Source organism: Scleropages formosus, chromosome 21, assembly GCF_900964775.1.
Source record: "Scleropages formosus chromosome 21, fSclFor1.1, whole genome shotgun sequence".
Taxonomy (NCBI): Eukaryota; Metazoa; Chordata; class Actinopteri; order Osteoglossiformes; family Osteoglossidae; genus Scleropages; species Scleropages formosus.
The window spans coordinates 6,396,246-6,468,334 of NC_041826.1; the positions used below are offsets into that span (position 1 = coordinate 6,396,246).

At 40.8% G+C, this 72,089-nt stretch overlaps 2 protein-coding genes across 4 annotated transcripts; one reads left to right on the forward strand and one right to left on the reverse strand.

Moving 5' to 3' along the window:
* Nucleotides 1–244: 244 nt before the first annotated feature.
* ctdsp1 (CTD (carboxy-terminal domain, RNA polymerase II, polypeptide A) small phosphatase 1) lies at nucleotides 245–16,140 on the forward strand. Its single transcript, XM_018735433.1, has 7 exons — nucleotides 245–617; nucleotides 8,402–8,556; nucleotides 11,288–11,389; nucleotides 12,713–12,769; nucleotides 13,521–13,613; nucleotides 13,746–13,931; nucleotides 14,933–16,140. Exons 1-7 carry the CDS (start codon nucleotides 542–544, stop codon nucleotides 15,059–15,061), a joined length of 798 nt encoding a protein of 265 aa, XP_018590949.1. The 5' UTR covers nucleotides 245–541; the 3' UTR covers nucleotides 15,062–16,140.
* A 1,605-nt stretch (nucleotides 16,141–17,745) lies between these two features.
* On the reverse strand, nucleotides 17,746–55,951 carry LOC108924243 (obscurin-like protein 1). 3 transcript variants are annotated; one of them, XM_018735475.2, is made up of 24 exons: nucleotides 45,388–45,830; nucleotides 44,584–44,859; nucleotides 43,915–44,160; nucleotides 40,858–41,133; nucleotides 35,937–36,212; nucleotides 34,568–34,843; nucleotides 33,663–33,938; nucleotides 32,854–33,129; nucleotides 32,459–32,731; nucleotides 31,968–32,243; nucleotides 31,404–31,679; nucleotides 31,053–31,328; nucleotides 30,681–30,956; nucleotides 30,300–30,569; nucleotides 29,346–29,612; nucleotides 25,667–25,936; nucleotides 24,704–24,970; nucleotides 23,537–23,803; nucleotides 21,626–21,738; nucleotides 21,139–21,292; nucleotides 20,715–20,876; nucleotides 20,233–20,337; nucleotides 19,883–20,149; nucleotides 17,746–18,341 (listed from the first exon to the last, which is right to left on the reverse strand). In XM_018735475.2, exons 1-24 carry the CDS (start codon nucleotides 45,593–45,595, stop codon nucleotides 18,322–18,324), a joined length of 5,649 nt encoding a protein of 1,882 aa, XP_018590991.2. In that variant the 5' UTR covers nucleotides 45,596–45,830; the 3' UTR covers nucleotides 17,746–18,321. The 3 variants fall into 3 exon arrangements, with proteins under 3 accessions (XP_018590991.2, XP_018590992.2, XP_018590993.2); XM_018735476.2 differs by having other exon boundaries at nucleotides 45,401–45,476; XM_018735477.2 differs by lacking the exons at nucleotides 33,663–33,938; nucleotides 34,568–34,843; nucleotides 35,937–36,212; ... (2 more) ...; nucleotides 44,584–44,859; nucleotides 45,388–45,830 and adding exons at nucleotides 49,856–50,131; nucleotides 50,256–50,522; nucleotides 50,681–50,986; ... (1 more) ...; nucleotides 51,496–51,765; nucleotides 54,902–55,951.
* Nucleotides 55,952–72,089: the final 16,138 nt, after the last annotated feature.

Consider the following 72,089-nt stretch of genomic DNA (forward strand, 5'->3'; position numbering starts at 1 on the left):
AAAACATGGTAGCCTCCTAGATTATTTTCCTTGCTCAGACATTATAATAACAATTTCCCAGAGTGTCTATAATGCACAACGTGGACGCGTCCATCTGAAAACTTGCGATGTCGCACACGTGTCTCGGAAGAGACTTGGTGTTTTGCTTGTAGTTTCGCTTTAGTCGTTCGCAGTACGCGGACGTTGCCGCTTTAAGAGGGAGGGGGAGCCTTGAAACAGTCAAGTTCCATGTTTGTATCTTGAAATTGAGAGCTGAGCCGAACTCCATGTTGTAAGAAACTTATCCTGAGGAAACTTCTCTTTTATTTTTTATTTTTTTTTTCTTTGAACTTTTTTGAAGTAACTCTGGGAGCACACTGTGCGCGCCTTTACATTTATGCATACATAATGCTCATATGTAACTGATGTGGAGAGCGGAGTGCGATATTTAGACTTAGAGGTGACTACTAGGTGAGGGTCAGCAGCATCTCGGGGGGAGTCGTTCGCATTGCAGTCGCTGCTATAGCCGTGTCCATTCCCGTGTCGCGGAGTTCGCGGGCCCATGGAGCACACGCCCTCGTCGCTCATCACGCAGGTCAGCCGGGATGAGGAGCTGAGCACGCCGCTGCGAGAGAAAGGTGAGCCGCAAAGTTCCCCCTCGGCTTGGCGCGCCTCTTCTGCAACTTCAACTTTGCCTGGTGGCCCAGCAGAAGCAGCAGCCCGACTTGAGTCGTTACACGCAGGAGTCTACTTTTGTAACCGAGGAAAACACTTGGCAAAAAACATGAGTTTTATTTATTTATTTTTTATTTTTTTAAAAAAAATATATATACATATAGCGCGCGAAAGTATTTGTTTTTTGTTTCAAAGCGGGATTTATAAAAGTGTGAGGAGAGCGAAACGCTCGAGTCTGACAGCTACCGCTCGCTGGCTGCCCTCGCAGGCAGAGCCAGATGGAAACGGCCTCCAGGACCCAGGTGTGGGGGGGAAACGCATTTTTTTCTTGAAGGAAAAAAAATGTATTAACTTAATTATGCACTTTTTGCCGAAGTCAGGCCACATTTTCCAGTTTCGTCACGCGTTCATAAACGAAACGGCACAAGTAGTGCGAGTGCGCGCGCGGGCTTCGAGGGGGGAGGGGGCGGAGCCGCGCATCTCGAGACTCGCGCTCTTCGTACGTCTTTAATGCAAATATTTAAACTGTGTTCCTGCCGGACAGGGCGGACTTTTCCTTTCCTTTCTCGGCCTCTGCTGGAAAATCGCTGCCCAAGTGAGCAGTTGTAAGGCTGCGTGTGTGTCTGTCTCGCTTTCTTTAAACGCACACACACTTTTCATGGATGCAGACCTCACCCTGAATGAGCATTTTTTAATGAACATAAATGTTCACTCAATAATGAGAACTGAGTGCTGCGCCAATGACAGTTTACACCTCCAGTCCTTCCTCTCTTCTCTATTCTCTTGTTTTCATGTTGACACGTGCATTTCCAGTACACTTCGACATATCTCAGAAGTGCATATATGATTTTTTTTTTTAATTAACCATCTTTCTGACTGTCACGTATGGGATATGTATAACTGTTCTTCCGAATGTCACTCCAAGAGCGTGAACGGTACTTTGCACACTCAGACATAACCGTAACAGCATCGCGCACGCTTCTAGTGAAGGTGACCGTGGAGTTTCTCTCAGGTCCTCTTTGTGTGTGCGTCCGTCTGTCCCCGTCTCGTCATGCTTTCATTTCGTCGTTTTGTCCTTTAGTCATTTGTCGTTAGTCATGGCTGATCTGTGACTCTCAAAAGCCCGGGACTCCACAGGCGAAAGGGCTGGAGCCCGGAAGAGCCCACCACCACGGCCGAAGAGATGAGCGTTCGGGGCTCCTGCTGTGGTCCGATGGCCTCTTTTTACTGTGGTATTTTGTGTCGGCTCGATACGGCTCGGTGCCGCAGCACAGGAACGCGTTGAAGGTTTGCAAAGCGCCTTACTCGCTTCGAGCATCTCGTGAAACGTCATGGCGTTTATTATTTGGAACTGAGTGACCGAGTCGCTTATCGGTGCTTTATGCTTTGAAAGGATTTGAGGACACGAATGGATTGGCGGTCATTTTCATCAGGCGTATTTAAAAGAATAAACTATTTTGTCACCCAGAGGGAATTGACCATGCTGTATGGCACCTGTCATCACATGTGGCCATATTATGGTTTTAATACTTTGTTGATGTGACTTTTTTTTTTTTTGGGGAGGGTGGTGGTTTCCTGCTGTCCCAGTTTTGCATCCCTTTAGCTTCATTTTAGCTCCATCCTTAAAGTCGTGCGTTTGTTGGAGCGCTCGCGGTGCTGGAATTCATCGTGGAAACCCGGGTGGCTGGTCCACAATGGGCACGAATGTTTGTCATTCCCTGTGAAAAGACGTTTGAGGGAAGTTCCTCACTGTGGTCTCTGGTCTCTCCAGGGACCAAGTGCAGATGCTCACTTTTGCCATGTGCTGCGGTGGAAGTAATGGAAAACATATTTGCCAAAGCTTTTCTTTTTATTTTATTTCTCTAATTCCACCTTTAACTTACTTGGTTTTCGGTATTTTTCTTATTTGTAGAAAGTTATCAGTTTTAAATATTCCTTCAGTGGTGCTGTTTTGCATTTCTTTTCACAGGTTTTTTTTTTTTTCTTTTTCTTTTTAATGTTACGTTGGCTAACATCTTAGATGTTTTAGAAGTCATGTAGAGTCAGTTCATGCTCATTTAGTTGAAGCTTTAAGTTTTTGGGTTTGAACCGGTAACCTTTGGGTCCAAAGGCTGCAGCCCTAAACCACTCTGCCACCTGCTGCCCGAACTCTTTTACACTGTGAAACCTGACCACTGAGTTAAAAACCTTTTGTTTCCTGTTGTCGTTTCAAAATGCCGTGGGTACTTGTGCTTGGCTGTCGGAGGTGAACATCAAGAGATGTTCATATGTGATGCTGAGCAAATCGATGGTGTTTGTTCTTGCCTTCTCAGGACGGAGTTACATAATGTCTGCCTCAATTCATTCACATAAGAAAGAGAAAGCTCAAAAGAATTTATGTGAATAATCTCATTGTTTGTTTTTTGGAAGCCAGAGCCAGGGGCTTGGGTTTTGGGTTTATGTATACCCAAATTAGTATTTCTGCTCATGTAAAAGAGTGGTTTTCATAAGCTGTGGTGCTTTTTCGTAGGTATTTCTAAGCGAGGCACAAGGAGTAGCGGCCAAATGTGGCATAAGTCTTGTGTAAATGCTGTATAAATGTTTTGATGCCAATTGAATTCCTGCCTCGTGCCTTTGTCGTTTCATGGGCTGTGGCCTTCTGTGTATTTTCTCAAAGCTGAAGCAGCGAAAATTACATTCTTTTGTAATTTTCTACGTAGCTTGCTGACAGCACACCGGTGAGAGGTCTTGTAAGCGCTGTCTCTTGAACTGTCTGACAGCACCGTGTTATGACTTTACACCTCTGGAGTAAATGCTGATGATGCCATTGTGTTTGGCAACAAATCTTGGGCCTGATGGAGTCTGATCTGGGCTCGGTGTGTCTTCAGTCCACCTTCAACATCTCGAGTGCGCCTTATGCTCTCGATACGTATCGCGTCATACATACTGTACATGCCTTATGGGCAGCTAGAAACAGGCCAGAAGTGGGCAGATGCAGTTGTTGAACTTTGTCATGACCCTCCCCCCACACCTTGATAACATGTACTACTGGAAAATCTCAGTGGGAGCTGTTCGTGGTGAGTAAATGTTGGTCGTTCGAAACGTGAAGAATACCCAGTTGAGAACATCCGATAAGTATCTTTCTTTTGTTGTGTCCTATGTTACTTGTGCATTTATTCATTTGGAAAGTGCTTTTTATCCAAAGTAACATAGCAGACTGGTACAAAAATTCATTAACAGATGAATAGGTTTAGACACACACGATTATCCATAGAAGCAGGATTCAAATACTTAAAGTACTTGGTACTAAATCTTTTTAGTGTTGTGGGCAAAATAGCCAATTTGGGTATTTTGACTTGAACTCTTTTTCCATCATTACCTTGGTACTTTCAAATGTACAGAGTAGCCAGTGTCTCAGAGCATGAATTTTGTAGCCTGAAAACACTCAGATTTAAGAATGTCTTGTTTCTCAGATTAAACCCCTTAACAGGGCAATGACCACATAATGACTTCAGAAAACTCCATAAATAACTGGTTAATCAGAGCTATACTTTCAGCCTTGCAAGCAAAAGAACCACATTGTGGGGTATCTGTAATATACATGTGCTCTTTTTCCAGGCACAGTTTGTTATTTTTTGGGAGGAAAAAACATCTCATGTTGTTCAGTTCTGTTTGCGTTTGATCCCGACAAATTAAGGACAATTAAAAACGTCCCGAAACATCAAAGAGATTAAATTGGAGATTTGGTCTGGCTGCTCATCCTAGTTTGCCAAGTTGAAAATGAAAATTCATGTTTGCTGCTGACTTCACGTGGAATATGTGAACACTAAATGGTGGTAAAATGTGTATCTTAGTCACAACGTAAGTGTAACAAGAGAACTGCATTTATTTTCATTCTTTAACTGATGCCTTCCTGCAAGGGAGGGGACCTCCAATGTTAGGTTTGTACGCGTCAAGTCCTTTGCTCGAGGGTTCTTCGGTGATGTTTCACCCGCGGTACTCGAGATGACGATTCTAACCACTACGCTACCTGCCTTACGGCTGAGTGATGCATAATTATGTAAATGACTTTATTTTAGCACCCTTTCAAGCTTAGATTGTCTACAGTGGCATTTCCAGTATACTTGGAAACTTTATTTAAAAAAAAAAATCTACATTACTAGAATGTTACTTTGAATTACTTGAGTACAGAAGCAGTGTAATTTGTAATCACTTCGAAAACAGTAATATGGTTTGAACACACTGTTTAATTTTAGTGTTTTGAATGGTATGCCATGAGTTTGAACATGCCTAATAGCAGTGAGGTGTGCAGTGTTGATTCTCATTTGTCATTAACCATTTCCAGTCCAAAGACCCAGAAGGTTTTTTTCATGTCTCCTAGTACAGCAGATATGGAGTTCACTCCCCACACTGTTTGGCCAAACTGCATACATTGGACAGGGCGGAATATTGAAGCAATACGTCACTGTCAGTCAGCAGTACTATGTGTTGACAACCTCCCAACAAATTGGTTGAAATAGTTACCTTGGTAATCTATAGATTGAGTGTCATGAGTTGATCTTGCTCACTTGTGTATCGGTGCTCTTATTGCCCTTGGTCTTGGTTCTAATTGATGGTCATAGTTGTTGCTTGCAGAAGTCAGCCTGCTGAATGGTCCCTGTTGAGGTCTTACTTCCCTCTCTGAGCAATGAAGGGAGAACCTTGTTCCTGTGCCTCATTTGTATAGTTTCTCCCTCTACTTGTCATATCGCTTCCATCAATAATTGGCACTTTGGTGATGTTGCACTGTCAGCCGCAGGTGTCATCTATCGTTGTTTCAGTAAATGCAATATTTACACTTTTGTTGATCAATGACCCTTTCCCTCGTCTTTGGAGTACAGATGCTTAAATGAAACACTTGGCAACTGCTTTTGAACAGTTTGCCTTTGTCACAACAACACTGAAGACGACATACACGCTTGGCTGTGTGTCTGCACGGGGTTTGCATTGCAATTCTGATGTCCAAGATATGAGATGTTGCAGGTTGTGGTTAATCAGGCAACATCTCCTTTGAGTGGCAAGCATTTCTGCCAACCGCAGGTACACCCTTTTTACATACTGTACATAACATATGGGTACCTGTTGTTAAATACTTCATGATGCCTTGTTTTGCAGGTTTGTTGCACTTCGAATGATGTGAAAGGACTTGTTGCGACACTTGCATTAAGCATTGAAAGACGTTTGCTCTTGCAGCTGGGTGTTTGCTGCTAGGTGCACAGCAGCAGGGATGGAAGTGGGGCTTGAACCAGCAACCAGATGTTATGCGGCCACCTTCACCCTTGACTGCACTTGGGCTGATCTTCAGTCATGTGCATTTCAATGGCCGCAGGGTGGAGATGTCTGGGTGGCTCTACGCTGTGAGGCAGGAGCCCAGCTGCCAGCAAAACGTGCGGCTTGTATTGCTGCAAAGTGGTCTCGGACTGGGGTTTTTGGGCTAAGACTCCTGATTTTTGGGTTTTCCTCGTACAGCAGTGTGGAACGTCCCGGAGTTGTTTTCAACTCCACCGTACCTGCCTTGTCGCTTAACGCGTGATCCGGCAATGACGGCAACGCGCAGCCCGAGCGCTAGTCCCTCTGCTCTCTGTCACGTCTAAGCTGCTGTTGCGTCACTCCCTTGCATTTCCTGTTCTTGGCTTGTTCTGGTTTGGCGCTCGGCAGCAAAGGGTTGTGGGCCTAAACTGGCTGCATTCCACGAGAGAGAGAGAGAGAACGCGAGTAGCTGGAGAAAGGAGGCAATGGAACGACTGGGGCCCCTGCTTCTCTTGTTCCGGAGAGTTTGGCTGAGAGCTTCTGAACTCGCTGCCTTTCCTGCTCGCTTCTGCCGCATTGTCTCCAGTTTTTTGCACTTAGCCCTAACTGAGCCTGCACCAGTGTGCTTCATATGCTCTCAATTAGAAACCAAATGGTTGAAAAGTACCCTGAAGCGTTGCTTTGGAAATTACGGGTGTTTACTGCTGACCAAATTTTGTCATTTCAGGATGTTCTGACACTTAGAGTGGCATGTAAAAAAGTGCAGCGCTCTCCTTTCGGTAAACCCTCAGTTGGTTTTAATGTCTTGTGACATTTTAGTCTTGGCAATGATTTTATGCATGGAAATGGTGTCATCGTGGGATTTGGGAAGAAGCTACCGAGTCATGGTACCTCACAAATGTAATTCAATGGACAATTACCCCCATCCTCAATAATTGTTTAGAATCATAGATCATTCTGTCAACTTCTTATTGGTCCTGTATTTTATTAGCTTGTCATGACAAAGTTTGTAAAACCTGAAATTTATTTATTTTTTTTTTGGCACCAGCTCTGTACAGCTGTGCAGCTGAAGCACAAATGTTCTGCATCCTGCTCCTTGGGGTGTATGAGCTCATGATGCTCAGAATTTAGTTTTTATATCTGAATAATACTTGGTGTACTGGTGCTCCAAGGTTTACAGTGTATATTATATATTTTTTCTTTTTTTTAAGTAAAACGAGTGACACCCGTTGGCTCGTGCAGGATCCGTAAATAAGGAAACGATGTCAGTATAATGCAAATTTCTTACTGCCTTATAGTTTTTTTTTTCTTTTTCAGTGGTCTGCTCCAAATCCCATTTTCCTCCATTAGTCCTTATTTTTACTGCGCAGATTCCCATAACGTAAGGTTTTACGGGAACACATCTGTCGCGTTACAGCAGAAAAGAACCATTAAACCACATGCCATGTTGAAGTGCTGCTTGATTTGAAAACATCTGACTGCTTTAATACCGGTTGGTTTTTTTTTTTTTTCCTCCCTGCTAATTTCAGTAATAGCAGTATGTTCATCTTGAACAAATCTATGGTACTTGCAAGGAGTTTCATATTTCCGTAATTGCTGAGTTTCCTGTTTTTCACCCTAATGGTATGTGTTAAATATGTTGCCAGGTTGTAGCTGCGGTTCCAGTGACCAGACTTCAGGTGGAACAACACAGGCCTCTATCTGTCGCGGTGGAGCTCGAGTCGTGCTCATTAGCTCTCAGCCGCTTCACTTAGATCGTCAGAAAGTGCTCTGTCTTCATTAAACAGCAGGAGAACAGGAGCTTTGTGCCCTTCTGTGTCACTCCCGAGTCCGGGTGCACCTCCTTCGCACGCGTTCGCCCCACGTACACGATGTGCTGCCCAGGTTTTAATGAACTGGTGGGCGTCACCAGGTGTGACTTGCTGCACGAAAGGCCCGCGGGTTACTTCCCTCTGTCCCGTCCCAGGGCATGTGTCGCCCCCTTTGACGATAGGCTTCGTCAGCTTTTGAACCAACGCGTTTGCATATGACATCTTGGCAACAAGTGGTGAAATCATTTCCCCTCTTATGGTTGACATACTGCAGTCCTTTGTTATTGAGCTATAATTAGTGGTGCCTTTGAAAGGAAAGTGTTGGAATGAACAGATTTTAGCAGCTGACTTCTATTTAAAGCTTTATAATGACTAATTGTGACTTAAAAGTTCTGCTGTGCTTATCTTAGTTTTACTATAGATGCTACTACCCAAGGTTTTCTGCATTGATGAGAATTGTACCGTTTTATCTTGTTAGGGCATGAACCAACAGTCTGGTTTTTTCAACATACACATGTGCTGCCTTTTGTGTCCTCTGGGTCTGTGTGTGTGTGTGTGTGTGTGTGTGTGTGTGAGATGGCTTCTGTGGTTGACCCCAGGTTTCAGGTGCGTGTGACTTGATAGGACATCTGGTCCTCGGGTGTTAAAACGACCACCTATGCTTGCAGGAGCCCCTGCTCACGTGGCATCGGCGTCGAAGAAGCCTCGCAGTCGAGGCATTTTCCATGGTCTCTTCTGCTGCCTCTGCACGGACGAAGCTGATCAGCTGCCCGTCAACAACAATGCCCCTGTCCTGGTGGAGGAGAATGGAACAGTGTCAAAGGTACAGCTCGTCGTCCCTTGCGCATTCGCCGTTTAATAGTTAGCTTACAGTTGCATCATTGCGACACCGTTTAATGTCATCAGCAAGGAAGCTAAACAGTTTGAGTACGATCTTCCTGTTTACCACACTGTTTAACAAGCGAGGCAGTTTATTTGGTCAACGTATAGTACATCCGTCTTTCAGTACTACACGCTTACAGGTTAAGTTACCTGTTTGTGTGTTACTGCAACTTGTTCTCTCTCTCAGGTCTAGTTAATAGATGATATCGAACTAATATCATTCCAGTTGGGGTGTGAATGCATCATTTTTTTTTGTTCTGATATGATATCTGGGAAGCAGTTTGTCACTAGTCTTAATGCCAGACGAGATATAAATAGGTTAGACGTTCTGAAAAATTTTTGCAGTTCGGTGCGATTGTTGCCCTTCCTCCAAATGGAGACGCAAGTTGTAAAACCACCGGTTTCTGGGTTTGTTTGATGTACTTCGCTTCAGGAACATTTGTCTGTCTGAACACCAAGCTCTTCTGAGTACCCTGTCTGGCTCCAAAACCCAACATGTTAAGGCTTCAACTCAGAAACATGCACACTTTGAACACATGGAGCTCTGAAGATTTTACAGATTTTTATGAACATATCAGAATCTGAGACGTGTATAGTCTGAACATCCGGAAGCGTATGAAGAAGCATGTTCTTTGAACAAATGGAGCTTTCTGAATGAAGAACTCGCTACAAATGTCACTAGTCAGCATAAGACTTTATCACTGCAAGCTGTGTAATCATTGTTAGCTTTGGGTACTTTCAGCAGATTTTCCAACATTAAACATTTCTTGTAGCGTAACTTCAGGACTGTTTTTTTTTTTTTTTTGGAACCACATTTATGGGAACGTTGCCGTCAAGTGCTGGATCTTGTGTCCACTTTGGCATGCTTGAAGGCCTTTTGCTTTCCTTTCTCTGAACGTGAGAGCCTCTGTACACGACTACTGTACTTCAGAATACAGGTCTAAATCATATGTTGATAGTGTCCTTCGGACTGAGATTACAGAATAGACTGCTGAGCTCTTTGAAGATGACAGTTCTTTGAAAAAGAGATGGCCTTCCTGAGGAGTGCACACATCCTAGGCAATGCAAATTTCTCAAGTGTAATGGTGTCTGAACATTAGAAGACTTAAAGATCATCTTCAAATGTGGTGCTGACAGCTACAAACCATATGAATTATTCTTACAGACCTTTAAAACTGTTCACATGGGAACAGCACGAGATAGGAATCAAACCCAAATCTTCAACTATAAAGGCTGTCTCTCCAACATAGCCAGTAGGCCAAGATCTCCTAGTAGGGCTTCCTGGATTACTACAGTACAGTACAAAGAGTGAGTCCTCAGTAACATGTTCTGAGGAATTCATGTGGAAGTTCTATGGTGAATATTGTACAAGTATTTTAAAAATACAGTATGCATGTAGTGCAAAGGGTTTTAGAGGTTTTAGCAAACAACTTCTGTCTGCCCTCACTCGGTTGCCTAGAAAGTATGTTAAGGAGAATTGCTTGTCATTTTTGCTGCTTTTACTGTTTATATTCAGCGTTTGCAACTTTTGCCAGTTTAAAAAAATATTTTTTATACAGTGCTTCTCATAGTGACAACGAAAACCTTGACCAAAGACTAGTATAATACATTATCAATGCATTTATTAAAGCTATAAGTGCTTACTGGCCACAGAGGAAAGGAATAGAAACTCCCAAGTGAAAGTCAAGGAAGGGGGGGGGGGAATATGTGCTGGTCCAAGTGCCAGTGCTCCCATGCCTGAAAATTGTGGATTACATAGGACTTCTAAATAAGTTTACAGGTAGTAATAGCATTGTTGCTGTAAGTTAACTTGATTTCCCAGTTCACCAACATATGTCTCATACCTTGGTAAATATCGTAAATATCTGTACAGATCAAATGGAGAAAGTTCAAAAGGTGGCATTTTATGTAAAACAAGTTGTTTCAGATGACAAGCTTTAATAGATTAGATCTGTTCCATCTTCTTTGGCCGTGCAGTGAACTCTGTTGGTTGCAGACATATTTGGAGTGCACTCTTGCTTTATTCTTCAGTTATTTGGTAATCATTTCCACCCAGTGGTGCATGGTTTCAGTTTAAGGGCCTGAGTCGAAGGAACTTTGCTTTGGAAGGCATTGGCCTCTTTCTTACGTACAGCGGTGGAATCCGAGTCTGCGGCCTGGTCACGTCACTTTGCTCCGTCTCCGGAAAGGCAGCGCTGTACATACAGAGCTTTGTTCTGCCCCCTTGTGAACACTTCTGTTTATTGCAGTTATTCAGCCTTTTTTGTGACCATGCATTGTGTTCAGTTTTGAAAAATTATATATAGAATTTTAGAACAGGACCAGTGCATTTTGCAGTTAAACTTTTATTAGCCTTGCAGTAATTTGGAATGAGGGCAGCTGGGTAGCATAGAGCTGTCGCCTTTGGACCCAAAGGTTGCAGGTTCGAATCCTACCTTCGGCTGTAGTACCCTTGAGCAAGCGATTTACAGTACCTTAAACTGCTCCAATAAAATTACCTAGCTGTGTAAAGAGGTAAATAATTAAGTAGCTTAATGCTGTAAGTCGCACAGGCGAAAAAGCATCAGCTAAGTATGTAAATGTCATTGTGAAATATTTCAAGTGCGTTTCTGTCCTTTCTAAAAAGCAAGACCTTGTAAATACCAGTAACAAAATGTAATTGGTTTTTGTAGGTCCCAGCAAAGCCCTTGCTGCCTCAAATAAAGTCTAAGGATGTGGGGAAAATCTGTGTGGTCATTGACCTGGATGAAACACTAGTTCACAGTTCATTCAAGGTAAGGTTGGCGGAACAGCCGGCTCAGCATGTCTGAATAGGAAGTTCTTGTGTTTAGTTGGGCTGCTGGACGTCTTTGACTGAAAACAAGTGCAATTGTTCACATGCGGTGGAGTCTTAAGATATGTTTTTCTTTCTGCCCCTTACTTATTCCCTCTGTCGTCATTTATTTGATCACTCATTACTTATTCTAGCCCATCCCTACACTTGTTGTACATACGTGTGTTTTTTGTCTGCACTATGAACCATTTGGAACCAAAGCCAGATTCCTTGTATGTGTGTGCATGCTTGGCCAAATAAATCGAATTCTCATGTTTTCTTATGGTATAATTTGTACACTTACACTCATACTGTAGCTATATATATATATATATATATATATATATATATATATATATATATATATATATATATATATTATATATAAAATTTTTTTCTTTAGTTGAAAAAGGTGTATATATCATGAACATTGAGGCAAAAGAGTCTTTAATCTTGAGCAATGTCACAATTTAATATACAGTTTTTTTAAATAGGTAAAATGTTTGGATGCTGCCTTTTGTATAAGGGTGGTGGCTGGGTAACCCCCCCCAATAATGTCTTGAATACAGTAAGGTTTCTGTAGGAACTTCTTTAAATCCCCCCCTCCAAGCACAAATGAACTACCTAGTTGAACAGGACCGTTCATGAGCTGTGTGCTATGTTTATATGGTTTACTTTGTAGTTATGGAACAAGTAAATAGCTTTTTTTGCTCTTTTATCCCTAATGCTGGAATTTGAGCCTGTATTGTTGTAAGTTTTTTTTAAATATATATTTTAATATACAGGAGAGCTTTGGCATGCTAAAATTCTTGATTTTTATAGCTTCTTTGATTAAACATTGTTGCTGTGTGTAAGGTCTGCTTTTTATGGTGTTTTTAATTGAAACAGTAGTATAAAACACCAGCGTGCTTTGCTGGTGATCAAAAACCAGATAAAGCAACTACTGTTTCTTATTGTGGCTTATATGTCATTAATTTATATGCTACTTGTTTTTTGAGTTTGGCATCTTTTTGGTTGTTTCCCAGAACCCATCAGTGCATTAGTTTTGTGGGGCACTAGATGCTATTACACTTCTCACACACTGTACATTCTTCAGGAAGACTTCCATATTTTGGTTTTAACTATGTATGTTTTTTGAAAGCGAATGGTGTTTCTTCCAAAGAGAGGAAAACTGTCTCTTTCACATGCCGATTAAAAAGCCGTTTTTGCGTACTCAGTATGACATGTCACGTTTTGCTTTTGTTTTTTTAAATATTTAAAGATTTTCTCTTCTGTTTTTATTCAGCCTGTGAACAATGCTGATTTTATCATTCCAGTGGAAATAGATGGAACTGTTCATCAGGTAAGTAATACTTTTTCTACAGGTAAATTATGGACTTGAGGACACAGCTGGTTTCTGAATGTTGGGGCTTAGGGTCTCCAAGTGGTGGTCTTTTCCCTTCTTTCCAAAATGAGGGATACCTCCACTTGGACTTCTGTTTTTCCTCCAGCTTCCAGTGATGGCCAGTGGCCTAACAGATTAAGAAACCATTCCAGCGATGCAATCTTCACGCTGCTTCAACCAAGTGACCGAGCCCTTCGCTTTCGCCAGATTCCCCTATAGCGCCACTTGGCAGCGTGTACCACGATGTCTTTTAAGGGCCATCGGAATTTTGGTCATGATCAGAGTACAGAAAGGGGGACTTGTCCTGAGCCTGGGCCTGTTTCAAGTAATCCAGGATAGGCTTGTTTAAGCTGGGAAAGCCTATTCAGGATAACTTGGTTCAGGAGCATGGCTAATAGCTACAGATTTCGAAGGGATTTCACTGTGGCTGTCTAGGTTGTACTGTAAGCTGAACATGTTTTTGCTTTTTCTATATGTTTAAGTGTATACACTAGTGAACCTATACTCTTAGGCATTTGTGTATCTGATCGAAGAGATGTCACAGGCATCCGGGTTTTCTTCCTCTTCTCGGCTTACTTTTGTTCTTGGAAATGAGTTATTAAAGTTTGAATTGAAAAAAAGTTCTGAATTTTCTTCCCTGCAGGACTTCCTGGCAAGAGGATCCAGCAATATTATAACGATAACTCTGCTCATGTTTTCTGTAATATAGGTGTATGTGTTGAAGCGACCACATGTGGATGAGTTTCTAAAACGAATGGGAGAATTGTTTGAGTGCGTGCTGTTCACTGCAAGTCTAGCCAAGGTAAGTCTATACAAAGCACTCTTCCAAGTCTGCAGTAGCACACTAAGCAGCAACCTGTCCCAACTTCTGTTCCCCTTTACTCTACCAAACTGATCGTGGGGACAGTTAGCCTTTCCTTTGTTACTGTGACAGTATGCAGACCCTGTGTCTGATCTTCTGGACAAGTGGGGGGCCTTCCGCTGCCGTTTGTTTCGGGAGTCCTGCGTATTCCACCGTGGCAACTATGTCAAAGACCTGAGCCGCTTGGGCAGAGATCTCAAAAAAGTCATCATCGTGGACAACTCTCCAGCCTCCTACATCTTCCACCCAGACAATGCTGTATGTATGACTCTGGTTCTACTGTCCTACCAAATGATGTGGTCTTTGTGGTGTTCATGGTTGCACTGTGGATATTACAGGCTTCCCTGTTATAACACATGCTCCTTTTATGAGAATTCAGTCGTATGAGCAAATGTAATTTGTACCTTAAAATTCATGTAATGAGCTGTATACTCACTTGTGAGGAGTGCCTTGAGAACAGGAAATTTAATTCAATGTATGAGCATCGGTTACAGGGAGCAAGAACCCACACAAGGCAGCCTTCATACATCTAGTTCATTTTGTAGCTGTGGGTGTCTGGGCGTCTCTCAGAAAGCTGGTCTGTATGTCATCTAAAATAATAGTGACATCTAAAATAGTTATTTTAAAGTGTTAAAAGCTGGGAAAGCCTAGCCTTACTTTTGAATTGAAGTAAAGAATTTGCTTGAAAGGCCATGTGATGAGTGACTGTGTTTGTGACTTGATTCATTGTTCATTTATTGGAAATGGTTTTTTTTTTTTTTTTTTTTTTTTTTTTTAAATGAAGAGCTGCAACCCATGTAAATCTAATGAGAACATGAAGGCTTCACACAGACTGAGATTAGTTTCGATGTACAGGAAAAAACAAACAAGAAAAGTTAAAGGAGGGCCAGTAGATGGGAACTGGGAGTAGAAAAGAGGTCCATGCAGTTATGAACAATTTTGAACATACAGGTCTTAAGCCTGCATGGGAAGGTGTCCAGAGTAGTACTGATACTGGGAGTTGGATTTAACTTTTACACATGGAGGCAAAGCATTTTTTAGCGTTTAATGGTAAATGTTTATTCAAATTAATTTTTTTTTTGACCATGTCTCTCGGAACATGCTATGCTCCTCCTGCGAGGGACACCTGTGTTAATGCATAAGCAAATAAACAGGCAAATTGGAAAAGGGTTTTTCACATTTAAAACGGTATGTTTGAATTGTGTGGGGTTTTTTTTTTTGCCTAACAGTTTGTTTCAATCCCCTCTTTGTGCATTCAGGTCCCTGTAGCTTCCTGGTTTGATGACATGTCTGACACAGAGCTGCTTGACCTCATCCCGTTCTTTGAGAGACTGAGTAAAGTGGATGACGTGTACACGGTTCTCAAGCAGCATAGGACAGTAAGCTAACTCAGTCATGAAGGGGTTTTCCACTGATGGTGAGCCAGTGGAGCAAGCATTCATGCTGCATCCCAATGAGACTGGCTGCTGCCCTTGTCCTCAACACCTACCCAGAATTCCAATCATGAGAACAGTGGCCAATGGAACTTGTGGAAGTGCAGCCGGCAGTTTGGAAGGGCGCTGTGAAGAACTTCTATATTACAAAAATTTGTATATATATCATTTTTAACACTTGAATATGTGTTATTCTTTTTTCTATTTTTTATTTTTAAGGCAAGGTTGAGGGGGATGGACCTGTTTTGGAGGGAGTAGTGCTCTTAACTGGGATTAGAATTTTTTTTGTTACCAATAGTGAGACTGTTCTATCACTTTTTTGTGCTCATGTCTTGGACTGAGCCCTGTTCATTCCTGCTTTCTAATCGGCTGCCCCCAGACACTGAGTTTGGACACAAACAAATGGCAATCATTCAGAATAGCTTAGAGTAAACTATTTTTAACCCCATTTGTTATGATATGGAATGGATATTTTAATGACATAATCCTGTTGAATTTACCAAGTAACATGATCTATGCCAAAGCACTGTAGTAAGCTTTGAATAATTTGACTACTCTGTATATTAGCTATCTTAAGTACAATTCGGGAGTAATTTAAAGGTTGTTCTATCAATTTCTGCATGAACTGTTTTGCATATATGATGACAACTCTACTCTTTTTCTTGTCCTTGTTACTATCCCTAAATTGCTGAAACTTCAAAATAATTTTCCCTCTCGTTGTATGTTGTCTTAAAACTATGTGATTTGTTTTAGTGTGTGACTCATTGTTGAGCTGAGGTAGCACAAGAGACGAAACGACTCTTGAAACAGTAGTCAGGGTGCCTTAATAGTGGGATCTCCAGCTTTTGTTGGATGTAACCTTCATGTACTTGATTGAGCTCTTTGGCTCTTAAGGATTGTCTACTCAGCTTCCTACTTTTGTCTCTTGGATAGACCCCAAAGTGCCAATTCATATGGATTTATTTTTATACTAATGTTAGGTTGGAAAATGAACAGGTGGACTTGGCCATTAAAGTTTTTATTTTTGTCTATTTTTTTTAAATAGAATATATGTTAACAAATGGTGCCTTTGTTCTTTACATGCAGTCTGAGTACTGTGCCGAGAAGGGGGGATCGACATAAAGCTAAGAGGGTAGTGTGTAGTATGTGTGAGAATGACACACGGTCTTGATAAGCACAACGTCTTTCTCCTCATCTTTCTCCACTAATTATATAAATGTATGCACATTTCTATTGCAATGTGTTATAATTGGTGGATGACAAATAACCAAGGTTTTGATGTTTGGGCTTTTCCACCTGTTTCACCGGTAAATCGGTACTTGCAAATCAAGTATTTATGTATTCCACTCCTGTTATAGTTCATTTAGTGCAATTAAAGAATTTTAAATTTCATATTATTGGTAGGGATAGTAGACAAGTTCTGCTATAAAATGCCTCTTCCACTGTTGGCTGATGATCTGGTTTGCAAGTCACTTTTCCACATGATGCCAAGTAGGTTTGTTGAAGCTGCTTTGACTGTACCACTGCAAATGGTATGAGCAAGCGCTCTTCTCTACTGTTCTGCAGTTTAGAATTTTTCTTGTATACAACTGGACTTTTGATCCACTTGACCATTAAGAAAAATGAAAGCCCATCCTTGATCCTGTGTGGAGATGGGAAAAACAAGGAGGGCCCCGCTTATGTATTTTTCAAAGTATTATCAAGCAATAAGTTTTTCATCACTTTGTGACCAGAAGTCAATGATGACATATGTGATGGTTCACAAAAGAACTGCACATTAAAGTATGAAAGGTTAGCCAAGTGATTTTAATCTTGGTCATGGATTATCCATGGTAATCAAGTACTGTACAGTATCCCTAAGATTTAATAAAATACATCAGTAACCTTAACTGTGGCATGGTCCATCAAAATTAGTAATATACCAAGAAAAAAACATATCAGTATTACAGAACATATAGTGTAACCTCTATGTAAATATATTCAACATGTTTGTAAAGAGTATTGTTTCCCTTTACACTCCATTTGATTGTTGCTCACAAAACACTGTATGCTATGTGTACAGAGAGCACCTGTAGCTGTGAGTCCTAACGTAGAATCTGTTCTGATGAAAAGCCCCTCTGGGGGTTTTTTTTTTTTTTAAAAACTATGTCTAATTGGTGGGGGTTTGATTCCCTGGTTATACTTTATAACCAAAAGATGAACATGTACTCACTCTAATTATGCAGTTGTTTGTGTGACCTTACTGCCTTTTACTGTACTTCTGTATTTATGTACAAGCCAACATATTCACATGTATATGTTTGGTGATTGCACAATAAGAAAAAAAAAAAAAAAACAAATTGGCATTAATATATGATACTTGTGATCTGGGAACACTGAGTTTAAATTAAAACAAATGTAACGTAGTTGTGAAAGTTTTGTTAATTATTAATTGTATTTTACTGTATGAAATATGAATTGATTAAATTAAATACTCAGTCTCAGTTTCAGTTGAATTTTTTTTTTTTAAAAAAAAAAAAAAAATGCAGTCCAGGAGTCAAGAACAGAGAAACCATTTGCACTCCTATGAAGTTTTATTTCAAGAGTACCACATTTCTACAGTTTAGTCTAATAGCTAAATTCAAGAAAGGTGAGGAGGTTTTACAGATTGACATCAGGAAAGAAAACGTAAGTAAAATCAATATAGAAATAACATCAAAAACTATTTCTGAGAATGTTTAATATTGCTTCATTGAACATTGATCATTCACACTTGTAAAGATTTATGTACTACAGTAGAAGGATGAATTTCACTGTTTTGTATCCTTTTTCCTCAGGTTTTGTTTCACTTTTTAGATGCCATTCCTCTACAATGGCACTTTAGGTGAAGGTAACACCTGCCCTTTCTCACTGTTTACTTAAATTCCATAGGGCATGCTTTAGTCCACCAAGCACTTTGGAGCAGTGACCCACTTTAAAATGTATATTCTTTGGTAATCAAGGTTTGCTGATCAGGTACAGTGCTGTATTGTTATCCTCTTATTTTGAGATTACCTCCTGAAGGTTACAAAGCTTTTCCTTTTACCCCAATGTAAATAATCTCCAGATCCCTCAAAGTGAAACTATTATATTCCCCCAATTTCCCATTTGAAAATATAAACAATAAATACATATATAAATAAGTTTTTCCTAAGAAAGTTGTTGAAGGTCAAGGCAGTTTTTCATCTGTCCTCCCATCACATGTCACCTGTGCAAGCTGGGAAACAAAAATAGAAAAATGTTTTGTATCCTGATTAAATGTACTGTAGTACATAAGTTGGAATCTAAGTCACATTCAAGAAAGATGAGTCTAAAATGGACATCTAGTTTTCCTGGCAGAACTTTCTATGACACACACACACACACACACAAAGGTCTTTTTGCCAAACTCTTCTTGCATAGCTTAGAAATGCATGAGACATGCTTGCAGTGTATTAAAAAAAAAAAAAAAAATCCTCATAAAAGGTTTATTTCAAAATTTATCTGTACTTATTAAAATTGTCATAACATTGCACCTTGGATTTCAAAAAGCATGGCAGTTGCCCATTTGCTGCTTAGCTTCCTGTAAAATAAGCATGATGCTGTTGAAGAAAAACTAGTATTCAGGTCCCTGACCAAATTTACTGAATCATAAAAATTATTTGTGAGATTATATTTTGATAGATGCTGTATACCTAAGTCCTCAGCAGCTACCACATTAGTAAGTGATAGTCACTTTTTTCTTTTTTTTTTTTTTCTTTTTTTTTAAGCAATAGCAACTTTAAGTCTCTTGAAACTAGTATGCATCGACTTGACTGGGATTGATTTTGCTCCAGTCTTGTAGGCAGTTTTGCTTTGGGTTGTTCAGGTTGGTTGGGTGATGCTTGTCGACCAAAACTTTGTAATACTGCAAAAGATTCTCAGTGGGATTGAAATCAGGACTTTGACTGGACTGCTGCTGGACATGGACCTGTTTGTTTCTGAGCTAGTGTTGTTTTGGCCTTGTGCTTTATACCATGATACCATGAAGGTTAATATTCTCAATCTTTTTGCAGTATTTCCCAGTGTTTTGCTCTATCTTCTATTTTGATCCGAATGATAAAAAGCAGCCCCACAGCATGTTGCTGTCACCACCATACTTCACTACGTGGGTAGTGTTTTCTTGAGCTCTGCATTGTTAGGTTTGGGAATGGGAAGGGGGGACAAAAGTCACTGCTCAAAAAGAGCCATTTTAACATACACCTGGAGTTTACCAGATAACATGGGTGGGTCCAGCTCTGATACATTCCGATGAAACATAGAAAGAGCTTTTTAATCAGTTCTTATCCAAGAAAAAATGTGTGGTAATTTTGATTCAATAAAATGAGTTGGTCAAAGATCTGAACACTTGCTCACAATAGATACTTTCGCACATAAAATATTTGTCACAATATATTTTTTCAAAAATGTTAACTGTATGGTTTTTTGTTAGATTTAGGTTAATTTTATCCATGAAAATATTAAACAAAATAGAAGTTGTTACAATGAAACCAAAAATGAAAAAGGAAAGTTTCTTTCAAAGACCATTTGACAGCTTTGAAAGACATTAGGTGGTAGAATTTCTTTGCTATTGCTTTGTTTTTCTGAATACTGAGAATATTAATGAAAATAAATGCATAAACCAGTGCTTAACAGGTAAAAATGCCTGTCAATATATGTAGTGTATGTACCCTAAGCAGTGTACACAAACAGTGCTTTAACATGTACACAGCCACTTGTAATCGTGCTTTTTCTCCTCACCTTCCACGGTCAGCCTGGCTGATGATGTATGCTCCCCAACTTGCACACTATAAATGCCGTCATCTTCCAGGGACACCTGCTGGATGACAAGCTTTCGGTAACAACCCTCGCTACAGATCTCAAAATGCTCCGATGGCAGCACCACATCACTTCCGTGGTACCAGCGGATGCTGCTTCTGGGGTTGGAAACCGTGCACTCCAGGACCACGCGGCTGTTCTCTAGAACAGTCTTATCCTGGAGAGGGTTTACAATTGTCACAGGAACAGCTGCAGAAGAGAAAGTGCCAGGTGGGGGTGTTACTTATCTGTTAACAATAACTTTATTGGCAATACACTGGCAGAAATCATACCTTCCACATCTAAGTAGGCTATGGATTCTGCTTGTTTAGCAACAAACTTGATTTCCCCAGAGTCCTCTGCCTTGACGTTGCACATCAGAAGAAAGTGCTTGGTCCCTAAAATAAAGTAAGTGAAGTCAGCAGCATTTCTGTGACACAGATTGGTAGTAGGAATGTAATGAAAGTAAAATGAATCATACAAATGTATACATTGTAACAATATAGCACATCTATAAATGTCTAGGTATATAGTGCTGCTTGAAAGAATGTGAACGCTATAAGGATTGTCATTCTTGTATAACTCTCCATGTTTCTACTATACACAGAATTTTATCTAAAGCAACATATGGAATTGGTCGTTAGACACCTACTATGAAAAAGATTGCTTCTTATTAAATAACCATTTTGTGGTAAAACAAAAGGATGCACGGGGTTCACATACTTTCGATCAGCACTGAAAATAAAATTTTTACATAGGCTCCTTTTGGGCTGACCTTCCTGGCGTATCTTAATAGTGCTGGTTTGTCGGATCTTCGCTCCGTTTCTGAACCACTCTGCAGGCACGCTTTCTAAGGACACCTCGCACATGAACACAGCGTTCTGATCCTCCTGTATGTCAAGGTCCTCAAGACCGTGTAGTATCTCTACATCTCGCTCTGGGGTGAGAGGAGGCTGTGTTACTGACACAGAGGTATTCCCTGGGGCAACTTCAACGTTCACCTTCGCATTGGTCTTTTTCTCCATCAAATTTAATTGTGTGGCATCCTACAGGGGGCAGTACTTCACTAGAGAAATAAAAACTAACTGAAAAACATGCTATCCTGTTGAGAGAATTAAAGTACCTTGTGTTTATGTATTCGCCCAGAACAATGGGATTTACTGATTCTCGTTTGACATTTGAGAATGTGTAAATCATACCATACACGTCCAGGGAGCAGGACGCATTCGTTTCTCCAGCATCACATGTGTAGATTCCAGAATCACTGGTGTCACACTTCAAGATCTGAAGGAAACGCTTTCTGCCCATTGAATATATGCGATGCTTTTTGTCTGGCTTCACTGCAGTCCCATTCTTTTAGTTTAAAGAAAACATATATTTATGTTAGTTAAAAGTAGATTTTATGCTGTCCTTTGTAAACTAAGTGTAAAGTGTGTCTTTGTAAAAAATGAAAATGTTTATCTCTGTTAAGAACTTTCACTAGTTGCATTAATGGTCTCCATTAAACATTTATTTATACTGGAAGCTTGTTAACCATTTGAAAAAAAAGGAGGATGGGTGATTGTGACACAATATAATGTTATGAGAATATGAGCTAAAAGCGTGTTGACAGTAATAATTACATTTATTTATATGTTGGACGTATTCCAAGATGCAAAGTTTTTACAACTGTTGGTCTTCTCTTACCTTCAGCCAGTTTACTTCCACATTCTGTCTTGAAAGTTCACATTCAATAGAGGCTGTTGCACCTTCTGGGATGCTCAGATCTTCCGTCTTTTTCAGGACTGTCACTGGAGGTTCTAAAAACACAAGCCAGGACAACGAAAAGGTATGTCACTGGGATTTTTACACCACATGGTAAAAGGCAAATTGATATACCATGATATATATGGAAATTTTGCAACCAATGAGACATAAAAAAGAAAGGCATCTATATATGGGCAGCTGGTAGTGTGGTGATCAAAACTGTTGCCTTTGTACCTGAATGTTGCAGTTTTGAAACCCAGCTGTAGTATCTTTGAACAGAGTACTTAGCTGCTCCAATAAAGTTACCCAGCTGTATTGTCGATAGCTTAACATAACTCACTTTAGAGAAAAGTGTCCACTAATTGAATAAATGTAGTATCTAGGGGTGGCAAGTAGAGCCTCACAGCCCAAGTTGGTGCAGGTTTGATCCCTGTTCATTGTCTGTTTAGTTTCCATGTCCTCCACATATTAGCAGGGATTTCCTCGCACAGTCCAAAGATGTGTTTTTCAAGTTTATTGCTGACTGTAAATTATCCATACTGTATGAATGTATGTGTTTGTGTGTGGCTAACTTCTGATGGACTGACATCCCCTCTAGGGTGTATCCTGATTTCAGAGCATCCTACCCCTCTCAGAAATGCTGCCACCCTACCTTCTGATAAATGGTTCCATATAGCAATTAATTAATACACACACACACACATATTTTCAGAACCGCTTGTCCCATACGGGGTCGCGGGGAACCGGAGCCTACCCGGCAACACAGGGCGTAAGGCCGGAGGGGGAAGGGGACACACCCAGGACGGGACGCCAGTCCGTTGCAAGGCACCCTAAGCAGGACTCGAACCCTAGACCCACCGTAGAGCAGGACGAGGTCCAACCCACTGCGCCACCGCACCCCCTTCAATTAATTAATAGTAAGAGTAATTGATAATTACATACCAATTTAACTGATTTAAGCCTAATACAATTCAACTGCAATATTCAGTCACATAAATTATGGTTCATATGATGGTTTCCCTGCATATGGGGTAATTACTGTTTCCATGACAGGTCACACTAAGGAGAAAGAGTGGACATTATCCACCCATCTATAACTGTCAACTGAGTAGAATGGCCTTGCCTCACATTTCCTAGTCTTGAGTTTCCTGTAAAACCTTCCCCAGCTCACCACTCATGGCATCACACGGTAAGCTGACGTAAGTGAATATTTGAAAAGTCACGACAGCCCAAAATTGATTACGTGATGGATGGAACTCATGTTTTTTATACTTCAGTAACCTGAACCCTAGTGGGATTAATAGGCTGTCACTTCATTGCAATTGTCCTGCCAATTGCTTCTGGAAATTCAATCTGCCAAAAGGCTTGCATCACGGTTCAGTCTGCTTTTGTTGGGATGGCTGTGGAAACAAAGAGCGGTGCCAACGGTGGTCCACACATTTTACGTGTGCTTTTGTTGACGGGTCGTCTGTTTTGTAAACCAAATCCAAGGGATTGAATCTACATGAAAATATCTGGTACCAAACAAACCGAGTAACGTAATCTGTTGCTATGCTCCAAAAATCTGTAGATAAAGTGCTTCCTTTATTTTAACAGCTTAAAAGTTGGTTTGAGGACTGACATACATTTTGGCTGTTTTACAGGTCCTTTGTAAGATTTTTTTTATTATTATTATTTTTAATTTTGCAAAAATGAGAGAAATATAAGAAATGTGGCTTTGCATTTGGCGCATTCTTATGTGTGGTAGAAAAAAAGAAAAAAAAAAAACATGGGCACAGCTGCTTTAGCAGTAGTGCTGTCACTGTTCTCTCTGCAGCTGTTCCACGAACTGCATTGCTTACCATTACTTACCTTTCACTATGAGTCTGGCCGATGTTCCAACAGTGCCGGCAGAGAAGGTGATGGTGCTCGTGTCTTTCAGGCTGAGGTTCGAAAGGGTCAGACTATGCTTGCACCCCTTAGCACTCATGCGGCAGTAGTTGCTGGGTTTGAGCCGAAGCCCGTCCTTCTGCCACACCCCGTCCACGTTAGGGTGGGACACTTCCACTTCGAAGGAGGCTGTCTCGCGCTCAAATGTTTCCACATGGCTCGGTCCTTTCTTAATAGTGATTTTCCTGGCTGCACGGAGACAATGTAAATTACTGTAAATACTGTTTATCTCAATTGACACATTGTAGATGTGATCCGAACACCCGGTTAACATCTCCTGTATACAGTATATATATAGTGTCAATTTAGTACCACCATTACACTATAGTTTGTCTATTTTCGAGGTGTTTTTTTTTTTTTTCTTTTATTATTTAATTTATTCTCGCACAGACAGTCATTCCCAATGGAACAAGCCGGTTTATTTTTAATACTTGGTGACACCCCCCAGGACTTTGAAGGCCTGCACATAAATTTAGCTGTAATGAAAACAGATCCAGATTCACATATGGTGTCAGTAACAACAACTTTTACTTGCCTTTTGAATGCTACACATAAGCTGTGAAATGTATAATTATACTGCCAAAAATATATACTGGCAAAATTGACTGCACAAGTGCAAAAGACTCTTTATAATTTGTATATATAAAATTTACATAATACAAGTACGTAAGAGTGTTTCCGTATATAAACTTAACATACATAACACATAATTGTATAAGCTGTATAAATTAGCGTAACTGCAATTAACTGTTATTATTAGTTTGAACGGATTTCCCAAAATCTTCATCTTGACATGGGTTCCATTTGGCATGCTTAATTAAATTATCCCGGGCTTGTAATGCTGTGTCAATACAGAAATCCACTCCCTGGGATGCTGTGGGTCATCTATCAGTCACCTGTTGCGAGCTGTCAGGGCCTCTGTGCAAGTGTCACTCTGAGCCCGCTCTCAAATTACTCTCGCTTATTTTTAATCAAGTTTGTTTCAGAATCGACGACGACAAGCGGCAGAGTCCGGCTGCATCCCAGGGATTCCCCGAAACAAGCGAAAGAGGAGGGCGGAGCGGCAGCTGCGGCGGTGTGTGAACTCACGCTCCACACGGACGATGGCCTGCGTGTAGTCGTGCAGAGTCTCGCAACGATAGCTCCCCTGGTCGGAAAGGGCCAGCTTGTGGATGGCGAGGGTGCGTTTCCTGCCGCTCTGTCCGAGGGTGAACTTGGCCCCCGGTTTGATGACCACGCCTTGTCTCATCCACCGCACCTCCCCAGATTCCCGGCTCACCTCCACCTCCAGCGTGGCCTCCCCATATTCTTCAAATGCCACAGAGTGCATTTTCTTTGTGAAGAGCACCTGTGCCTCTGAGCAAAAAATGTGTTTTGTTTACAGCAATATCAGTTTGTTCCGGTAACCTGCCTGTTTGCAAGGTTTACGAACGTAGGCATCGCGTTGAGGCTGATGTCGACACGTGTTTATGACGATAAACAAAGCATGGTTTTTTTGAATGAATTTCACTAAGTTCTCCAAGTCAACCAATGAACTGAAACATTAAATATTGTTCATGCTGCACAGAACTTTATAAACTTTCATATATGATTAACTACGTTCCAATACAATTCGGTGACATTTCACTTTGCACAAAAGGTATGCAGTTAAATCCCTTTGATCAAAAACCTCTAATTGTTCAGAACTCATTTCGTTTTTAACTTCAAAGTCACTTTGACCTCTAAATCAGTGGAAGATGTCACTCTCTACTTTCCGCATTCTTTGTTGTCTCCACCTTGGTCTCCAAGCTAAAGTAGCGGCACCCCCCGCTTTCGTACGCTATTTTGGTGCGCTTTACCGTCATCCATTGGCTCGGCAATCGAACACTAACATTTTAGAAAATATATGTGAATTAAAAAATAAATATTTAAAAATCAAACAGTAAATGGGAAATGAGGAAAAAAAGTTTGTATCTACAAAAGTTTGTAACTAGAATGTTCTTAACTTGAGGAGCCAGTTTAAATGAAAACTGATATTTTGGACACCGCTTTGAACCTCTTATGCCCTCTCACCTTGGACATGAAGGCTGGCTTTAGACACAATCCCTTCGGCCACCGCTGTGATCTTGCAGCTGTCGGAGAGCTGGCAGCGGAGGATATGTAGAATGTGGCACAGCCCGCTGCTGGACACGGTGACCCTCTCGCCCGGAACGACAGGCTGCCCATCTCTGTGCCACACCAGCTGTGCGTCCTCAGGAGAGACAACACACTTAAATGTTGCGTCCTCCCCTTCTAGCACAGTGGTGCTGTGTAACTCTGCAATGAATTCCACAATTCGAGGTGCTGGGAGGGAAAAGGAAAAAAATCGTGCCTTAAAACAATTTGGACAGCAATCCAGTGACATGTCTTAAAGTTAAACCTTGGTATTTTTAATACATTGCAAAGAGAAGTTATCTAAAACAAGATTTAATTTAGGACTGACTACAAGAGTTTACTGTTGCAAACCCGGCTTCAGTGCCTCAAAGTGGCGCAACAGTGGCAATGGCTGTCTGGTAGCTATGGCGGTTGGATATACTCTGTATATCCTGGCAGGTTCAACCATGCCGCATTGGTACCGGACTATCGGTCATGCAGGTGGATCGCCTTAGCAGAAGCGGGCGTATGGTCCATCCTGTAGAGGCTGGAAGCTAGCTAAACTGAAGAGGTGCAATGGCCTGCCCGCCTAGCCAGTGGGGTGGCGTCATCTTCTGGCTAAAACAGCACGAAGAAATGGGCCTCAGTACCCTGCACGTCAATCGGACCGTGCCACGGCGGCGGTACGCCATCCGAGCGACGAGAGGCCGCTAAGAATCTCAGGTTCCAAGAAGCCGCCGCGGAACAGGACTAACCTTGCCATTTGCACCTACAACTGCAGGTCTTTGGCAAGGGGGAACGGATTGAACCACCTGATGGAGGAGAAGATGAAGATCAGATGCGACGTGTTGGGTCTTTTCGAGACTCGGCAGAAGAAGGAGATGAGTGCGAGGTGGGAAGATGGATGCGCTGTAAGACTAGGAAAAGCGGATGGCAGCAGATCAGTTGGGGGTGTCGGGTTCATCATAAGCAAAGAATGGACTACGAAGATCGCCTCATGCCATTTTGTGTCATCGCGTATCGGAGTGCTCAACGTGAACCTCTCGGGAAAGGCCACCCTTAAGATCATCCAGACCTACGCTCCCACCAGTGCCAGCGACGACGATGAAGTGGAAGAGTTCTATCGCCAGCTAGACATGATGCTAGCTCGGAAATCCACTTACACCGTCGTGATGGGAGACTTCAATGCAAAGGTCGGAAAAGGGAGGCAAGGTGAAAGGTATGTTGGAAAGTTTGGAACTGGAGAAAGAAATGAAAGAGGGGAACGTTTGGTCACTATGGCAGAGGCGAGAAAAATCTACATCGGGAACAGCCTGTTCAAGAAGAACAGCGAGAAAAGATGGACCTGGATAGCCCCTAACGCTGCACATCGCAATGAGATCGACTACATCCTGGTCGACAAGCGGCGCATTCTGCAAGACGTCTCTGTCGTAACGCCATGCAACACCGGCAGCGATCACCGCCTGCTCAGGGCCAAGATCGTCATCGACAGGACAAAGGAGAAGAAGACACTGCATCTGACGTCGAGGGAAGAACGTGTGAAGGTCTACGATGGAAAGCGACTGCAGGAAGCGATGGAGAGGAAATCCTGGTGCCGAATTGACGGAATTGACGATGATTATGACTCACTGATCGAGAAACTGAAGGAATGCTTGAGGGAGGCAAAGGAGGCGGGCCCAAGGGAGCAGAAGGGAAGAATCTCGGAAGAAACCAAAAAACTTCTCGAGAAGAGAAAGAACATGAAGAGGACTGCGGAAGATCACCTTGAATATTCCATTCTCAGCAGGGTGATACGACTGCAGCTGAAGAGAGACTTCGAAAAATACCGGATGGAAAAGCTCCTGAAGGCCGCCGAGGAAAGGAAGAGCCTCAAGAAATGTGAAAGGGGGATGGCACTCTATAAATCGGAAGTGACGAAGCTGGAGAACTCGGATGGTGCTACAGCCGATGAAAGAGGCGAGGTGGTAAAGATCTGTAAAGACTTTTACACTAAGCTTTTCAAATCTGCTGTGAAGATTGAACCACCACCGTCACTTCAAAGGAAGGAGAATGTGCCCCCCATTCTCGTAAGTGAGGTTGAAAGGGCCGTCAATTTGATGAAGAGGGAAAAAGCACCGGGGAAAGATGGCATAACATCTGAAATGTTGAAGTTGGGCGGAGAACAGTTCTGGAAAATCCTCGCCGAACGGTTCAGTCACTATCTGAACACGTGCAAGATACCATCGCAGTGGAAAGAGTCGAGAACCATCCTGCTGTATAAGAAGGGAGATAGAGAAGACCTGAAGAACTATCGTCCCATATGCCTCTTGTCCCACATCTACAAGCTGTTCACGAAGATAATCCTAACACGATTATCAGAACACTTGGATGGACAACAACCAAGGGAACAAGCAGGCTTCCGAAGAACTTACAGCACGATGGATCACATCTTCACTCTGACCCAATTGCTGGAGAGAGCGAAAGAGTACAGGCTGCCACTATGCGTCGCGTTCGTGGACTACGAGAAGGCCTTCGACAGCGTTGAGATCAACGCAGTGCTAAAGTCGTTGGAGATGCAAGGAGTCGAGGCACAATACATTGAACTCCTACGGGAGGCGAATTCCGGATGTACCACCGACATCGCTCTGCTGTCGTCGCCAATCAGAATACCAGTCAAGAAGGGCGTCAAACAAGGAGACACCATCTCTCCGAAGCTCTTCACCACATGTCTCGAGCAGATCTTCAGAGACATCGACTGGAAGGGCGGCGTAAACATCAACGGCGAGCTACTGACCCACCTCCGTTTCGCTGACGATATCGTCCTCGTCGCCGAAACCACAGATCTACTTCAGACCATGCTAACCGAGCTAGACATCAGAAGCTCGAGAGTAGGCCTCAAAATGAACCGCATGAAGACCAAGTTCATGCGGTCAGATTACGCAACAAGGGGCCGAATAGTGGTTCAAGGCGATGAAATAGAGGAGGTGGAGGAATACGTCTACCTTGGACAAGAAGTAAATATGCGTCGAGACATGGAGAAGGAAATCTCGCGGAGAATAAGGGCCGGATGGAAAGCGTTCAACTCCATCAAGGATGTGCTCAAAGGAAAGTTGGATAAGACCACCCGCGCGAACCTCTTCAATGGCACAGTTTTACCTGCAATGTTATACGGCAGTGAAACTTGGGCCACCACGAAGAGAGAAGAGCAAAGGTTGGTAACTGCTCAAAGGGCGATGGAGAGATCTATGCTGGGAATATCACTAAGAGAACATATCCGGAGTGAGACGATCAGAGAGAAATCCGGCGTGAGGGACGTCATCAACGAGTACGAGAAGCAAAAGTTGAGATGGGCCGGACACGTTGCTCGGTTCACCGACAATCGGTGGACTCGCGCAATTGTCGAGTGGTATCCGCGTGAGCGGAAAAGGCCACTCGGAAGGCCTCCAAAACGATGGATTGACGACATAAGAAAAACGTTTGGAGCTACGTGGATGAGGAAGGCGCGATCCAGAGAGGAATGGGAAGCGTGCTGTGACCAGCGGAGTCGATTCGACGCCCGATAGTCTGGTCGGTCAAGACAACTCAAGACAACAAGAGTTTAGTACCGTTTTATGTTATTTATATTCTGTTGAGGACATACTTTCCACTTTGATTCTGGCACATGTTCTGTCATCTTTGGACTCGCAGACGTACTCCCCAGCATCTTGCACAGTTATCTGTTGGATGGTGAGTGTCCGCTCCCGGCCAACTGCCCTGATGGCACGCCGTCGACTGTGGGTGATCTCTCGGCCGTCTTTCCGCCATAGAACGTCTCCTTCGGCCCGGTTCAGTTCACATTGCAGAGCGATAACGCCATCTTTGTGAGCTACTGCATCTTTCAGTGGCCTCACAAATTTAATTCTTGGCTCTGATGAACATAAACATGAGTGTAATTATCAATGGGTGATATGAGAAAATGTATCACGTCAGGAATTTAACTAAATATTAAGTATTGTTTTATGATTATTTTGAAACTGTTGTGTTTACTGTAGCCCACTGTCCCTGGGCTTTCAATCAGTTCATTTCACTGCATTTTACTCTGTAGATGAGCACAATAATCTTGTAAATTAATGAATCCACAACACTGCTTGATGCGAATGGTCATTTACCTGAGAATCAGTGTTTCTTCTGTGATATAACAGGTGTGTAATGGCCAGTTCCATATGTTGCTTTAGAGAAAATTGTGTATAGTAGAAAAATGGAAGTGGTGGTGGTGCAAAAATAAGTGAACCCCAAGATGCATTGATTAAACCAAGTAGGTAAATAGAGTGAAGTGTGAAAATCACAATCATTTATTCATTTTATCAGTTAAAGATTTAGATTTTATATGTTCTATTTTGTACAAGAATAACCACCATCTTTATAGAGTTCATGTACTTTCAAGCCACAGAGAATTTTTAATACACAAATGATATTTGTAAGACAACAGAATGTTTAAAAATGTACAAATGTATTGAGCATTTACAGAGCACTGTATGTGTCCCTGACGTGATGCATGAATCTATGAAAAACAGGACATGGGAAGTAAAATGACTTTTCTTAGTGGTGCCCTTACCTTTGACTACAAGCTCAAAGTGCATTTGGTCAGTGCCGGCATCACAAGTGTACTTGCCGCTGTCTGACCTCTTCAAAGGTTTAATGGTGAGGAGGTAAGTCTTCCCCTCTATGCTGGTGTGGAAACGTCCGCCCTGGACGTGTTCTGAGTCTTTGCGCCACTGCACTTTTGCGTTCTCCCGGGATGCCATGGCAGAGAGCGTCACACTCTCATTTTCATACGCACTAACAGTATTAAACTTAGCTTTGTCCAGGAACTTGACAGGTAGTTCTAGAGAGAAAAAAATCAAATGAAACAATTTATAATTTATATTTCTCATATGTGTTTATTCAATAAAAATTTTGAATGTTCTTATGGCCCCTTTTGCAGGTTCCAGTTTACCTTGAACCTTCACAATGGTGATCATTTTGTCATCAATGGCATCACATGTATATTCCCCTGAGTCTGAAGGCTCGAGTCTTGAAAGGACAAGCTTCCTAACTGTTCCATGGCTCTCAATATGCGTACGAGAATCAGAACTCAAGAGGCTCCCATTGTGGTACCAGCTTACTGGAGCACTAGCACGAGAGACATCACACTCCAAGATGAGATCATCTCCTGTTAACAGGCTGTGGTGCTCTGGACTCTCCGAGTTCCCCAAAATGAAGACTGGAGGTTCTGAAGAATAAGAGTCACCTTATTTTTCAAGTCGATTTGTTTTCCACCATTTGAAGAAAAGTTTTGAGTAATGGCAACATGTAGTGCATGCCATACCTTGTACAGTGACATGGAACACAATGCTGTCATCTTGGACATCACACAGGTACTCTCCAGTATCTGAGAGCTCAGCATTCAGAATGACTAAGGAACGGAAAACTCCTTCATCTTCAAAGCAGAAATGCTCGTTTTCCACAATTTTCACACCATCTTTGTACCACTTGGCAATACCATTGGCAGTTGAAAGCTCACATTCCAACTCAATGTTATCAGACACCAGACAATGATGCTCTGTCTTCATATCTCCTGTTCTTAGGATTTTTACTGGTTTCTCTGTAGGAAGAAAAATGTGAAGGAAGAAACTGCTCCAGAAAGAAAAATCCATGAACATGTTGTATAATTGCTTACCTTTGATTTTGACTTGGAAGTCCATTACATCATCCTTGGCATCACAAATATATTGTCCTGTATCCGCGAGTGTGGAGGAGTGAATGGTTAGTTGGCGGAAAATGCCATCCTCAACAATGGTGATGTTTTTGCTCTCTTCAATCTCCTCTCCTCCTTTCCTCCAGCTCACTTGTGCATTTGGTCGGGAAACTTCACACTCAAGAACTACAGGATTGCCAACAAATCTTTCCACTGTGCTCGCCATCTTTCTAGGACGCACAAACCTCACCGGTGGTTCTACATATTAGAGGTATAGGTATGTAGTATATTAGTCATGTGGAATGCTTTAGTTCTGCAGAAACCACACTTTGTTTTGAAAACTATCTCATGATTTCCACATACAGTTTCTTCCTATTGTGAGTTAATTTGCATTTTCTTCTATAAGACACTTTTATCACTGCTACATTCAGTTGTAAAAACAATACACTGCAGCTGAGGAAATAATTAGAAATGTTTCACCACTGAAAAACAAAGACGCAGTAGTGGCACATAGATGTGAAGTTCAAGGTTGTTTGGATGAAGTACCTGCAATATTCACAAAGAATGTCACTGAGTCATCAACTGTGTCACACACATATTCAGCTGAGTCTTGCACAGTGGTTTCTGGGATGATGAGTCTCCTATAGATCCCGTCAACTTCCAAGATAAGATTGTCATTCTCTTCCACCTCAAGCCCATCACGATACCAACGTACGGCTGCATTGGCTCTGGAGAGCTCACAACTCAACACCATTCGCTCTGACGTTTGTTGACACAGCTCCATTTGGGACTGGCTAGGGGACACGATGCGGACAGGAGCTTCTGAAAAAGGCAAAAAAAGAACAGTCACTTTCCTTTCAGTGGAGTCAAAAGGCAGAATATTTATTTATTTATTTATTTTACCAAGGAAGAAAAATCATCAAGAGCTGTAAAAAATTTGCATAACAAATTGCAATGAAAAAAAATTAATAGTATTCTGACAGACAACGAATCTCCTGCCCTGTACATGACATATGTGTTTTGACTCTGGTACCTACCTGTTATGTTCAACTGGAAGAAGATGGAGTCATCTGCTGTATCGCACACATATTCTCCGGAATCCTCTATAGCACCACGCAGAATCTTGAGCCTCCTGTAAGGGCCCTCAGATTTCAGTTTGATGTTCTCACTTTCCTGTAGCTTCTGGCCATCCTTATACCAGTGTACGGTAGCATTTGGGCGTGAGAGCTCACAGCTCAGCACTATCTCCTCAGAGACATGCCGATCGAGGTGCACGTCTTCCTTGGGATAGATGATCAACACTGGAGGCTCTGCAAAATGAGACACGTTGAATAAAACAAACGAAAAGCAAAGTCATTTTGTCTACTCTTCATCTCCACAACCTTTGACACTTTAGTCAACCGATTTCTATAAAATGTATGTTGGACTATACCTCGTATGACAACTTTGAAAAGAAGCGTGCTGTCTCCTGCTCGACATGTGTATGTCCCACTGTCTGAAAGCTGAGTTGATCGAATAATAAAACGTCTCACGACACCGTTAGCCTGCATGGTAATGTTGTCGGTAGGTTGGATTTCAACGCCATCCTTGTACCACTGCGTAGTGCCATCAGGTCTTGACACCTCACACTGTAGAACAAGAGGGTCAAGCTCTACAACACTTCTGTGACGACTCTCTTCGGGGATTTCCACAAAAGTTACTGGAGGTTCTGCAGGAAATGACAGAGTAAAGCAATTACTTGGTGGTATTCACTTTATATGTTAACAATTAAGAAGATGACTTTGCACATTCTGCATGCATTGACAGTTAAGCATTTTGGTAATGAAGACATTTGCCTGGAATTTTCTGCAGGGAAATTTCTAAACTGTCAAAGCAAAGAAATCAGTTAATAAAAGCTGTGCAGTTGGAGTGCAATTAGGCCTGAAAACCAATAAAAAAAAATTTGATTAGGTGAAAACATTCGGGAGGTCTTGTGAATGAACTGAAATTGACTGAAGGGGTAGGAAGGATGGCACATGTGTAACAGCTACAAGAAACAAGACACACTTTGCAATTATATATTAGATGAAATGGTTAAGTTCTATGAAAACTACACCCTGATATTTCAGTTCAACAAACATTGTTTCATCTAGCAACAGTGATGAAACTGTTGACTGGTGATGATTAGGTTGTGTCATGGATTTGTTAGTTAACTGTCCAAGAAATCAACACAAAAAGGCTACAAGAAGCATATCATGTCACCTTTAACATCCACATAAAATTCACTGATATCATCAGCGGTTTTACAAATGTAAACCCCAGAGCGGGAAAAGTCAGCTGACTGGATAACCAGAGTCCTCGAGGTGCCCTCTGATTTGATATCTATTCCGGCTTTCAGGTCGAGCAGGATCCCGTCCTTGTACCAGCTGACCTGGGCACTGGGGTCTGAGATCTCACACTGTAGTACAATGGGGCAGCCTTGTTCAAACGCCTTGATCTTCTCTACTTCAGGAACAGCAGAGAACCTCACTGGTGGAGCTACGGATGTTTTGATTTGTTTAAAGAAATATATTTAATGACTGTAATATTGGTATCATCAATGCTTCAACGGCGTCAGTTCTGTGCACTTTAGAACCAGGTAAATGTCATATTTTTCAAGAGACAATGATTATTGTAAGAATAGTAAGCCCATCTAAATATGCACAGTAATTTGGAAGCAGGGTTAGAGACTTTCAAAGAGATCTTTAAATCATATCTGAGTAACAAACACTCACACAAGCAAACCACAAACAAGCTGTGGTTTGTAGGAAAAAAAAAATCACAGTTCATACATTTTAATGTCTCCTAGACTTCCTAACATTTCCACACTTGCCTTGCTTTATTAAGAAGAAAAGATGATTTTAATACTTATGATATAAACTAAGAACAAGTGAACCAAGAGTATTAATAAACTTAGATAAATGATAATCGTATATTCATTTTGCTGCAAATGTAAGTATTACTGGAAATGTTACAAGAATTTATTTAAAAAAATAGCATATAGAAAACCTTAATTTTTAACATTGCAGTTTTTACTTGTACATGTTGCTTAGACTGTAACTAATGCACTGACATAGGATGTCTTGCATTTGTTAGTGGTTTTGTGCAAGAAACAAAGGCAAAATCACCTTCAACATCCACTTTGAATGCTATAACATCGTCCTTAGTTTCACAGGCGTACGTTCCAGAGTGTGACAGATGTGCTGAGTGGATCATCAGCCTCCTCATAGCTCCCTCTGATTGAATCTCATGTCCACTTTTTGGGTGGATCTGCTTTCCATCCTTGTACCAGAACACTTGGCCTGTAGGGTCTGATATCTCACACTGCAGTAAAATGAGGCCTCCTGCTTCAATGATCTTGTGCTTTTCTGCTTCAGGAATAGCAGAGAACTTTACGGGTGGAACTAAAAAAGGATTATTTAGAAAAATAATTTTAAAAAAATGTGAAATATGAGAACAGCCATGCAGCGTTCCTTTAAAGTATTTTGTATTTTAAAACTGATTTTATATTCTGTGGATGAAATTTTATCGTATATTCTGTTCATTCCTGTATTTTTCTAGTTAGTCAACATTTTGTTTGCGTAAAAAAGCCAAAGAGTAAACTTAAAAAAACAAAATTTACAGAAGATTTGCAAACTTTATAAAACACAACAAATAATTATACCCATTGCTCACAATGGAGCATTAGATATATTTATGAGGCGAAGAACTGTTGTGTCACAGTTGCACTACCATTATTTGTAATAGAAAAAATCTTAGAAGAAAAAACATGTCACCTATTTAAAATACCAAAACAAAGGGATTTTAATTCATAACAGTAACCAACATGTTTTATAATATTTATCTTATTTATATCTTTGTTTGTTTTGAGGAAAGCTCTTCTCATATTGATTTTGATTTTATTTTTGTTTTTACTGAGCTCTTCTGACTGTAGTTTGTTTGACAGCCGGATAGCAACTGAACTGCAAATGGAGTGACTTGTTTTCTTTAAAAAACACTAGTTAAAATAACACAGTATAGACAGGCATCCTTCTTTGACTAATCATTCTTATTTCCCATACTATTTCCAATTGATTCCTTCACTGGACTGTATTGTACAGCTGTGCAAGGTAGCCTGAGAACTACACAGCAACCGCATTACACCCAGGTTGCATTGTTCTTTTCAAAAACCCTCAACTGAGTGAAAATGCAGCAGATGCAACTAGCATATCTAGTCTTTTACCACCCATTATGGAAGTAAAAAGACCAGATCACAGGCAAAAAAAGCTGTAATACTGAATAATGAGCCCATTATATGAAAAGGGTACATAGTGAATACATTTTCATAGTATTTTTTTTGTTTCGGACCCCATTATATACTGTAAGAGTGTATTTTTATAAACATTTTGGGTTCTTGGCAAATTTGGAACAAATTCACAAAGATCAGATGTCTGTCAAGCATTTTATATAGCATTATCATATATTCTGTTACTCGCAATGGATCTGTTGCTAAATCACCTTGAACATCCACCTTGATTGTCATGACATCATCGGAAGTGACACAGCTGTAAACCCCACCATGAGAGAGCTCTGCTGAATGGATGACCAGTCTCCTCATAGTCCCTTCGGTTTGTACATTTGCTCCGCTCTGTGGGGAGATTTCCATTCCATCCTTGTACCAGCAGACCTGGCCACTGGGGTCTGAGATCTGACACTGCAGGACAATGGGGTTTCCAGCTTCAATAGTCTTGTTCTTCTCTCCTTCTGGAAGTTCTATGAACCTCACTGGTGGGGCTAAGGGGTTTTAAATTGCACAAAGAGAAATTATTATTGTTATCGAGCGAATACAGGGATTTAGTGAAGGAAAAACTGGTAAACAGCAGAGCAGATAGGTTTGCAGCTGTGTTATAGTTAATATTTACAGACAAGTCACTGACACCATGGAACAACCACTGAATGTCAGATTTCCAAAGGCTGGTCAGAAAAGGACAGAAAAGCTTGCACTGCAAAAGCTGGGTTAATGTGGAATACAGCAAAAGTAAATATACAGTAGCTGAAAATCACCTTTTTCATCTGTTTTAATTTCTATAACATCTTCTTTAGCTCTGTTGATTTTTATTTCTTCGTGATATAACTCCTCTGAAGGGACAATCAGTGCCCTTGTGCTGTCATCAGACTGAATTTCTGTGCTTCCAGCTTCTGGAGACAGTTGTTTTTCTTCAGCCTTGTACCAGCAAACCTGGGCAATGGGATCTGAAATCTCACAGCTCAGTATACTGGGGCTTTCTTCTTCAGTTGTCTTCATATTCTCTGCTTCAGGAATTGAAGAGTACCCCAATTGTGGAGTTGATAGCGTTGGTGGAGTTGGTGGAGTTGGTGGAGTTGATGGGGCTGGTGGAGTTGGTGGAGCTGGTGGAGTTGGTGGAGCTGGTTGAGTTGGTGGAGATGATGGAGTTGGTGGAGTTGATGAAGTTGGTTCTGAGCTGGTTGGAGCTGGTGGAGTTTTTATATATATATATTAAAAAAAAGTCTTTTACCAAGATAATACTGTGTGAACGGAAGATTTCCATTTAAGATAAAAATTCAAGATGCTGTGACATCTTTAGTAAAAAAAAGAAATCTGTTGTATTTAACAGCTAAAGCTACTGTAACCAGGGATGATATCATCAGGGAAATGCTAATGGTAGTCTGTCAGTCTTACAAGGTTGGTTTTGGAGTATTAGAAGACTGACATAAAACATCAGCATGTTAAGGACACTGACTGCTGAAACACACGATAAAGAAACATAAAACAGGATCTAAAGGAAGAAAATTCACAAAGCAACATACTGTACACTTCAAGGACAAATAAACAGTTAACAGTGAAACACACAGGAGATTATCAAGTTTGTAATAAAAGAAAAAAAACAGTTATATTAATATCTAGGCCAACTTTCTAAACAAATATCTAGTATGTTTAGAAGATACGAGCTGGAGTCCATCTACGTTATTTTGGACCTCTTCTCTTTTGAATATGGGGTATTTTGGATCAGCGTAGAGGTAGAAACAGTACATTTGCTTTTGGTCTGCCCACCAAAACATCAATTAATAATTGATGTATCTATCTATTAGCAAATGTTTTGATTTCTTATGTTTAACTTTGCATTGACTAATAAGCATCAGTGGAAAAAACAAAACTTAGCAGTTTTTTCTTTACATGTTTGTTGGTTTTATTCTTTCCGCATTATTTTAATTCTTACTTTCTGTTTGTGGTGCTAGGACAGAGCTCCCATAGCTGTTCTCTCAGCACTTCTCCACATAAATAACTGATCCTCTCACTTTTCCTCAACCTATTTGCTCATCTACTATTCTCTGACCGTCACATGAGTGACAGAATTACTTTTGCTTTCTGCCTTAAGTTAAGGAAAGAAGGTCAAAATCATTCTAATAATATATGGCAACTTAATTATATCATGCTATTTTAATTTTTCACCCACTCTTTTATGTCAGCTTTATATTTAATTGGCAAAATGACGCACGCACACAAAAAATTTAAAATGTTTGCTTAATTTATAGAGACGATTATCTAGTTTCCCTTCCTTTAGCAACAAATAGTGATGAGTTACTGTCTTTATTTTTTCTTTGTGATCATATTTATTCATTTAGCTGACCCTTTTTCCCAGAATGCCTAACAACTATTTATCCATTTACACAACTGGGAAGTTTCAATAGAGCGATTAATGGCACATCCCTTGCTAAAGGGTACTATAGCTTCATGCAGGATTCAAACCTGCAACCTCTGAAGCCACACACACCAGCTTCAACCACTAAGCTACCCCACTACACTACCAACTGCTCCTTTCATATTTATTTATTTTTTTAAATCACTGTTCAGATACAAAGAAAGAGTATTCTGGAGTAGATTTCCCAGGGTATATGTTTACTTTTTGATTGATGTTAACATTTTTAGATATTTTAGTAGGTTTGAATGAATGGCAATAGCAGATGAAAATATCATCCCTGTAACTGAGTTAACCAGAACAAAGCAAGCCACCTTCATTAGTTCTTTTCCAAAGTGCATCTGAAAATTTAATACACAGCAGATAAGTCAAGAGTATAAGAATCACCTTTGATGTCCACATAGAACTGGACGGCATCATCCATTGTGTTACAGCTGTATGCTCCAGAGTCAGAGAAGTTTGCTGAGAGTATAATCAGTTTCCTCATGTTGCCTTCTGATTGAATATCTACTCCAGTCTTTGGGTGAACCTGTATTCCATCCTTGTACCAGCAGACTTTGGCAGAGGGGTCTGATACCTCACACTGCAGTACAATCGGGCTGTTCGCCTCATAGGATTTGGGCTGATCTACCTCTGGAAGTTCTATGAACTTCACAGATGGAGCTATGGGGTTTCAAAGAAAAAATATTACTATTTAAGAAAGAAAAGAGTGCAACTTAAAATTTTGTTTTGTTTTATGATTCAGCAGTCAGATTAACCAGCAAGTACACTTTATAAAAAGAGGAATTCACTGAATGGAATTGCAATGATAGCAACTGGAACACTTTCACATTTGCAAATGGTCTGCTCTTAAACCCCAACTTGTTAGTTTAAGAGATCATTAATTTCCAAGACCATGATAGTTCATGGATAACATTTACTCATTTAGCTCACATATTTCTCCAAGGCAGCCTCCACTGTTAATCCACCTACAATTATTTATCCATTTGTACAGTGCGGTAATTTTTACTGGAGGGTAAGAACCTTGCTCAAGGGCATTACAGCCACAGTGGAGGTTCAGACCTGCAACCTTTGGGTACAAAGGCAGCAGCTCTAATTACTACACTACCAGCTATGTGACTGTGGACAAACTTTGTGGATAAACCAGCTGTGGATAAACTTTAAAAAGCTCAGAAGTGGACATACAGTAGCTGGAAATCACCTGTGATGTCCACATTAAACTTGATGACAGCATCTGGTGTCTTACAACTGTAGATTCCAGCATAAGAAAAGTCAGTGGATGGGACTGTCAGAGTCCTTGTGGTGCCATCTGAATGGATCTCTACTCCAGTCCCTGGGTGGAGCTGTGTCCCATCTTTGTACCAGCACACCTGGGCAGTGGGGTCTGAGAGTTCACACTGCAGTACAATGGGATGCCCTACTTTGATGGACTTGTTCTTCTCTACTTCAGGAAACATCACTTGTGGAGCTAGAATAGTCAGTTTAAAAAAATAATAATATTCATAATAAATTAGTTTTTGGAATTTAGGCAAGTAGGGTGTACTTGTACCCACATATGTCAAAGTTAACTATCATTTTGTCACTTAGGAATTAAGTTATTTGACAAGTAGATGTTCGGGTAATAAAAAATATGAGTGCACCGTGATAGTTTAAGGAACCATCCAGTCTCTACTTTTGTACAATTTTATGACTGTATGAATATTTTCTATTCTTTATATTTAAAAAAAAATTGTAGAATGCCTCAGTAAAATTTAGAAGAATTAAATCCTACAAAAACGAGAGACGGAAGTATGCTACACAATGAGTCATGGTCATGGCCTCAATGTAACGAGCACTGACTTCTGGACCAAGAAACTATTTGGTCAAAACGATGTGATTTGAAGAACAATAAGGCTCCCTGTAACCTAAATGTCCTTATGAATAATCGGACACCCTCTGTACAATTCCTGTGCATAGGAAGTGGTGTAACAAGGATCAGATTGCATAAACACAACCACATGTATCATCAAGACAGACAGCAATAAACATACATTCAAAATCAAACAAACTGAAGTGCAAGATTGTCGGGTTGGGAATTCCCTTAGCCATGTAAATTCACAGGACAACAAGAAGCCATTCACTGAAACATGGACAAATGTTTTCTAAAGGTGAATATTATAGGAATTAAAAAGAGAAAGTTTGCCATGGGGGTGAGTTTCCATATTTCAGCTATGTTAAGGATTCTGCTTTCCTCCTGTTTCTAGTAATGTAATTGCTCTTCTCTTTAAATTAAGTGAAAAGTTTCTTGATAATTTATCAAATTTGGAGCCCATTACTTAAAGTACATTTTGCTTCCACTAACAGTAAGATGTACAGTAGCTTCAGTTTTCTGGTTTCATTCTAAGATAATTGCAGAGATTCATCCCTTCGTGCAAATTTACTCCTCAATGCTTTGCAGGAGAATTCCAAGCAAAGTTAACTTTGTTATGTAAAAACAAATCCTCACTTTATTACAGAAGGGAATATGAAGCTATGCCATTACAAAAAATTCAGGCACTTTTAGAGACATATTTAGTTAGAGACTTAGCATGGTATTGTCACAAACTATGTGGTTTTCAGTAGGGTTACCTACAATTTAGCCAAAGAATTAGCCATAACAAAGCTTGCCATAATAGTTAGTTGCTTCAGAATGAGATACTTGTTAAAATTTAAATACAACACAAAGACATCTTGGGAATCACCTGTGACGTCCACATTATACTCGACTGCGTCATCCGTTGTGTTACAGCTGTATACTCCTGAGTGAGAGAAGTCTGCTGATTCGATAACCAATGTTCTTGTGTTCACTTCTGAGCGTATCTCTGTTCCAAGTTGTTGGTGAAGTTCTACTCCATCCTTGTACCAGCAGACATGTGCAGTGGGTTCTGCGATCTCACACTGCAGTACAATAGGGCTGCCTGCTTGAATGGTCTTGTGCCTCTCAGCATCAGGAACATCTGAGAACATCAGTGCTGGAGCTGAGGAATTTAACATGTATAGAAGATTTCTTTGTTAAAACATGCAGATTTTCACTTGAATTGATGCAAAATGTTAAAAAAAACTACTTTTCATTTCTCATATCAAAGAATAGGGTATAAGACATAAAACAAATAAGAATAAGATATAAAACAAAAATATATTTAACGAACATAACCTTTCAGTATACTACTAGTTTAACAGGTACAAGTGAAGTAATACATTATGGAGCAAGAACATATATAAAGTGGATATGAAACGTCTACCCTCAGTTGTTCTTCGTACAAAGGGAGAAATCAAGACTAAACATATCATACCTTTTTGTCTTTATTAAAATCTTGTAACCAGCAACAAAAAAGAAAATTAATCGTTATTAGGAAAAATAATTTAAAAAATGGAAAAAAAAATCCTTGGTTGCATAACAGCAAAAACCCTTTACAAAACTGGGAGTACCTGTGTTCAAACTTAAAAAATCACATTCCATATGCAAAGACAATCTACCTTCATTTTGTATCATCTGAGGGGATTTAGGCTATACCTAAATAAAACCACCTGTTCCTACTAGACCTTAAAAGTTTTTTGGTTACATAACGCAGAGGTAACCGTAGTCCACGTAGTAAACAAAAGATGGGTTCTCACTATCAATAGATAGAAAGCAGGAGAGAGATATAAGAGTTTTGAAGATGTAACATATCACATGGAACATTATGAGACAGTCCACTGATCCTCCTTGGATGGCTTTAACTTGCACCTTCAGGACAAGAATTTTGTTGCATCTACAGTCCTTTGATCCCTCTATGCTCCAGTTTTCGGCCTCTCAAAGGAATGGCAATCATCCCAGCCTTGTCATTTCCAAGAATTGTTACTTTCAGTCATAACTGTTACTCCACTTTATGTTTCTGCTCATTTTTCTTCTCCTTCCACACTTCCATCACCACTATTACCCCACCTTCCTACTCTTAATCCTCCATCATAATCTACTGGTATCTTAAAATATCTCGTTATTCTAACCTGCTCCCATTCACTAAAAAAATTTTGTTTTTTGTCCTCAGATGATGCCACTAATGTTCTCCCTTCATCTCCATCCTCCTCATATGACTTTTTGTCCTCTAGCTTCCAGAACAACCTCCAGCCCATAGTTACTTGAATTTACTTGCTAACGGAACCATTCTCCATGCTGTTGAACAGCAATGGCAAAATCTAAATGCCTTACAAACTGCAGTTCATAAGGATCATGAGGATCATAAGGATTTTTGAATCCTTTCAGTCTGCTGCTTCCTCAGAAACAACTTCTTTCATTTGTTAAAAAAGAACTACGGCCTGTAGCCAATAACCTGTACAAACTTTTCATCACTTTTTCTTGCCCTCTCTCCCCCTGGCTCCTTGGTGATCCCATACATAAGAGATCCAAAGTGAAAAATCTGTAGGTTTTTGGTTTTGGTTCTGATGTGATGGAATAAGCTCCCTTTCCCCCTCAGTGGAATTGCTTTCAAAATTTAAGAAGGGTCTCCAAACACATTTTTTTTTTTTTTACTTAGTTCTCTTATAATGTCTTAAATGCTCTATAAACTTGCATGACATCTGTAATGACCACCTTTATATTTCAGTTCCATAGACTTGTGTAATGTTCACCAGCACCATGGTATTGGACAAACTGATTGTACTTTGTCAATCAGGTGTCCATCTCTAAACCTCTAAATCTGTTGTGAAATGCAAATTTGTTTACTCTGTGCTTTGTGCTCCTTTGAGGCAAAGCATCTGCTAAATGAATAAATGTAAAAGGAATTGTATGAAGACAATCATGAAGAAGTGGAGGAAGTATGGCACCACCAGGATATTCATCCAAAATGTTGACCCAGCAAGGAAAAAGTATATTAGTGACCAAGAGGCCAACCTAAAAGAAGTAGGAAGGCTTCCTGGTATTAACTGACCACACCCTGCCTATTATAACCACATTCTGCATTCTGCTTAAGTCCGAGTTGTGAATTAGGGGGCAAATAGAAACCTTTTCTTGCATAAAATAACATCCAAATTAGTATCAGTTTTGATTGATGACATTTTCTCCCAAAGGTATTTGGGATAATATTTTGTCTTGCCCTGATGACACCAATGTACATCTTTTAGCCTTACTTTGAAAAAGTACATTTTACATCTTAGCACATCAGTCACACAGTGCAGTACCCACTGTCAAGCATAGCGGTGGCAGCATCATGCTATGGGTTTTTTCTCTTCAGGTGGGACAAATGGTCTGATCAGGATAGAGAAAAAAAATTACAGCTCCAGCTATCCAGGTATTTTGATACTAAACCTAAAGACTTCTGAAAGCTGAAGTTAACACACTATGATACCTTTCATCATAACATTGATCTGAAGGGCACAGCCAATTCAATTGAGGAATAATTTAAAAAGATAGATCAATGTCCAAGAATGGCCTAGTCAGAGCCTGGACCTCAATTTTTACAGAAAAAAATGGACGCTTATCCAAAACTCCTGTAATCAAAACAAAACATTTTTCCGCAATGTATCAGTGCGCATACTTATGCAACCAAGGCACTGAAAATGTTACTTCATTTTAAATTAAATTATTTTTCCAATGTTTTTTTTTCACTTAAATATTGTTGGTTACGAGATATTATTAACTGAAAAAGGGTCAGACATAATATGTCTAGATTTCTGCCTTTACATGAACCACATCTAAAATTAACTATTTTGGATATGCACTGTGTATATTTTGCAATGAATGGCTGTTTTACAACTATACGTAAAGTATGTTTTAAAATCACCTTCAGCATCCATTTTAAATGTTGTTACGTCATCAAGTGCATCATAGCTGTATTCTTGTGAGGATGATATCTCTGCTGATTTGACAGACACTCTTTTGATGCTAGCTTCTGTTTGGATGTCTGTTCCAGTTTTAGGCGGAAGCTGCGTCTCATCCTTGTACCAGCAAATTTGGGCTGTGGGATCTGAGATCTCACACTGCAGTACAATTGGGCTGTCCACTTCAGTGGTCTTGTTCTTCTCAGCTTCTGGAATTGAGGAGAACCTTACTGATGTTACTAGAGAGTCTTTTGTTATTTTTATATATATATCTTGTTATCAGAAATCAAATATTTCAGGCTTGTTATGGATAGCTTTACAAAAGTCAACAGAATTTCTTGTTGACTTTAACTTAGCACTTATATGGCTTTGGTCAACAGAAGCAAGAACTTCAGTTTAGTGATTATATGACAGCTGAAAATTGAAGCTCTAGTAATCTTTTCTGCTGCTTGTTAACTAAACCCAAAGCATTTTAGCAAGATTTTTTTCAACTTAAAGCCGTGCCAGTGATTACATTAGAATAGAATATGACAAAGAATGCAGAGATCAGTGGGGTGCGTTTTTTGTTAATTGCTTCCAAGAAAAAAGTGTGGTTAGCTTTTTAATATAAGAAAAGCATTGCTGCAAGTCACCTTTGACATCCACAAAAAACTTTACAACATCATCTATCGTCTCACAGCTGTAAAAGCCTGCGTGAGAAAGGTCTGCTGAATGGATAACAAGCCTTCTTATGAAGTCTTCTGATTCGACGTCCTGTCCTGCCTTTGGAAGGAGCTCACTGCCATCCTTGTACCAAGATACTTGGGCAGTGGGGTCTGAGAGCTCACTCTGCAGCACAATAGGATGGCCAGCCTCAACGAACTTGTGTCTTTCTAGTTCAGGGAGCACTTTGAATTTCATCGGTTGAGCTAGGAGTGTTTTATATCATGGAAAAAAGAATAATATTATTACAAACAAGATGCCATAAAAATAACTGTTTTTTACAATGACTTGTTCAAAAATTAATTGAATGTCTGAAGCAGTATTACACTTCAGCAATAAGAAAATGTCTAGTACTTCTAGCAACAAGATGCAGTACTGAGAAAGGTATTTTTCTAAATTAAGACATTCAATAATTTTTAAGTAATTAAACTAAATGTACCAACTTACTGCTGTAGAGAGAGGCTCTCCATCTTTAATATGGCATTATACTTGTATACACAACTGGTAAAGTATAGAACAATATAAATTATAAGAAAAAAATACAGCAAATTTTATGATACATATTTAAATTTTATGTTAAAGATAAAATTGTGCCATCTGTTTGAAAAACTTGCTAACTTTCTTAGAGGTAATTATTACTAATCATGAAAACAACTAGCATAGTGCAAATATTGCTAAAATTGGCATGCTATATTTAGAAACTTCTTTTTGATGGTGCCAGTTATTTAAATCACCTTTAACATCCACCTTAAGTCTTAAGGCATCATCATCATCCACTTCATAACTGTACTCTTGCAGATGAGACACTTCTGGTGACTGGACCATAAATCTTCTTAAGTTGTCTTCCGACTGGATGTCTATTTCAGGCTGTGGAATGGTCTTTGTTTTATCCTCATACCAGCAGGTTTGGCTTTTGGGGTCTGAGACCTCACATTGCCACATAAGACTCCAGCTTTCTTCCTTGGGCTTGATCTTATCTTCTTCAGGGAGTGCTGAGATTCTCTGTGTTGAGCCTATGGACGTTTTGATGTCTACAGAGAAATGTTCTCAATGAACCACTTTTTACACTCAAGCAATGTTATTTCAGTAGTAACATTGTTCATTTCTATTCTGCACTTGGATCAAAGAGCAATGACATTAAGAAATCTGAAATAAATTAGGTCAAATATTTCTTAAAATAAAGAGCTTCACAGGAAGAACCAAGAAATTCAGATGAAAATAGAAGATGTAAGAGGGGCGACCACAGTAACTTCGGGTCTTGAAAGATACTAGAACCGGACTGAGCAAGAACAAACCTTGAAACAATCAAAAAAAGAATTTTGTTCATTTTTTCATTCATGCCTTCATTCATTCCTTTAAAGAATGCTGATAATCTTCATCAAGATGATTTCAAAACAGAAGCTTTTGCCCAACATCTGTGGCCTAAAGAGGTTTGGGAAGCACATCAAATCTTCCCTTTATTAATCAACATTTATACTCCATTCCAAGCGTTCTCAGTTTCAAATGAAGTACAAGACAATTTCCAGACCGACTTGGAGGAATGACAGAAATTGTATCATATGATAATTGTAGAATTCAAGAAAAGAAATCAGATGAAGTGATTTTTTTCTATAATCCATGAATGCAAATCTTGAAGGTATTAAATCACAAGCAACGGAACTCCACTTTCGATATGTAAAACAAATAATGCGATCTAAGAGAAAAAAAAACAAATCACCTCCAACATCTCCTTTGAAGGTATCCACATCATCAGCTACTTCACAGCTGTGTAGCCCAGAGTGAAAGTGCTCTGCCGATTTGATGATCAAAGTCTTTTCAGAGTCATTTGATTTTATCTTTTGGTCAGTTATTGACTGGAGCTCTGTTCCATCCTTATACCAGCAAACCTGGTCATTGGGGTCTGAGAGCTCAGAATGTAGCACTATTGGCCTGCCTGCTTCAATGGGGTTTTGCATCTCAGCCTCAGGAATAGTTGAAAACCTTGCTGGTGGAGCTACAGGCAATGATTCGCAACAGAATCAGTCATGGTTCACTCATATATTTGTGATAAACCAAGTAGGATTAGTTGGTCTAATATTTATGAAGCAATTACGAAACAAATTCCTCTCAGAACTATAACATTTTCATTTTCAACTGCCAAAGTACGACAAAGCAGCTTAACAGAGACATTAACCACAGGTGCGTTTAATCTCTCCATAAGAGACAGCACCACAGAGTTCCACAAAGAACATGGTTAGACCACCGTTAGTTGCAGCGATACAAATGCAGTACATTAATTTTAGAGAAAGGGATATGGAAAGAGCCATGTGTCACCTTTGATATCCACGGTGCTCTGGGCAGCTTCATCAGATATCTCAGAACTGTACACCACAGACTGAGGCCGTTCTAATTAGACAAAGTCAGAAGAAAATTAATTTGAGAGGTGTGACCATAGTGAAGGTACACGCAATACTGAAATGTGCAGAACCAAATAGAGCTGCAAATCACCTGTAATGTCAACATTAAAGTGGATGGCATCATCAGCGGTCTTACAGCTGTACATCCCGACGTGTGATAACTCAGCTGACTGAACTACCAGTTTCTTTATGATGCCTTCAGATTCGATGGAAAGTCCAGGCAGCGAAGAAATTTCTATTCCATCTTTGTACCAGCAAACTTGGACAGTAGGGTCTGAGATCTCGCACTGCAGTACAATGGAGCTGCCTGCTTCAACTGACTTGTTCTTCTCTACTTCAGGAATCATAGAGAACTTCACTGGTGGAGCTATGGATAATTGTTGAGATTGAATTAATAGAGCTATGCCATATTATTCCCATGTCCAAATTTGTTAATTGATTATTTGGAAAAAAAAAAAAAAAACTGTAGTAAACTTCAAGTAGTAAAGCACAGTTTAGGTAACTGCAAATCACTGGGGTATGCCACCTAAGTATTGCGTTATTAAGAAGAGACTGGAGAAGGATATGCGGTGCTCAAAAGGCTATCATTGTTAATTGTGACAGCACACAAACTATGTTATTCCAGAATATAGCAAAACCAGTTAGTAAATCACCTTTCACTTCTATATTAAACGGAATGGCATCATCCGTTTGTTCAAAATCGTGTGTTCCAGAATTGTAGAGCTCGGATAGCTGGACAGCTTGTGTCCTCATGATGCCATTTGATTTTATGTCTATACCGGTTTTTTGGCGGAGCTCTTTTCCATCCTTGTGCCAGCAGACCTGGGCAGTGGGCTCTGATATCTCACCCTGCAGTACAGCGGGGCTGCCTGCTTCAACGGGATCCTGCCTCTTTACTTCGGGAACGGCTGAGAACCTCACTGGCGCAGCTACGATCGCTGATTCTTAATAGAATCATGAAATGCACAACAATATTATGTAGGTTTTATCTTTGATACAAATCCCCTCTTCTCTGTGATTTTTCTGAGGATTTGCTAGAGCGCAAGCCATGAAAAAGAAACATCGAAAGTATCTGCATTTGAAGTACAGCTGCACAGCAGTTCCAGAACAAGCTGAAACACAGGCGTGAGGATACAAAATTGAGCCATTTAAACCATCCAAAGAGAGACAGAGTGGACAGCAGCGTTACCATAGTTAGTCATGCCTGAAAAAGTGCTTTGGGTCACGCTGAAATATAATCATATTGCAAGAACCACAAATGACCTTCAATATCCATAGAATGGACAGAATCATCAGATATCTTACAGCTGTACAATCCTGAATTAATCGTTCTCTCCTGGATGTCCCAGTGACTGGGAAAATTGATCTTCAGTACACCTATGCAGTGAAGTCTAAATGATGTCACTCTGCAGCATAATGCAACAGACTTGTACTGCTCAGCTTGCAGGATAGCTGAAAATACACAATATGCAAAGGTACAGCACATGAAGTGCAGATGAAGAGCAGAAAAGTCGTAATGCAGTGGACCATAAAGTAATGGAGAAGATCTATTTGATACACTAATTTTTGATTTCATAAAGTATGTATGGAAAAGTAGTAAGGAAAACTGAGCAGTGAGAAAAAGACAAACTGTATAATTGTACAGTACAGTCATGTTTTTTTTTTTTTTTTTTTTGCATATTATGAAGTGAACCAATATCCTGAATCTTTGAACTTTGATAAAGAGCAACACAACCGAAAACAGAACATTAGTTAGTTCCATAAGCAAAAAGCCGAGTTAATGTTGAGTGCAGGAAAAAGAGAAATTCTAAAATCACCTTTGATATCCACAAGAAACTCGATGGCATCATCCTCTGTTATACAACTGTATAATCCAGAATTAGATATTTCTGCCGACAGAACAGTCAGTGTCCTTCTGTTTCCCTCGGATTGGATATCGAGTCCATTTTGTGGGTGAAGTTGTATTCCATCTTTGTACCAGCAGACCTCAGCGGCAGGATCTGAGATCTCACACTGTAGCACAATGGGGCTACCTGCTTCAAAGGACTTTCTCTTCTCTGCATCAGGTAGCGATGCAAATCTCACAGGTGGTGCTGCAGGCAATTTTTTTTTTTGTTAAATACAGGACAACAGAATGTATTATAAATAAAAGGCTGTCTGTTACAATAATAAAGTTAAATGGCAGTTAGTAGAAAATGACTATAGAATCAAATTCATTCTACTGAGCCAATTTACAAATATTCTGTATTTAAAAAATTATATGGTTATGGTGTTATTACAATAATTCAGCAATATGTAGAATCTTATTCATAACTGAAAGTAATTTTTGTTAGTTCACATTGTAAAAAATGTGCTTGGTTAGTTTTTCAGGCAATCAAACGGAAGGATATTAAATTACCTTTTACATCCACATTAAATTGGATAGCATCAGATTTTGCCTTGCAGGTGTACACTCCAGAATGGATAAAATCAGCTGAGTTAATAACCAGTGTTCTCACGTCACCATCTGACTGAATATCTGTTCCAGTCTTTGAGTAGAGCTGAATTCCATCCTTATACCAGCAGACTTGTGCCATGGGGTCTGAGAGCTCACACCGCAGAACAATAGGACACCCTACTTCAATGGTCTTGTGCTTTTCAGCTTCAGGAACTGATGAGAACCTTGCAGGAGGAGCTATAGGTGTTTTAATAAAATTACTTGACTCATTTTGTTTTATTCGCTTGTAGAATAATATTCATTCTGAAAACATTCTGTAGAATTTCACTTGACCATTAGCAGGAAAACATGAAAAATCCTCTAACTCACCTTCTACTTCCACATTAAATCGAATGACATCATCAACAGCATCACAGCTGTATACTCCAGAATGAGAGAACTCAGCTGACTGAATAACAATTCTCCTCATGGTTCCTTCTGACTGGATGTGAAGGTTGTCTGTTGTGTGCAGCTCAACCCCATTTTTGTACCAGTGAACAGGAGCTGCAGGGTCTGATAGCTCGCAGTACAATACAATGGGGTTGCCGACTTCAATGAATTTATTGCGGTCCATCTCCGAAAGAGGTGTAAACTTCACTAAGGGTGCTGCAAAATTCCAAGCTAGCATTACCTGATGATCACACATATGTCACAGCCACTGCAAAAATCAAACAATGCATTAAAAACTACTGTATGTAATACAGTATGTGACATTTATTATACTATATACCTTGAATGTAGAGTGCAGCCGAGTCTCTTATACCATAGGCAATAAAAGTGATCTCCGCGCCATTATCTGTGTCCCGCACCCCTCTAATACGCAAGGAGTGATGTGTTCGGGACCTTCGCATGGAAAACCTTTCATCCTCCTGAATTTGAGTTCCATTCCAAAACCAGGTCCCGATGACCGAGGCTGAGAGGTCAATGATGAAACAAGCATCCTGCCCTTCTGGCACAAGAGCATCTTGCAGAGGTGCTTGTATTTTAGCTACTGGGACTGGAAGAGGGGTCAGAAAATCACTATTTGCCACCTCTTCAAACTATGAAGCTTGTTTCAAGACGGGTATTTAATATACAATATATTATATATTTTTCCCCCCATACAGGAGGGAAAGACTACCTGAACAGATGCTGAACTCTTGGAGGTAGTCTTACCCAGATGTGCTGCTCTGGGGAACTCCACATGGCCACTCTTGCCGTACTTGTTGACACTGTAGATGCGAAATCGGTAGTCTGCCTCACATGGCACGCTGTCCCCAAGGATTTCCACTGAGGTAGCAGAGTCTGTTGTAAGACACTGCAGCCACTCTTGTGTTCCAACCTCCTGTCTCTCTAGAACATACCCTGAAGGAGGGTTCCTACGCGAGTCCTGAGCTGGGACCCAAGAGAGGAGGGCAGCATTTGCACGTTCGAGGTTAATTTGAACTCCCACTGGACAGCTAGGTGGGCTGTGTCTGGTAGCTGAAAATGAGAAGAAAAGCCACTGGGGAAATGGCAGTCTGATATATCTGATAATTTTTTCAGATGCCTACTTAAAATGTTTTTTTTTTTTTTTTCTTTTGGAATCACAATAACAACACGCACTAACCTTTCACCCTGAGATGTGAAGATGTCTTGGATCTACCAACAATGAAAGTTACTATTCCAGAATCCTGGGGTGAGGTGTTCACAAACACCAGTATGTGAGTTTTACCAAAAGATTTGACAATGGTCTGGTGAGTCTCCCGTAGCTCAACTCCATCCTTAAACCAATGGATTTCCATTTCTTCTTCCTCTACCTCCACGCAGAAGGCAGCGTTTTCTCCTTCAAGAACGTCTACCTTCCGTGGAAGCTTACGTACAATAGTACCTGTAGAAAACAAGGGATAAGCATCAAATGCTATTTTTTCCCCAATGTGCAAAAATTTGAAGAAAATGAAAACTAATTCATAAAGCTCAAGTGGGTGAAAATTTGTTGTTGGCAGAATCACCTCTTACAGATACTTCAGCGATGCTCCTCCCTCCATCTGCCATTTCGCAGAGATAGATGCCATCGTCATCTGCTCCAATGTCACGGATAGTGAGTCGCCGTTTTGTCCCCCACTCTTCCATCCCATACTTGGCCCCTGGCTGCAACCTGCGGTCCTCTAGGTACCATGTGGTTGGGACAGAGTCCTCTGGGACTTCACACTCTAAGATGGCCAAGTCTCGCTCCCATACCTCCAAGTCACTAAGTGGCTGCTTGAACCGTACCAGTGGTTCTTTGAGTGAGAAGAAAAGCAGGATTTTTTTGGGCTGTAATTCATGATTTTGACATATACGTATTGTAGTGCACATACATCATTGTTATATGCTGTCCTCTTCAAAGAAATCTTCCCCAAATTACCTACATTAGTCCCAGCATTCCAAAGCTAGACATTTTCAGCTACCTTTACATTGTTATAGATGCCTTGGGATGTAATCAGATCTCCAGGAAGGTGAATATATGACAGGAATGCCTGATAGGAATGTTTTTTTCCTGCCAAAAATTTATGAATGAAACAATAGTGTGCAAAGTTGTGTTCTCATGGTACAGAAACCATTGACTATTTTTCCACAGCTTGTGGTAGAATGAAAAACATTCTGGTGATACCACATCTTCCATATTCACCCAGACTCAGTCTTGATCATTTTTTTATTTCAAAATTTAAAATAAAGTTAAAAGAAAAGAGGGTTGATGACATTGCAAACGTTTATAATAACTTAGGAAGGGATAGTATGTAAAAGTTTTGTATTTACATTATTCTTTGAAAGAAGTACTAAGTAAATTTGATCACTTACCAGGTATGCTTTTGAAGAATCATGAACTCCCTAAATCAACAACTTTTTGCCTTGGTTAAAAGCATACTGTAAATGTGCAATTCTGTCTATTAACAGAAAAAGTGCAAACCATGTTTCCCTTTTCCGTCTGGTTTTACTGAAGGTTGTTGCCATTCAACTCTACAGGCAAAAATAAATTACTCAAATTTTTACTTCTAGCAGATAGCTTGATCATACTTAACATTTTTTAGCAGCTAACTTGATTTTTTTTTTTTTAAAATTCTCAAAAGTGGGATAAACTGAAAGTGGTAAATTAATACCTGCAAGGTAACTTGGCTATATCGGTCGGTAAACTTAGAACTTTGTTTATGAAAAGGTGTTGCCTGTTTGACTGTAGTTTAAGAAAACTGGCTGTACCTCATCACTATTCAGACTTTGTTTTATTTTGCTGAATGGGTTGCTTGTGTCTCTAGAAATTAGAGGTAACTTCTGTGGATGATCATGGTTATAACTATAGTTGAGGTTGGGGTAGCAGAGAACTACTCCAGAATGCAGTTCATACCATCCACTTTCACACACACGCTGAGAAAACCGTTGCATCTTGCAGACATTCTTTCCAACGCTTTTCTCTCTGATTTGAAGGAATTATGAATTCAGACAATAGACTTTTAAGCTGTAAAGCTGATATTTATAGTTCTTTTTGACATCTGTGGAAACTGAAACGATTACTCCATCAATGTGCAGGAAGATATGTTTTCAGAAATCCATGCTGATGTCTATCCTGATGCCACCCATAGCATACATAGAGTAGCTGAATTTACACTGAATGTACATTCAACCTACATGTGAAATGAGCATTGCTGATTGGTCAGCAACAGGGCAGATTTCTCTGGCATATCCCCCTGAAACCTTCACATAGTAAGCTTCAGCCTCCTAACCACCAGCTGCATACTTTGCAATATTAATCAGGCACTAAAATTAGTGACGTATCATAGCAGAAGGCTTGTTCCTGGAGTGCATGCCTAGTACAAGACATTTTAGGGTACACCATGAGGACAGGAATGCGCCATGATGAGCACATGAAATAATCATTCTTGTACTCATTGCAAAATCTCTTTTTAAAAAGCATAAATCAAAACAAATTTTAGGTCTACAAGCACAAATTCAAGATTTAAAAAACATGAAATGTAAAGCAGCTTTGACTAAATATCTATGTAAAATATTTGTGTTTTATTTTTGTATATATATGTATATTATATATATTATATATACATAAAACAGCCTCCTTTGCTTCCCTGCAGTAATAGCCCAAATAAGTGGAGATATGTAAGAGGAAATAATCACCAATATTAAATATATATGTGTTACGATACCCAAACACGTGCACGTATATGTGAAATTACAAGATTGTAACTGTTTTTGTGTGTGTGTGTGTGTGTGTTTGTTAATGTTAGGAAAAATAAGGTAGGAAACATGTTAAGTGGATTGAATGGGACAAGCGGCACCTGTTAACTAAGCTGTGGAAGGTCTGTTAGCATGTCTGAGTGTTGGGAAGGAAATAACCTGTAACTGATACCATGAGACAGACGGTTGTAAATGGAAGAATTCGAACTACGAACAGTGGTAGTGAGAGTGTGTATTTAACTGACTGAGTCTCAGTAACCACAAAATGTGTCATAAGTATATACATACACACACCTACATATACACAGTACTGAATTAATCCCGCAGAACAACATCTCTTGAAAATCTTGTTATCCTGATGCTCGTTATGAGAACGTGAACTGATCTGAAGATGAGGCTTTTCAGAAAAACAAACATTACGATAAAATGCCACATTTCAGGACTTCAACCTTCTCTGTGGACCTCCGGAGAAGTGTGATTTGACCGCTGTCACATGTGCAGCCTCTGGATTCTGCAGACTTCAGCTTCACTGGAATCTGCATTATGTAAATGTGCCTGGCCTGGTCAGGTACATTTAGAACTCCCAGAGTGCATTTCAGACAATTAAAGCATCTCATTAACGCTTCAGTAGATTAGGTAGCGCGATGCCCTGATGCACCAGGCTCCAAATAACTGACATATTGCCCAGGCAGCTGGCTCACTTGAAAGTTTGCCTCCCTTTAGTATATCCAACAATGCTGATAGAATTACATCAACACGGAAATCAGTTATGATGGCAGCCCCATGCTTTGTATTTAGCCAATTACTCTCTGTGTAAAGTAATTACTCAGTGTATTCTGAGCAATGTGTAGGACATACCATGGATTTTCCAAGCTTTAAACTTTCACTTGCCTGGATCAGAGGCATACCTAGCAAGTCTGTGCCCCCCTGAAAGAATACCGCCCTTAAATAAAGTAAATAATTACTGGATTACTACTAATAATGGAATTTTGGTTGGCTCTCTCCAGGTGTGGGTCTGTAGAGTTGTTACCACCATTAACCCCACTACACTCAGCCCTGGCCTGGAAATTAGACAGACAGCAACCTTTTGCTTTCTGCCATGATATATGTTATAAATCTGTAATAGTTATTTTTTCCTGAACATTTGAGTAGTATCTTTCTCCCAGATTTTAGATTAAAGCAACTTCTATTTACCTTTCACGAAGAGATGGACAGCGCTCAGGGTCTGTCCCGCTGTATTGGATGCTGCACAGACGTACACACCATTGTCCTGCTGTTTACAGTAGAGAACTTTGAGCGTGAAGTAGCCCTCACGGTCTTCGTACAAAAGATATCGCCTCCCAGACATGATTAGCTTCCCATCTTTCCTCCAGATTATCTCTGGTTTTGGTTTCCCTGTGACAAAGCAGCGAAACTTGGCGTGTTTTCCCTCCGTTACAGCAAACATTTTCACTTTAGTGGTATTTGGTAGGGGGTCTTCTTTTTGTCTCATGGCCACTTGTCTCCCACCTCGCTGTTTGCTTTGGTGTGCCTTCCAGTGGCCGTTTGCATAACCGTTCCGAGTGCCTTCTTCCTCATGGCCCGGGCCAGCATCGACCAAGAGCACGGCCCCTGCCAGCCCCTCACCAAACTCATTCCTGGCCTTACAGGTGTACACCCCACCATCAGGTGCCCGAGCTCTGAATATCTTCAGCTGAAACCAGCCACCATCCTGGTAGCCCACACTGAAATGTGTGCTCTCAAATATCTCATTGAGCCTTTTGCCGTCCTTCTCCCAGACCACCTCTGGCCGAGGGTTTCCCCACAGCTTGCAGGAGAAGACTGCATCTTCTCCACGGCCCACCCGAGTTGAGAGGGGTTTGATAAGAAATCGAGGCTTGTTTTCCTCTCGGAGCTCCCTCCTCTGTGCCTCGCCCTCCACCTTCAAAGTGGCGGCTGCATAGGTCTCCCCGATGCTGTTCTTAGCCTTGCAGATGTACTGGCCACTGTCCTCTGCACTTGCTGCAGAGATGATGAGGTTGTATACATTACCGTCCTCGAATAAACGGTAGCGGCCTTCGGGATGGATTTGCTTGTTGTTTCGTTCCCAGATGACAGTTGGACGAGGGTCACCGCCAATCTGGCACTTGAGGGCAGCGTCCGTGCCGCTCTGCACCACCACAGGACGAGGGTAGGCCAAGAAGCGTGGTGCACCACCAAAGACATCCATCTTTGTTTGCCAGCCTTAGTTCACACTGACTAGTGACAGGCATGCAACCTCTAGAGTCAGAGAGGTGGGACGGAGTCCTCCTCTTCCTCACAGTGCACAAAGCTGAAAAAAAAAAAAAAAAAAAAAAACTGAAGTTTTTATTTAAAAAGCTTAAAATAGCATATATAACCTAAATTTAGAATCGTTTGTGCTTATTACTGAGGTTGTTCTTTAATCTGGTTTGTGCTTTTCAAGTTTCAGACATGCAAAAAGAAAATTTAAGCAATGATTTTAGCTCATCCCGTCTTACCACTGATTCCATGTGCTGTCGAGTAAGAAAGCAAGCAGCGTTGTCGTGGCTCTGGGATTAGAAACAGAGGACTCTCCCCAAAGTTGTGGGATTATGTTTCACGGGGGCATTTACTCCCTAGAAATTTCCAAGATAGCTTCTCTGAGCGTGGGGTGTCCGAGGCGACAGGGGTGAATGGCCTTTCGTCCTGTCGCAAGCGCGGCCACAGAGCATATCCAACACAGCTGGTGCTGTATTTCAGTAAGAAAGTGCTTAAAATAGTTTGCCTAAATAAAGATCCGCAAGAGGGCATGTGTCAGGTATCACAAAGCACACTCTGGAACACGCACATTCACACAAACACAGGTCTGAGCGCTTGCACTCAGGGGACTGCCCAGTCAAAATATGATCAGCTTCTGCCACACCCCTATTAACAGGGTAAAAGGAGGATTAAGATATGCTACACACTATCAGAAATCTTCTGGCTTTGCGGTCCTAACAGGTTAAAGAGACGTGAAATGATCCCCTTCCCAAAAAGCACATTAAGAAAGTTTGCATCCGTAACCGGTGTGGACTTCTCAGTTTTATCTCTTCGTATTTTGAGTTTATGATCGGCTTCTCAGATTTGGTTACAGCAGCTGCGGGCTCCCCGTCACGGGGGGTACCAGACAGTCGTGTCCCTGGCCTAAACCAGCTTGTCCGTTTTAGGAGAGGTCCCTTATTGCATGATTCCCGTTCGATTGACGCACAGGAATCCCCACAGGGTAACCACCTCGAAACCGTGATATGTACGTCCTACAAGAGTCACAGTTTTAGACAGCGCTCGGAGATTTAGCTCAGTCTCTAAATTTACCCTTCAAGACAGTAATGCTTGTTTACTTTGACGCACAATGCAGTGTTCTTGATTCTGTGCTCGGTCCTGTGCCGTTGCTGTCAACTTGCAGCATAAGCATGAAACATTCACGCCTTAATCTAATGTAAGACGTGCAACACAATATAGCACCTTTGAGTTTCTTATCGCAGGGGGTGCGGTGGCGCAGTGGGTTGGACCACAGTCCTGCTGTCCGGTGGGTCTGGGGTTCAAGTCCCGCTTGGGGTGCCTTGCGACGGACTGGCGTCCCGTCCTGGGTGTGTTCCCTCCCCCTCTGGCCTTACGCCCCTGTGTTCCCGGGTAGGCTCCGGTTCCCCGTGACCCCGTATGGGACAAGCGGTTCTGGAAATGTGTGTGTGTGTGTGTGTGTGAGTTTCTTATCGCAAGAAATAACGGCTTTTATTTCCAACCAGCCTAAGCAAGTTCACCCCCGCTGTCTTTCAAGTGGTATGAAATTCAGAGCTACGCAGAATACAAGTGAAGGAATAATCTCCTGTAATCCTCCAGTGGTGTTTTCTCCTGATGGTCATGTGGCAGGCACCGCACTGTGACATCCCTGTCTGGGTGTACATGGTGATTAACCCCTGTGTTGGCTTCTCCGGTTTAATTAGAATGACCCCTGCCCCCTATATCACTGCATCCTCGTCCAGCTTACCTCTCGTCTGTCCTCAGGGACAACCCCCAGCGTGCATTCCAGTCTCCCTGCCGCGCTCCCGTGAGCGTAGCCGCGCTACTCTTCTATGAGGCCCGCACGTTATTCCTGCTTCGGCTGTGGTCCTTGTGTTTACAGTTGTAATCCTTCCTGTTAGGCGCAAACACCTTCATCGGTTGGCTACCATGCTGTGTTTGACTATTGCACAGAGACCTACTGTGCGTTCGTTTTTCTTCCCTGGAATCCCGGGATTCCCTGTTTTACCCCTCCCGTCGCATGCACCCAGCACGCAGCAGTCTCGCAGTCTCTTTCGCCGAGAGTCGTAAGACACCCTGAGCGGTATTGTTCACGGCGGACTGTTAAATGCTTTTGCAGCTGCTGCTGTCCCCTAAAAATACTGTCAACCTCGATGACAGCACTGAGGATAAGTCAGACCCCTCCATTCACTTGCTAGCAAGAGCTAAACTTAGACAAGATGGTTGATCCAGGGCAGACTGCTGAGCTTTCTTCAGACCTCGCAGTAAAATCGAAGGAGAAGTGTAGCGCACTGGTCCAAAGAGATTAGATGCCATTGGCATTAATGCTGTTGTGTGATTTGCTATAATAAATCATGTGCGATACCCTGTTTTTTAACTTGGTTCCGCTTATGGTCGATAGCGGTGGACTCAGACATCACATGTCATTTGTTTTCGACACGGGATTTGTTTACTGGGAGCAGGAGCGCTCTGATTTCAGAGACACACCACTCCCTGTGAAACACGGTAAAAACAGGATTACTAGAGAAAATGTGCAAGGCAGCCTAAGTACGCTTAAGGATGGTGACACTGCTCGTACTAGAGTTAGCAACACAAGGAAGACATTGGAAAAGGTTGCTTAACTTGTGAAAAATATAAAATCTAGGCCAGATTTTTTAAGCAGTCGTTTTAGAATAATTTTAAATAATTTTATGCTAATTAAAAGTTAAGGTATCGGATGAATCTTGTCGAGTTTATTTTAATCTTGTAGACCAGCTCTCTGGGATCGTAGTTTCACAGGCAGTATTGCAGTACTTCATGACAACACTGCCTGCTGTGGTACATGGCATGTGCTCAAAAGTGAAGGGGAATTACTTAACACTCAGTGTAAAATGCATGTCTCTAAGTCTTCATTGTAAAGGTTTTATGAGGGAGAATTCTGGGAGGAAGTGCTGCATTAGCAGTATTAGCCAAACAAAACCCAAAGTAAATAGCAGAAAGAAATAAAAATATTCTAGCGACATACACCAACGATGTGTAATGTATATACAATTTCTAATTTAAACTATGTACACTATTAAGTTAGTCAAAATAAATATGTTTTTTATTTTTGTCTAGGAAGTGACTGTTAGAAATGCACAGTTAACACTTCTAAAAGTATTGCAAAAAGTACGGTATTGCAAAAAATGGTCTTTGCTTTCATCCATGAAATATCATAAACTTGGAAGCCACAGAAGTTACAAATGAAGGTGTAAAGGAAACTGAAAAGAGGATACAAGCAGAGTGATCTCAGGGTATAATTCATGATGCACTTCTGAGTAACACTGAGACAAGTCCGGAGGAAGAGTGTGTGAGGACACGGTGTCAAAGGGAGACACTGCGTGGGCTCAGGCACCAGTGACCCTCAGCTGTTTAGAAACTCAAGTCTCAGTCCTTTCCCTCCCACCTCTCTGATTTCAGGCTGTGGAAGTAATCTGATCTTTACTCTGACTCTAAACCAGCACTTGGCTGCAAAGTGGTTCGCGGTAGATCCTTGGTAAAACCTGAAAGCATCAGCAGGCTTCTTAAAACTTGAACGTCTCTCCAGAGTACCCTTGCTTTTCTCAAACTAATGCAGAAATATCACTGATGCCAAGGTTGAAATGTCCACCAACTCATATTCTGCTCTGTCTTTTGAGAATGATTCTCTTAGATATAATAAAAAGAAATATAAAGTACTGATAGGGGGGCCCGGTGGTGCAGTGGCACAGTGGGTTTGGCCTGAGCCTGCTCTCCGGTGGGTCTGGGATTCAAGTCTTGCTTGGGGTGCCTTGCGATGGACTGGCGTCCCGTTCTGGGTGTGTCCCCTCCCCAGCCTTGCGCCCTGTGTTGCCGGGTTAGGCTCAGATTCACCGCAACCCTACTTGGGAGAAGCGGTTTCAGACAATGTGTGTGTGTGTGTGTGTATAAAGTATTTGCAGAACAAAAAAATAGGTACATTTTACAGGAAATAAGAAATATTTTTTTAAGCTATATATGACACCTTGTCTGAAGACCTGACATCCAGAAAAATGCTGAGTAATATACACACACACATACACACGAGAGTAGTACTACATGCGAGTAGTCCTGCACTGCAACATTTATTACTGACAATTTATTACTTCTCATGCAGACCCCTAGACATTATTACTCAGTGTTCACTATTTACTATTTATTGTTGTTTATGGTACTTGTATTTATTTGTACCTGCCCTTTTATACTTGATATTGTGCTTACTTATCAGCACATCCTTGTCCAAATACATGTTTGTTCATGTCTGTTCACACCTATATGAGCCTCATCACAAACATTTCAATGCCCAGAGTGCCCAGTGTAACTGTGCAAATGACAAATAAACAATTCTGACACACACACACACACACACACACACACACACACACACACACACACACACACACACACACACACACACACATTTTTGAACAAACTATTTTACACAAGAATGATTCACTTATGAGAGGGTGCGGTGGCGCAGCGGGTTGGCCCACAGTCCTGCTCTCTGGTGGGTCTGGGGTTTGAGTCCCGCTTGGGGTGCCTTGCGACGGACTGGCGTCCCGTCCTGGGTGTGTCCCCTCCCCCTCTGGCCTTACGCCCTGTGTTGCCGGGTAGGCTCCGGTTCCCCGTGACCCCGTACGGGACAAGCGGTTCTGAAAATGTGTGTGATTCACTTATTATAAGTGCATGAAACAAAAGTGTGACGGAATCTGGAAAAGTGAGCTGAACATATATAGTAAGGTCGGGGGCGCTGGGGTGTGGTGGGCTTGGCAGGCTTGGCGGGCTTGGTCCTGTTCTCTGGCAGGTCTGGGGTTTGAGTCCCGCTTGGGGTGCCTTGTGATGGACTGGCGTCCCTTCCTGGGTGCGTCCCCTTTGCCTGCAGCCTTGTGTCTGTGTTGCCGGGTTAGGCTCCAGCTTGCTGCAACCCGTCTTGGGACAAGCAGCTTCAGCCAATGTGTGTGTGTGTGTGTATAGTAAGGTCTCATGTTCATAGAGAAATGCAAAAAAAGCACTTCTTGTCACACTGAAAAGCAGGACAAGTTAAAAAAATGTCTTTGATAAAGTGAAGACTTGAGAGATAGGTCTTATGTCTCTTTATGAACAGTAGGAGGTGTTTGACAGCAAAAAGGAAAGACCTCTTCACCAGTGGGTGAGAAAATAAGACACTATTATTATTCTTAACTTATAAGACAAACTTGATGAGGTCCAGGGTCTGATCACTGCCTGCATAAAGGATGGTGTTAATCTTCTGAATTTACTTTGGACTGCAACTGGTAGCCATGAAGGAAATGGATTTGTAGGTGAACTTGAGAGAACTGATGGTGCAGGCTGGCAGCGAGAAGATTAGAAAGTTGAAAGAGTCCCAGCCAGCATTTTACCCTTGACTACACTGACAGTGCGGTGAGGTAAAGGACATCTGTCTAAATATTCTATCTTTTTCAGAGGAGGAATCCACAGATTCTGCACACTGACACTATGTGTTGGGAAACATTACTGCAGACTCACTAAAGGTTATGTTAGCAGTCTTGGAAGTCTGACAAGATATTGCAGGACTGTTACACAGAGTGATGGAGGGTTCATGGGGCACAGGAAAGACATATTTTTATGTGAGTCTCAGACATGGTTGGGTATATGTTTCGGTATAAGGGACAACTGATAGCATACTAGTTAGAGCTGCTGCCTTTGGACCAGAAGGTTTCTGGTTTAATCCTACCTATTGCTGTAGTGCCCTTGAGCAAGGTACAGTACTTGGGCTGAGTTGCTCCATTAACATTACCTAGCTCTGTACATGATTTTAAGTAGCTCAGTGTTGTCAGTTGCTTTGCAGAAAAGCATCAGCTAGACAAATAAATGTAAATGTATAAATGATAGCTGTTGACTGAAGCATAGATGTGAGCCAGGCACCATTCACATGGACATCTGCCTGTCAAGGGAGGGAAGAAAAGCAGTGTGTGGCCTGTCAGCATAACTGTAATAGAAGAAGTCATGGGAAGAGATGACAGAGCCAAGAGGTGTGATCTATAAAGAAAAGAGCGGAGGACCGGGGACTGATTCCTGAGGGACGTCTGCGGTTAGGCTCTGGTGTGTGGGGAGAGAGCCCTGCCAGGACACCTGATATGACGGCCTCAGAGGTAGGCTTAAAACCATCTAAATGCAGTTGCTCTGACCTCAGGCTTTGGTAAGATTGGCAATGGTGCTTACAGCTATTAGTATATATTGCTTAACCAATTACTTCTTTTTTTCTCATACCAGATGGTATAATTTTATGGATATTACTAGAAATTTTCATTCATTTCCATTTACCTAAATTATATACATGCATTCTCTCTTCAATACAACTCAGTGTGGAGTCTAAGCAGCTGTAATTTTTCATTTTATTTTTGGCAGACTAGTATAACTGATTCTTCCTCTTGTCTCCATATATTCCCTGACTATGATATTCCTAAAGCTTAAAGATGTCCTAATCAGAGCAACATAGGAAGTGAAAAATTTTTCTGCATTTTAATATAATCTATTCCCTGTGCTTAAATAATAATTGAGATAATTTTAAATAATTTAGAAAAAGATCAACCACTTAAAATAAGATACATGTCTTTTTAAAGGTAACACACTTATTTGTTTTTGACCATAGACAACTTATACTTACTCCAGACAGAGTGGCTAGAAGCAGAGAGTGAGTAGCATTGTAGTTAGAGCTGCTACTTTTGGACCCAAAGGTTGCAGGTTTGATCCCCACCTCTAGGTGTAATACCCTTGAGCAAGGTACTTACCCTAAATTGCTCCAGTAAAATTACCCACCTTTACAAATGATAAATAATTGTAGGTAAGCTAACACTGTAGGTTGCTTCAGAGAAGTGTCAGCTAAATGAATAAGTGTAAATGGCTCAGGAAATGAGGTGACTTGTCTTGGAAAATGATACTTTACATGCAAGGGTGAGGTCAGTGGATTAATGATCTTTAAATTTAATGAATAACTGAAATAAATAGGGGACCAACATTTACTATTTATGCTGTTACAATTTAATAAAAAAGGAAAAGAATTTTAAAAACATAATATTTTTCAAACTATAATAACCCATTAACCCTGCTGTCAAGACCTTAAGGCAGCAACAATATTTACATATCCTTTTCCCTATATAAATAAATTTACTTTGGTCATAGCAACTGGAGAAGGACTGTATTTCTTGCTTAGCAAATAACATATTTTTCTCAGATCAGAACAATTTGACGAACATTTCTGGAAATTTCCACTTCCATTTACCTAAATTATTATGCTAATGTGATCTGTCTTGAAAGTGATTCAGGATGGTTAAAGTGTTTACTTCCAAGCGATGGGCAAGTTCATTGGGACACTTGACTTCATGGGGAAACTATGTACTCATCAAGCAACAGCAGCATGGAGAGCAAGGGTCCCTCGGTCACACCGACCTTCACACAGGCCTGGATCCAACACGCCCCCTGCTGCCCAGGAATGCCTAGTGGGCTATTGCCACCACTTTGCGCTTCATTAAACCTAAGTATAACTATCTCAGATAGAGATTCTGGCTCATGTCCATTTTAAAGCATGTCATGTTAATATAAAATAACATGTTCATTATGGAATTGCAAATAATGGATATTTACCCTGGAATTAAGTATTTTTGTAATTAAAAAAAAATACATCTTGTCACATTATTAGACTACACATAGACACTGATTATTAAATTTTGAATGGATCTTTTCAGGTGTCTAACTTTCCCCAAGCACACCAAGGTTTTTTAAGGATGGTTGCACACATTCAAAGCCTGTGTCAAAAACCTGCACTACATGGGAGCCGTGATGTTCCCAACCTGTTCAGACCAGTCTCATTCGTTCCTGGCTGCCATCTTGCAGCACCCCAAGCCAAATGTCTCCCGAATACTTTTTTTGCATGAGATGCCCTCCTGTGACTTGACTAACTCTTACTGGACCCCCACTTTCCTCTGGTTAGACCTACAGACCAGTCATATTCAGACTGGGGAAAAACTGCCATATGGACCTTTTGGAGAATTAGTTGTCAGCAATAAACAGTCCGACAATGTGCAAATTTCACTCAATTTCGAGCAGTTTATGCTTTACGAGAAGCATTTGGCAGCTGTATTTTCAGGATTTTTCCATACCGCTGCCTGTGGATATGCATTTCTGGAATATTCAGCTTGCTGAAATATTTTCCCACTTTATGTTCAAAATACATTTAATGTCTCAGTCTCATATTTCCTGTCAACAAAAGTCAACATTTTCTTACAACGAGCTACATATGATATTTTAAAAAGAAGTTAGGAACTCTTCCATTGTGTTTCACAGTGTAAATGAGCTAAACATCGATACCTGCAAATATCAATTCCTTTACAGAATAATTGCATCTCCAAACAAGATAGTGAAGAAGAAATCAAATGAAGAACACATTTCAGACAGCTTGTGAGGAAATAATAGTAAAATAACTTGCTTGGTAATTGCTCAATATTTATTTCTCATTTTTTTCCAAAATGTTTATTTCACACTTTGTGTCCAAGTAGCTAGAATTTACTTTAATATTCACACCTTTGCTTCTGTGCTAATTCTCCTTTGATACTTTCAAATTAGTATGCAGTTTTTGTGTTGTTAGAGATTTATAAAAATGGTATAGTGGACAAAAGCTTACAGTAAATGTAAAAAAAAAACTGTAAAAGAGTAAAGGGTGTGTTGATGTCACAAGAGGATTATTTTAAAAAGCCATAGATGTCCTTGAATGAAGTCTTGCTGTCAGCGATAAACACATAGAAATTGTTCAATGTGAGGATGTTCGAGTGAGTGAAAAAATAGACATGCAAAGGTTTCTTTCATCACTCGCGTGAGCCCGGCAGTTACACACCTGACAAAGTCAACATTCTGTCAGGCATGTATGTGCTTCAGTGTGCACAACTTCTGTGCTATGAATTCATAAACCCACCCTGACCCCACATTCCACCGGCGTTCATCTATTCCTGTTCGGTCATTTCCCCTTCACCATTTGCTCTTATCTGACAGCGTCACTCAAGGAAGGATGAGTCTGATCCTGTCTGCCCTTATCAAGCTAAGAGCTGGTCAAGTTGACATGTTCCCTTCTTCGCTTGTGAAAATCAAAACTTTTAATAGACTTTGAAATCTAAACCGTGCTGAAAGTGAACATACACTGAACTTATGTGTACGGTCACAATATTTATGTGCAATATGTGTAAATATGTCCAGAAAGCTGGGCGGTTTAGGATCATCCCTTGCGGAGTAACATTCGTGTTTTCATCAAACCGTTGACAAGGAAACAGAATTTGTTATCACAGATGAGAAATATATTATGCTGGCAGTTTAACTGGATGTCGTTCTCTAGGGTAAATGCTCTGGTGAGCAGCACTCAAGCCAGTTCTGCCTTTTCACAATTGCAATAGCATGTGGAGTGTATTTATCTGGCATTGCTGTTCATTATTGATTTTAAGCAGTGGGCTGAAATCTGGAACTTTCATTTATTCTGCTATGTAGTTCCACTTTAACACGAAAGAGCACACGTATAATTAGATCATTCAGTCCTCAAATACTGATGTCCATAGTGAAATATGTATTCATTCCTTTAACTGGCACTCTCACCCTAAGCCTCTGATTAGTATGTATTTAAACCGATTTACACTATGTTCATTTTTGCTGACGCAGTTTAAGGTAAGGACCTTGCTTAAGGGTGCTACAGCTGGAGGTGGGATTCAAACCTGTGCCTTTGAAATGCAAAGGCAGCAACTCTATCACAACTCTACCAGCTAGCCAATATAGAATCATACTTGTATTAATTTCATTTTTCATGCAAAATGGATTGCATACATGGTGATGATTGAGAGACAGGTGTGAAAGGTTACAGACATACATGGATTCTGGAATCATCATTGTCTTTAACTAGACATGAAGCAGAAGGAGAACATTTTTGTTTTGCAGAATGTTCAGAATGGTTTACGTACACTAGGTGGCACTAGGTGAGATGCAGTGCACTCAGTAGGCTATGAGCTGTGACCTCGTTTCCATGACATACATTTACCTAAAACAAACTACCTCCCCGTGTGTCTCATTCATTACAGCAAAGACAACGCATGCAGTTTCAACACCCAGTTCAACACCATGGAATAATGAAAGATGTACATCAGTGTGAGGTTTCTATGTTGTGTCAGGACAGTGGTGGCACGGCAGGTAGTCCTGGTCCTGGACAACACCTGTGTAGTAAGCATGGACTTGGGTTTGATCTCCACTCAGTCTTTGTGGAGTTTGCACGCTGTCCCCACATTTGCATGGGTTTCCTCTGCATGCTCTGGTTTCCCCTCACAGTCCAAAAACATGTGTTTCAGGTGAACTGGGGAGTCTCTTTGCACATTGTATGTGTGCTGTGTTGCTCTTGTGTATAGAAGGGTAAATCACCTGAAAGTTTGATTCAGTGTACTGTATCAAACACTGTAAGTCACCTGGGAGAAAGGTGTCGACTCAATTCTCTTTAAAAATTATTGTGTCCTGTTTGGAGAAAATCTACTGCCAAATGAACAAAACGAAGATGTTTAGCCCATCATTTTGTGCACTTCCTCTTGAGCAGTCAGCAAATGCCACCTCTCAATGCAATCTATACTGTCTGAAGTTGTGACCGTGTCACAGCTAAACTCAGAAGGCTGTACACCAAAAATTTGTTTGTTGCAGGAATTTAAACAATGGCTGAAGAAGTTCATTCCAACTATCTGCTCTCACCCAATGCTTTAAATTTACACAGAGATGGGCTTCAGGAGGCTATAGTGAAAACAGGAGCTCAGTTGAGGAGCACTGAATGGACATGACAGAATGGTTGGTGTTTGGAACTTAAAGGATACCTGGAGAGCGTGGCCATTCTTAACCTGCCGCCCTCCAGCTACATAGCTGAACAGCGCTGGGATGGCAACGGAAAGAATGCTAGGCGGGAGGCCTGCGTGTGTGAACAGGATGTGCTACCAATGAAGCTCCTGGGAACAGATGAGACATATTCCAACCTGGTGCTGCCAGAGAGCAGCTCCCTGAGACCCTTTAAGGCTGCTCTTCTCCCCCTTTTTCAAGAACTTCTTTAAATTCCTACTAGAGCTACATTGCCTCACAGTATAACTTATTATGTATTTTTATTATGATGAAGCCAGTAATATGGTGATGGCGTATTGATGGACAATGACGTAGTATGCGGCCTCTTTGTGACCTTAATTATATAGCAGTTAATTAAATAGTGATTAAGATACAGCATTTTCAAATTAGCTAACGATCACTGACTTTTTTACTCACAGAATGAGAGTCTTTGTTAGCATCCCAAATGCATAATGTCCATTAATTTTTAATTGTTGTAGTGCTTCACATCTGGGGAATGAAGATCCAATGTGTTTTTGGTGGGTGAACAAAGCACAGCAGAGAATCAAATTGCCCCGACAGCTTAAACAACTGTACTGAACGTGCAGGGATCATTTTTCATATCATTACCCCATTTTATTTAGCCCAGGGTCCACTCACGACAGGCTTTGATTAATGCCTTGACATTTGCCTTTGTTGAGTCTTGCTCAGGACTTCACTGGAAATGAAGCACAGCCCACTCCATTGACCTGGGGAGACGAAATGAGATGTTTGGGGGATTTTGTGGCCTTGGAGGCTGATGCTTTCACAGGTAGCCCGTGAGCAATGCCTACAAATGTTCTTCCTGACATCAGGTATGAGTTTGGCAGTGTTAGCAGATCCATTAGGAGGAAACAAAGAATTTACCTTCCCTAGACCCTAGTGTCTCCACAACATGAACCAGAAATAACTGTAAAACAAAAGCTGAATAATATTCATAATAATGTACTTACCTAATTGGTCAGGATTTATAAGATTTTTTTTAGAAATTATTCAATAATAAGTGGGTAATTCACATTATAATGGGAGAGGTTCATATTTTCAATATACCTTTGTGACCAGCAAAATTGTATAGTTGTGTATTGTACGTGAATGGCTTTGTTAGGACAAGTGAGTATTGGTGAGTAGGGTTGTCTCAGCACTTACAGCAGGTGAGACGGCTGTGAATTCCAGACTGGGACTCATGTGATCTAGGAGATAACGCCTGTCGTGACTGCTTTTCATGGGTCACTGTGGCTAACAGATTTTGGTTGGACGTTTCAAGGCCCTGGGGGGCTCTGCTCTCTGGCCTGTACTCAAATAACGAGACTCCTCCTTTCTAGTCAGAGATCTGTTTCACTTTACACACCCCAAGGGCAATGGATCACATGCAAGTGAAAGTCTAATTTCATTTTTAAATAAATCAGTCTTCAGAAAACTTGTGAAAGGCCTATGTGCTACTTTTAGACAAAATACTGCCACAAGTGCAATGAACTTATGTGACATTTTTAACCTTAAAAAAAGTTGATGCTACTTCTGAATTCCTGTAATCTGGACAGTAAAGCTAGATTGTGAGAAGAACCATCCCCTTGGTAGGCAACCAGATGAAGCACCCTACCAAGCCAAGGTGGGTTTGAGAGGCTGACCTGAGTTAATACACACAATGAGCAGCACTCTGTGTTTCCTATGGGGTGGACAGCTAGTTAGCCTTGGACAAAAAGATGTCTTTCAATGTACTGGATTGTTGTGACGCATACTTAATTTTCTTCTCCAAAGGTTCACTCTAAACCATATAAAGCTCATCGGAAATTTTAAATCATAAGAAAACTCCTAGAGCTCAAACTAAGGCTACCCAAGTTAAAACAATAATTGCTATTATCTAAATACCAGAGAACCATGTCTTATTTTAAAGAACAAAAAAGTTTGCTCTTTCGCTGACGTGTGAGGTTGAGATCAATGAACAATTGATAACAAAGAAAATGAAGTCATAAATCTGGCATTTTTGAAATGTCAGCTCACCCACCCATTTGCTCAGATATGCCAGTGTTCATTGCATGGGGTTCTGCTGTTGTATTGCAAAAAGAACTTAATTCTCCAACAAAAACGTTCTGAAGGAGAAAAATGCGTTCTGAAGGAATTTGTAGTTTAACATAGAGAGATAATTCAACAAGAGCATACCACACGTTAAAGGATTTTCCATGTCTCATAGGAGGTGGAAAGGTTCAGTCTATAAGTCGAACGTTCCTTTCTTTGACACATTAACACAAAACATGCACGGTGTAAACCAAGTTCACTAATAAAGCCTTCCATTGTGTTCCATAACAGGGTACATTTTCTACATCAATATAAATGAACACGACTTCCCCCGATAATTCTAGAGCTGTATGTTTTGGATTTGCACATTTTTGTCAACCTAATAGCACTGGTGTTTTACAAAGTCAAAACTCCTGAATGCACAAAGAGAAATTTGCTCAAAATGCTGATCCTTACATGTTCAAACTCCTTATGGCAGACTTGCTCAACTGTTTATTTTAAAGCAGCAGATATAAGATGATCTCTTTGACTGACTCTTAAATGAATGGAGTTTCAGACCATGCTTTGGTGAAATGCCCACGTAATTGTGTGTGAGCTGCTGTCAGAGTACACAGACGTGCTATTGGTAAAGTCCCTCCTTCAAAAGCCTTGGAAGACACCCCTGCTATTACTATAATCCAAGAGATGAGTGCCTGAAGATGACGAGCATCCCCTTGTGCTCATCATGAACGGCGGTCCCGCTATACATGTTAAACCATAAATAGAGCTGTGGTGTCTCTCCAGCTGTCACAGTTCATTGACGGTAAGCTCTTTGGGATGGGCTACTTTGAAATGAATTTCTCCAAAGGCATCTTCTCACAAAGTCCAGATGTCTACAGTTTGTATATGGGTGTTGAGACTTGTTACATTTTTCTTGCTCAAGTTGGGGGAATTAAATGTTTAAAGAAACAGTAAAAGTGTTTCTGGCCTCTGACAGCCTCCCTTTGTGGTACACAAGAAGTCACCCATGTTGGATGGTGGCCTACGGAATTCAAGTGTAATATAACAAATCTGTGCCTTTTCAATGTCTTGGAGTGTTTCACCTCATGCACTGAGATACACAAAAACAGACCCTTGTGTTTTCCCTGGCTGTGATTCAATTCAAAGTATGTCCTTGGATCTAATCAAGGAAATGTTTTGGCACTGGGTAAAAAAACTTTAGTTAGAAATTTTGGTTCCCTTTGGCATTTCCTGATACCTGGGATCTGATTTTCATGTTTTTTCAACATAGCTGAAATAACCATTCATTGCACAATGTTAATACAAAAGCTACAAGCCCACAGTGTCATTAATGCATTAAAAACATAAGTATTTACTTAGCAGCAATGTTTTTATTATATCTTAGTATTCATTTGACCATCCAGCTGATATTTCCCTCAGCATGACCTTGAAACAACATATCTTTGAATCTTCACAGGGGGCTTTCTGTGGCTCCCCTGCTCCAACATAGCTGATAATGAAAGGGAACCGGCGGATATGTAAGATCACAGGGCTGCTCTGACATCTAAAGCTGTGCAAGTTGTTCTTGTGAGCTGAGATGCTGCCATCTGGAAGACCCTCCACTGAAGCGTATGTAAGTGGGCTTTGGTTTGGACTGATAAAACTTTCCTCTTGCTTTATTCTGTCTGGCATTGCTTACGATTCATGTTTTTCTTGTTCTGGACTTCCAGGGTTTCAAGGTTTATTGAAGATTGTCAACTGCAATAAATGGTAAAAATAAATGCGCACACACACACACACACACACACACACACACACACACACACACACACACACACACATACATTATATACTGCACTGTATTATTCAGCATAATATCCTGTATATGAAAGTTCAAGAAAATTAACTTTCAGAAGTTCATGGTATATTTATTCACTTAGCAGATGCTTTTCTCCAAAGCAACTTACAATGGATACTCTGTAGTGTTACCAGCCCATACACCTTATTCACCGCAGTGACTTACACTGCTAGATACAGTACTTTCAATGGGTCACTCATCCATACATCAGTGGAACACACACACTCTCTCTCTGTGACTCACACACTGTGGGGGAACCTGAACAACATGTCTTTGGACTGTGTGAGGAAACGGGAGCATCTGGAAGAAACCCACACAGACACGGGGAGAACATGCAAACTCCACACAGACTGAGCAGGGATCAAACCCACATCCCCTTGCACTACCCACGCGCTGTGAGACAGCAGCGCTACTTGCTGTGACACCATTACTGGAGCACACACACACACACACACACATTTTCTGAACCACTTGTCTCATACAGGGTCGCGGGGAACTGGAGCCTAACCCGGCAACACAGGGCAAAAGGCTGGAAGGGGAGGGGACACACCCAGGACGGGACGCCAGTCCATTGCAAGGCATCCCAAGTGGGATTCAAACCCCGGACCCACAAGGGAGCAGGACCCGGTCCAACCCACTGCACCACTGCGCCCCCTTAGAAAAGATTAGAACTTAGATTTTTTTTTTCATTTTAATTTTCTGTAGAGGTGAAGCATCAAGACATGTCTGTTCATGATCATTTATTTATTAATTTGGCTTGAGTGCAGGGCACTGTGAGGTGTGGATGCGGGAGCTAACATTTCCTTCCTGATTTACAATGGGTGTAATCTACACCACTGTGCATATTTCTCTCTCATGTCCAAGGTTATAAATGACTGTCAGAATGCATTAACCCTTTATTTACCTCCCTCCCATGTAAAAAAAAAGAAAAAAAAAAACTGCTTCAGGTTCTCATAAATCATACAAAGTCTGTAATAAATTCCCAGTACCAAGAAACAAACAGACTGCTGGTCCCAAACTACACATTCTTAACTTACTGGAGGTGTCCCAGTAGACAGACTCCTACATGCTCAGTCTGTGCCAAGAGGACAGTTGACAGAAAGCATTAACTACACGGGCCATCAATAAAGCACCCTCCCCACTACACAGACATGAAATCTACAACAAAACCGTAAACAAGGCTTGTGTCAACAGTCTTTACGAAGTCAGGGAATTTAGACAGGTGTTCAAAGCAGCAAAATATGGGTATTATAAAGTCACAATTCCATCCAGACCAGTTTGTTTAATAAATTAACAATATTTCACACTCAGAGTGACTTTCTTGGTCTGGCCCTGTGTGTAGCATCTTCCTCAGCAGTGGAA

Excerpts from the sequence above, each read along its gene's own strand:
- LOC108924243 (XM_018735477.2), bottom strand. The coding sequence starts at position 55,916 with ATGGATGTCTTTGGTGGTGCACCACGCTTCTTGGCCTACCCTCGTCCT. Across the intron at positions 29,613-30,299 it reads CTTTGAGCTTGTAGTCAAAG|AGCCAAGAATTAAATTTGTG; the intron begins GTAAGGGCACCA and ends TATGTTCATCAG. Across the intron at positions 20,877-21,138 it reads CTGCTCCCTGGACGTGTATG|AGCGAGATGTAGAGATACTA; the intron begins GTATGATTTACA and ends CTCTCACCCCAG.
- ctdsp1 (XM_018735433.1), top strand. The coding sequence starts at position 542 with ATGGAGCACACGCCCTCGTCGCTCATCACGCAGGTCAGCCGGGATGAG. Across the intron at positions 13,614-13,745 it reads TCACTGCAAGTCTAGCCAAG|TATGCAGACCCTGTGTCTGA; the intron begins GTAAGTCTATAC and ends TTACTGTGACAG. Across the intron at positions 13,932-14,932 it reads TCTTCCACCCAGACAATGCT|GTCCCTGTAGCTTCCTGGTT; the intron begins GTATGTATGACT and ends TTGTGCATTCAG.